The sequence below is a fragment of the Triticum aestivum genome, chromosome 4A (genome assembly GCF_018294505.1).
Source record: "Triticum aestivum cultivar Chinese Spring chromosome 4A, IWGSC CS RefSeq v2.1, whole genome shotgun sequence".
Lineage (NCBI taxonomy): Eukaryota > Viridiplantae > Streptophyta > Magnoliopsida > Poales > Poaceae > Triticum > Triticum aestivum.
In genome coordinates, this window is record NC_057803.1 from 83,108,549 (window position 1) to 83,180,637 (window position 72,089).

A 72,089-nucleotide genomic window follows, 5' to 3' on the forward strand; every position below is an offset into this window, starting at 1 on the left:
AGACATGGTTTAGTTGATGTGGATCACGTGATCACTTAGAAGATTAGAGGGATGTCTATCTAAGTGGGAGTTCTTAAGTAATATGATTAATGGAACTTTAATTTATCATGAACTTAGTACCTGATAGTATTTTGCATATCCATGTTGTAGATCAATAGCTCGTGTATAGCTCCCTGTTTTATTTTTTGATATGTTCCTAGAGAAAAATAAGTTTAAAGATGATAGTAGCAATGATGCGGACTAGGTCCATGATCTGAGGATTATCCTCATTGCTGCACAGAAGAATTATGTCCTTGATGCACCGCTAGGTGAAGGACCTGTTGCAGGAACAGATGTAGACGTTATGAACATTTGGCGAAGCTCGGTATGATGACTACTTGATAGTTTAGTGCACCATGATTTACGGCTTAGAACTGAGACTTCAAAAACGTTTTGAATGCCACGGTGTTGGTGTCCTAGGAACGAGGGTCCCTAGTTTGCCTACCTACGGCCCACGGCGTGGCACCACCAGTGGCCCTGTGCGGCCCATCTTCACTAGCAAACACTCAAGACCCTTGTGAGGGGCCAAGCCTCACGAGGCGGACGACGCAAGACCTCCTCAGGGGTGGCCTCACCCGGCTGGCTCGCGAGGGGTAGAGAGATCAAGGCAAGTGGTACCTCGCGAGGTTCCTGTGACGCAAGCCATGTCGACCAAGCCCAGGCGGGGGCCAGCGGGCGCAGTGTCCTCGTTTCCTCTTTGGCGCTAAGGAGGCAACCGCACGCGAGGAGTCCCGAGGCAGCAGGCAAACATTTCCATATTGGTGAAACAAGACCCAGACCAGCAGGACGGCAGGACGGAGGTCATCGTGGAGCCCAAGACGGCGTCATCACCTGAGCCTTTGGCAGGCGAAGACCATCTTTTGTCAGGATAGCTTGTACTAGTTGTCCCCATTCAAATTGGCCGTTGTGGGATCCCTTCCCGCCTAATATTTGGGAAGAGGACCCGTGCCTCTATAAATAGGTCGAGCCACCACCGTAGCCGAGATGGGCTCAACGAGGGATGAAGAGACCTCATCTTGGACTGAATCCATCCCTCCAAGGCAACCACACAAACTCACCAAGCACAAGTGCACCTCTCCTCAGGAGGCTATTCTTCCCTTGTAACTGTTCATCCTCAGCCCAAGAGGCAATCCACCACACCACACTGGAGTAGGGTATTACACCACATCGGTGTCCCGAACCAATATATATCTTGTGTCCCTTTGTTCTACGAGTTCGACGCGCTAAGCCTTGAGATTGCAGTGAGGATGAGAGCTTGGGGGAGGAGAGATCTTCGTGCACATCCCAGTGTTCGAACCTCAAGGGTTTTTCCAGAACCCGAAATCCGACATTTGGCGCGCCAGGTAGGGGTGCGCCGAAGCCTCTCTATAAGTGCATCTAGTGCCACCCCTAGTTGGTTTTGGAGTATTGACGACAAACCTAGTTGAGGGACTAATGTGTTTGTGAGAATTGCAGGATAACACAGGTAGAAGTCCCTCATTGATTCGTTTTACTACCAGAGATGACCCCTAAAAATGTATGAAGACATTGAAGTCAAAGGTGGTATATGAAGATATTCACATTGAAGACTATGACAAGAGAAGACACTATATGAAGCCTATGGAGCTCGAAGACTTAGATCTTTCATAGTTCTTTTTCTTTTGTGTTGAGTCATAGGAACCACCGTACTGTTAAATGGGGTCCAAGAGAACCAGTCAGAATGACTGAAGTGATTCCTAAACCAAAAACCTATGTCTTCGAGTGAAGACTATGAGAGTGAATCTTGTCCAGAGTCGGACAAGTCAGCTTTGCTTGTAGCCCAAGTAAAGTTGCCATGTGAGTTTGAAATCTGACCGTTGGAACACGTGTCAGTTCCTTAGTGACCCAGGGTCATTTCGGACAAATCAGGTTGGGTTGCCAAGTGGCTATAAATAGCCCACCCCCTACAACCATAAATGGTTGGCTGCTCAGATTGAAAGTACGGCTTTTGTCGTTTGAGAGCAACCCACCTCGAAGCCTTTGAGAGAGAATTCCTTGCGAGGATAAACCCCTAACCACCAGAGCCAGAGAGAATTGGGCATCACTTAAGTCTTCTTGTCTGTGTGATCTGAAGACTTATTACACTTGAGGACTGTGCATCCTCCAGCCGGTTAGGTGTCGCGTTCTGAGCATCCAAGAGACATTGTGGATTGCCGGTGAACGAAGTCTGTGAAGGTTTGGGAGTCTACCTTGAAGACTTACCAGAGTGATTGGGCGAGGTCTATGTGACCTTAGCTCAAGGAGAATACGGTGAGGACTGGGTGTCCTGAGCTGCGTGTTCAGGACTGGGTGTCCGGGACTGTGTGTCCTAAGGTTTAAATACCTAGCCGCTCCAACCAGACGTACAGTTGTCACAGCAACTGGAACTGGTTCAACAAATCATTGTCTTCAATGAGTCACTGGTTTCATCTTCACTTCACTTTACTTGCTGTTACTCCTTGTGAAGTCATTGTATGTTTGCACTGTCATTTGTCTTCACTAAGTGACTGCATGTTCTGTTTGGCTTCACAATATCTTCCTACCTGATCCTTACTACCTAGCTACTATTAGTCTTTGTGCTTTCACTTCATTAAATACTTGACTATGGTTTGCCTAGTGTAGTCTACCTTCCGCTGCATGGTAATAGGTTTAATTTTATCGTTTGTCTTCAAAACTTCTATGTTCTGAAGACTTTCATAAAAGTCACCTATTCACCCCCCCTCTAGTTGATATAACGCACTTTCAATTGGTATCAGAGCAAGGCGCTCCCTTGTTCTGTGTGATTCAGTTTAACCACCTGGAGTTTTAGCTATGTCGACTGCAGGGATAATTAAAGTCTCCGCTGTGTGCCCCGTCTTTGATGGAACTGAATATCCCTACTGGAAGAATAAGATACGCATGCATCTTGAAGCCATTGACGTCGACCTATGGTATGCCGTCGAGAACGGCGTTCCCAAGGCTGGAGAAGGTGTCACTGCTGCTGATGTCAAGAAATTCGTTCAACTGGACTCTACTGCCAAGAATATCATCGGTGGTCATCTGACCAAAGGACAGTATGGCCGTGTCACTGCTTTGAAGACATCCAAGCTAGTCTGGGACTGGCTCTCCAAGGTCAATGAAGGCATCTCAACCCATAGAGATCAGAGAATCAGTGTCCTTCGCAACCTATTCAACCGCTTCAAGCGAAATGACAATGAGAATGTCCAGCACAAGTTTGACCGACTCACTGACATCACAAATGAGCTTCAAGCCCTCGGCGCCACTGAGATTACCAAACACGAAGTCGTCAAGACACTGCTGAGATCACTTGATAGTTCGTTTGACATCTTGGCCCTGATGATTCAAGAACGTCCTGATTTCAAAACACTCGATCCGTCTGACATACTTGAGAGGCTCAACACACATGAGTTTCAGCTTTCGGAGAAAAGAGATATCTATGGTCCAAACTATGGACGAACTCGTGCCTTGAAGGCAAAAGTTGTCTCCTCATCTGAAGAAGAATCTGACAGCAGTTCTGATGATCCTGAAGACATTGGAAGGGAACTTGCTATGCTTGTCAAGAAGTTCCAAAAATTCACCAGGAAGAAAGGCTTCAGAAAGTCTTCCCGATCAAGTTCAAGGAATGATGAAGCTCCTGCTCATGACTACAAGAAGAAAACATGTCACAAGTGCAAGAAACTTGGCCACTTCATCTCTGAGTGTCCACAGTGGGACAATGAGAACAAAAAGAAGAAGAAGAGCAAGGAATATGACTCTGACGACAAGAAGAATAAGAAGAAATACTCAAAGTCTTCTTCCAAGTCTCCTCAAAGTCTTCATCACATAAGAAGAGCTCATCTGGCAAGGCACGTGCGTTTGTTGGCAAGGAAATGGATTCAGAGGAGGAATCTGCTTCTGAGGAGGCGGAGGTGGAGTCTGAGGAGGAATCCGACTCAGGCGTCGCAAGTCTGGCTACAGCATACGTTGCCAAGTCCATCTTCAACACTGAAGATAATGACTTCATCACCGACACCGATGCAAATGACAAGGACTACTCCGCTTCTACCTACTGCTACATGGCACACGGTGCCAAGGTAAACACACGCACTACTCACTATCAAACATCTAGTGACGATGACTCTGATTGTGGTTCAAAACCTAGCTACAAAACACTTGCTAAAATTGCAACAGAACAACAGAAAGCTATGGAACATGAAGTCGTCAAGACACTACTGAGATCACTTGACAGTTCGTTTAACACCCTAGCCCTGATGATTCAAGAACGTCCTGATTTCAAGACACTCGAGCCGTTTGACATACTTGAGAGGCTCAACACACATGAGTTTCAGCTTTCTGAGAAAAGAGATATCTACGGTCCAAACTATGGGCGAACTCGTGCCTTGAAGGCAAAAGCTGTCTCCTCATCTGAAGAAGAATCTGACAGCAGTTCGGATGATCCTGAAGACATTGGAAGGGAACTTGCTATGCTTGTGAAGAAGTTCCAAAAATTCACCAAAAAGAAAGGTTTCAGAAAGTCTTCCCGATCAAGCTCAAGGAATGATGAAGCTTCTGCTCACGACTACAAGAAGAAAACATGTCACAAGTGCAAGAAACCTGGCCACTTCATCTCTGAGTGTCCACAGTGGGACAATGAGAACAAAAAGAAGAAGAAGAGCAAGGAATATGACTCTGACGACAAGAAGAAGAAAAAATACTCAAAGTCTTCTTCCAAGTCTTCCTCAAAGTCTTCATCACACAAGAAGAGCTCATCTGGCAAGGCACGTGCGTTTGTTGGCAAGGAAATGGATTCAGAGGAGGAGTCCGCTTCTGAGGAGGCGGAGGTGGAGTCTGAGGAGGAGCCCGATTCAGGCGTCGCAAGTCTGGCTACAGCATACGTTGCCAAGTCCATCTTCAACACTGAAGACAATGACTTCATCAACGACACCGATGCAAATGACAAGGACTACTCCGCTTCTACCTACTGCTTCATGGCACACGGTGCCAAGGTAAACACATGCACTACTCACTATCAAACATCTAGTGACGATGACTCTGATTGTGGTTCAAAACCCAGCTACAAAACACTTGCTAAAATTGCAACTGAAAAACAGAAAGCTATGGAACATATTCAAAAACTGTTAGACAGAAGCGATGATCTGTTAGGTGCTGAAATGACTCGATCTGAATCCTTAATTGAAGACATAAAAAATCTTCACGTTAAGTATCAGGAACTTGAAAGTCGTCATGAAACTCTCTCAACAACTCATGAAAAGCTTTCCTATGATTATCTTCAAAGGAAGCAAGATCTTGAGAAATTGAGAGCGGTTCATGAAGATCTTCAAACGGAAAACGAGTCACTTCGTGCCAAACAGATCAGTCCCGCTCAGGAAGGATTTGAACCACCATGTCTTAAATGCATTGAGCGTGATAATGCTATTTCTGTTGCTGAATGCTCTACTGCTACTGCTGTTGCAATATCTTCAACTGTTGATGTGGTAACTAACCCCTCTGCCGAGGATACCACCGCTATTGCTGATGAGAATGCTAGGTTGAAGACATTGCTTGAAACAGGGATGTACAAAAGTCTTAAAGGGCATCAGATGCTATGTGATGTCCTGAAAAAGCAGATTCTGAACCGAAACCCTAGGAAAGAGGGTGTAGGGTTCGTAAGGAAAATGAATGCAGATGGCTCTTACTGGAAACCTGAGCAGTACCCCAAAACCATGTGGGTTGCTGCAAAGGAACCTTCAGCAGATCCATCCAATCTATCTGGCTTCACTTGTGCTAACCCCATTATCATTGATGAATCCTTTGATGCAAACTATATACTGTTTAAGAATCAGAATGGTGAAGTATTTGCCAGGTACATTGGTACTAACTGCAGGAATGGACCGCCTATGAAGAAGATCTGGGTTCCGAAAAGGTGTCTGGAGAGTCTTCCTGTGAATGTCATCATGACACCTCACGTGAAGAAGACAAACCTCAGACCAACGGCTTCATACGGTCCAAAGGCTTCATACAGACAGAGGACTCACCTGAGTCGCACTAACGCAAATGTTTTGCAGGGCAACCACACTCAGGCATATGAATATGAGAGCGGTTCATCAAACCGCCATGTTCATAAGACCAAGAACTATTCTGCTTATTCTTATGAGTACTATTGTCCGCCTGCAAGACTGATTGCTAGGGCTTCAAAGCCAAAATTCTCAGATGCTGCACTTAGACTTATTGCTTCTAAGCCACCCTTGAAGATGTGGGTGGCTAAGAAAGCTTAACTCTCTTTTGCAGGGAAAGGTCTCCAGCAGAAAACCAAAATCGTCTGACGCTATTGCTGGGGACCTTAAACATCTTGTAGGGCGCAAGTTCAAATGCCCAAATGGTCTTACTATGTACTTCGTACCTGAATCGCTTGCTACTCTCCCTATTAGTCCTAACCTGGATCTAAGCTTTCATAACCCACTGGTTCGTCAAATGTTTTTGCTTCACAATGATCTTGGTGAAGCCTATCCCCCTAACTGCAATGTAGGGTACGACACCAGCATCTTCAGAATGGATTATTGACAGTGGGTGTACAAATCACATGACTGGCAAAAGAAGTCTTCTTATGGACTCAACCTTACGTCCATCTGACAAGAGCCACATCACATTTGCTGACACTGGTAAAAGTAAGGTATTGGGTCTAGGTAGAGTTGCAATCTCAAGGGATCAACACATGGATAAAGTCATGCTTGTTGAATCCCTTGGCTTCAACTTAGTGTCTGTCTCAATGCTTTGCGATTTGAACATGATCGTAATGTTTGGAAAATATCGTTGCCTTGTACTAATGGAATCTGACAAGTCTCTAGTGTTTGAAGGGTATCGAAAAGATGATTTGTACGTGGTAGATTTCTCAGTAGGGCCACAGCTTGTAGTATGTCTTCTAGCAAAGGCTTCAGAATGCTGGCTCTGGCATCGGAGGCTTGGACATGCTAGCATGAGGAACCTCCACACCCTTGCGAAGAAGAAGCATGTCATAGGCATCGAGGGCGTCAAGTTCAAGAAATACCACTTATGCGGTGCCTGTGAAGCAGGGAAGATGACGAGGGCCAAACATCCCTCGAAGACAATCATGACCACTACTCGACCCTTCGAACTGCTTCGCATGGATCTTTTTGGTCCCACTCATTACTCAACTCTAACTACTACTGCTTGCCTCTATGGCTTCGTTATTGTTGATGATTATTCTAGATATACTTGGGTGCACATAATCCTTTACAAGACTGAAGTGCAGGATGTATTCAGACGCTTCGCCAATCGAGCTATGAACAATTTTGGCGCCAAGATAAAGCACATCAGAAGTGACAATGGCACTAAATTCAAGAACACTGGCCTTGATACATATCTTTATACCTTGGGCATCACACATGAATTCTCAGCCCCGTACACGCCACAGCAGAATGGCGTCATCGAATGCAAGAACAGAACACTAATTGAGATGGCCAGAACGATGCTAGATGAATACAAGACCCCAAGAAAATTCTAGCCCGAAGCCATTGATACTGCATGCCATACAATCAATCGTGTTTATCTTCACAAGCTACTGAACAAGACATCTTATGAGCTCCTTACTGGCAAGAAGCCAAATGTCAGTTACTTCAGAGTATTTGGCGCAAGGTGCTGGATCAAGGACCCACATCACACCTCAAAATTTGCACCAAAAGCACATGAGGGTTTTATGCTTAGATATGGACGGGATTCGCACTCCTACAGAGTCTTCAATCTCTTTCATTACAAAGTGGTTGAAATAGTGGATGTGCGGTTCGATGAGACCAACGGTTCACAAAGAGAGCAGCTGCCAAATGTGCTAGATGAAGTTCCATCCAGTGAATCAATCAAGCTAATGGGAACTGGAGAAATTATACCTTCTGAAGCTCATCCTGAAGAGGAACTTATCATTTCAGCACCTAATCAACATGAAGACAATGCTCAGCCTAAAGACATTCCTTCCAACAACGACAATGAACAGCAAGAGCAAAGTCTTCACCCTGTACATCCTCGCGTTGCCAATGAAGTGCAGATTGAAAGAATAATTGATAGCATCAATGCACCTGGTCCACTCACTTGTTCAAGGGCAACTCAGCTAGAAAATTTCTGTGGGCACTTCGCATTCATCTCAATTGCAGAACCCAAGAAAGTTGAAGAAGCCTTCATGGAACCTGAATGGATTCAAGCTATGCAAGAAGAGCTTCAACAGTTTGAGCTGAATAATGTATGGGAACTGGTTAAGCGTCCTGATCCACGGAAGCACAATATAATAGGCACCAAATGGATATACCGCAACAAGCAAGATGAGCATGGTCAAGTTGTCAGAAACAAAGCTCGTCTCGTTGCTCAAGGATATACTCAAGTGGAAGGCATTGACTTCGATGAAACATTTGCTCCTATGGCTAGACTTGAAGCCATACGCATACTGCTGGCCTATGCAAATCATCATAACATACTTCTACATCAAATGGATGTGAAGAGTGCCTTTCTCAATGGCAAGATTGAAGAAGAAGTGTATGTTGCACAACCACCTGGCTTTGAAGATCCAAAACATCCTGACATGGTATACAAGCTCAACAAGGCACTGTATGGCCTCAAACAAGCCCCTCGGGCCTGGTATGACAAACTCAAATACTTCCTGAAGAGCAAAGGCTTCATACCTGGTTCCCTAGATCCCACTCTTTTCACGAAGACATATGATGGTGAACTGTTTGTGTGCCAAATATATGTGGATGACATTATCTTCGGCTGTACCAATCATAAGTACAGTGAAGAGTTTGGATATATGATGCAAGAGCAATATCAGATGTCCATGATGGGGGAGCTGAAGTTCTTCCTCGGTATTCAAATACGACAACAACGCAATGGCATCTTCATATCTCAAGAGAAGTATCTCAAAGATTACCTGAAGAAGTTCGGAATGCAAGACTGCAAAGGCTTCACAACACCAATGCCAGCGAAACATCATCTGGGTCCTGACGACAATGGTAAAGAGTTCGATCAAAAGGTATACTGCTCCATGATTGGTTCTTCACTTTATCTATGTGCATCTAGGCCAGATATTATGCTTAGTGTTTGCATGTGTGCTCGATTTCAAGCGGCACCAAAGGAGTCGCATCACTTAGCTGTGAAGCGAATTCTTCGATATTTGGCTCACACCCCAACTCTAGGATTATGGTATCCAAAGGGCTCAGAGTTCAATCTGGTTGGATTCTTGGATGCTGATTATGCTGGTGACAAAGTTGATCGCAAGTCTACATCAGGCACATGTCACTTTCTGGGACGATCACTTGTATGTTGGTCTTCAAAGAAGCAGAACTGTGTATCTCTCTCCACTACTGAATCTGAATACATTGCCGCTGGATCTTGCTGCGCTCAGCTTCTGTGGATGAAGCAAACACTCAAGGACTATGGCATTCATCTGAAGCAAGTGCCACTTTACTGCGACAACGAAAGCGCCATCAAGATTGCCAACAACCCAGTTCAGCACTCGAAGACAAAGCACTTTGAAATTCGTCATCACTTTCTCAGAGATCATGTTGTGAAGGAAGACATTGATATCATACACGTCAACACTGAAGAGCAATTGGCAGATATCTTCACCAAGCCCTTGGATGAGAAGAGGTTTTGCAAGTTACGGTGTGAGCTAAATATCCTGGAATCCTCAAATGTCATGTGATCAGGCACACATCCTAACCCTTATGCATATTGATGACTTAGATGTGCAACACACGAAGTAAAGTATATCTTCAATCAATGAAGACATACATTCTAAGTGTGAATACATTAATGTGGAATTTGATTTCGGAGCGCCACGATAATTGTGCGCCGTGTCTGGGTCTAATACTTCCTATACGGTGGGTAACGCCACCACCAAACGTTCTATTTTGAAGTGTTTCACTCATGGCGTTACCTTGCAATGTCTTCACATTTGGTTTGGCTTCGATCTCAACATATTTTCATGATTATCTTCACTATGTTGATTATATATATATATATACTAGTGTTCTGTCCTCTACAGTATTCACTTATAGCTATGTCTTCGTGTTGAATCTTTTGAACTAAGTGAATGTGATCGGACCCTAACCTCTCTATGCTTTCTATCTCAAACTCTATCTCTCCAAGTCATATGCATTCTATTGAAACTGTCGAATGTCTTCTCTGCGTCCTTGTCAGCAGAAGATACAGAGACAACCATTAAGTCCGTTTTCAATGCTCATTCCTCCACATGAAATCCGGAGAAGTAGGAACGACCACCCAACAATCCAGGCGTGCGTGGGACGTGGAACAAACCCCAAAATTCCGCATAATGGCCATGTGTTCCTCAGATGCGAATCGCTAGGGGCACCTGTGTAATAGCACAGTGCCGCCCCTGTGCCTATAAATACACACTCACAACGGTCATTATCTCTTCTTCCACCCTCGCACGAACCCTAGCGCCACCGCTAGCTCTCGACGACGCCGGCGACGAAGCGCTTCGCTGCCGCAACCTCTCCGACGCCGTCTTCACGCCGACCACGGACATCGTCCTCTCCGCCGTCGCCGTAGGTGTCCTCCGTCGCCAAGTTAGGGCACGGAGAGTGAACTGCTCGGCCTCATCTCCCACTCTGTCTAGCAGTTCTCAGTGTGGTAAATAAAACTCCCTTTTTACAGCACCGTTGATCCTATTGATCTGTCACTTTCTACCACAAGCAGTTTCTATTCACACAAGCTAGTTCTCTCTCATACTGCATCTCATAACATGCCTAGTATATTCACTTGTGCTTCACAAAGTAGTTAGATTCCTCACTTGTACTGATATGTGGATTCGTACAAATCTGGAACCAACTTTTTATCTATGAGTGAATGTCTTCGCACGATGAGGTCAATGTATTCTAAACAGATTTATCTTCAAAATCTTTTGAGAATGCATATGACCTCTTCCCCTTCCCTCGCACCTTAATGCTGTCACAGGTACATGTCCGTGGGAGAATCCTTTGGTTCTCATAGTCTGCATTCATTTGCAGAATTCTTACAGGATCACATAAATTCTCCCGAAGCCAGTTCCTGTTGGTCTAGCAAACGAAAACCTTTGAAGCCTTTGAACGTCTTGAAGCCTTTCAAGTTAAAGTTTATGGCTTCAGAGAAAGCAGCAAGGAAGGGTGGAAGAAAGCGTCGTGGTGAGACCTCCAGAGATCTGCCAGATGAACTCTCCGAAATGTACAAGACAGATCCTGAAGAGGATTACAGTCAGCGCAAGACCCGAATCCAATGGATTCGAAGATATTGGGCAGAACAATGGTTCAAATACAGATTTGTGACCCAGGAGTATGCTGAGAAAAACGCCATCAAGAGACCGTGGGGTGACATCCTATTCAAGAATCTTCTACCCAGGTCCAGAGATGAGGCCATTGCTCAAGGCTTCTATCCATGCATGGTCCGTGGACCACAGCCTGCTGATGCACACTCGTCATCACTTCTATGGTGTCGTGACGACAATCTGTTCAAGCGCAACTTCCAGTTTGCTTAGAACTCAGCGAAGCAGAACAAGAAGACTTTTGGGTTAGACTTCAACCCTGGTCCCTCATCTCCAAGGGCAGATGGCACACGACATGCAGAACCCAATGTCATCGGTCCTTTTGCCAACTTTGAAGGCCTCATCACCGACATCTTGGTTCAAGGGACTGTAGTGAATGAGCCTACAGCTGACACTGAGTCTGAGGACGCGCCAGCAGTGCCGAAGCCAAAGAAGTTGAAGAAGCCAAAAGCTTCAAAGCCGGCCCCTTCACCAAAAATCTCAAGGGCGAAGCCATTGGCAACTGCACCTCCTGAAGACAGTGTGCAGTCTGAAGACTTTTCACGCGTCTCCAAGCCCCAGAAGGCCAAGATGCCTCTGTCTCACACTGGCAAAGAGCTAACAGCTGCTGCCGTTCTGTGCAACGACGACATTGATCTGTCAAGTGATGAAGATCTTGCAGATGACGCTCTTGAGCAACTCATCAAGAGCAAAGAAGAAGCAGAAATCTTCAATGATCTGCCTCTCTTTGATGTCACCATCATCCACAACTTCATTGACGAGTGGTTTGACACGCCAAACATTAGCTTTGAAGATCTGCAGCTACCCATTGGCCTCAGTGTCGCCTTCCAAGGCGCCATTGATTCAGAACTTGCTATTGCCCAGCGCATTGTTGAATTGAAGCAGAAGATTGACTATGAAAAGGCTCAGTTCAAGAAGCATATGGCCAAGCTCAGCGTGCAAGAAGTGAAGAACTTCAAGACAATGATGCACGAGCTCAAGGAAGCCTTTGTGAAGAAGCATGCAGAAGCTCAAGGTTCGCATGAGCGCATGAAGACTCTGGCTGATAGATGTGTGCAAGCCTATAATGAGGCTGAGAAGCGCAAGGCGCTTGGGCGTCCTGGCATCGACCCCAGGATGGCCGCAAAGAAGAAGAAGAAGCCTGCTACGGCTGAACCTGATGCACCAAGGCAAGAAGCAGTTCTGATTGTCTTCCCAACTAGACTGACTGGCTCGAAGCCAAAAAGCCGGTCAACAGCTTCAGAGCTCAAGAAGACAAGGACTGCTGAGGCTGAAGCCAGGAAGAGGAAACACTCTGAAGCCTCTCCTACTGCCCCCTCCAAGAAGAAGAGGAAGACCAAGAAAGCTCGGGCTGCTTCCACAGAGCCCTTGATAGTTGAACCCATTTCCATGGTTCATCCTGACGCAGAACGTCAACTGACAGTTCATGAACCTGCTTCCACAAAGGCTCCTGAAGCTGAAGACATTGGTCATCATGACAATGTAGAAGATGATGCAGTCCTTCCTCAGTTTGAAAACAGCAAACTCATCAGCATTGGTCGTCCACTGACGCCAATTGCACAGGATGCTTCATGGGCGGATTGCCCACAAGAGGAAGAAGACTATGAGGCCCAGCCCACTCCAACTCCACAGGCGTCGTCTGCGCTCCGTAGGCTTCGCAAAGGTCCAAGGCCTCAAGTCTTTGCTGAAGACATTCCGGCTGCAACAGCCGCAGAAGAAGAAGTACCACAAGATCCCACTCCCCTATTCCACCAAGAAGCAGTTCTCTAGGAGAATGTGCTTGTGACCGACCCTCCAGCTAGTCAAGTGGAGGATGAAAATCGTGAGGCTGCCACAACCACCAATGAAGCTAATGTGGAGCCCTCCCCAGCAAAAGCTTCAGAAGACAGTGAAGCCACTGATCCCGCAACTTCTGTTCCTGAGTCTGCTGCCGGTCCCCAATTCAACTATCATGTTGAGCACAGACCTCAGGTCCAGAAGCCAATTCCAAGACTACCAAGGTTTCCAGGTCCTGCATCAGCACCTGGCTCCTTCAACATCAATGGCTTCAGGGCAAACAACATGTTCTTCAATAGCTCCAGGAACCCCTACTCAAGGGAAAGGATATCATCTCATCGGTTCTGGAGCTATCCTCAGCGAAGCTATTACTCTTGCATTCTTTACAACCAAGGTCGCATCTTCCCACACAAGCGCCTTGACGTTGAAGCTATAGCTGGTCTGCCCTGTCTAGAAGAAGCGTTGGATTGCTTCAAGCAAGTGGGTCTGCTGCAGTTTGTTACTGATGAAGAGCATTGGAATGAAGAGCTGCTGCTACAATTCTATGCCACACTTCACATCAAAGGGTACAACAGAGATCCAAAGACTTGGGTCCTGGAGTGGATGACTGGCAACGTTCATCACGAAGCCAATGCATTTGACATCATTGAGCTCACTGGCTTGCCCACTCCTGGCTATCTCTTCGAGCAAGGCTGTCAGCTGCATGCTGAAGCTATTGAGAGCATCTTTCAGCGGCCAGAACCTGATATGAGTCAAATGCTCAGCATGATGAAGCCATTGCCCCAAGATGCTGCTTATCCCACAGAGTTCTTTGTTGAAGACCTTGAGTACCTGCCCAGAACCATCTATCACATCATCAGGCGAACTCTCTGGCCTATCAAAGGGCACTCTCCAAATGCCAAGCTTCAGGGTGCAATGAAGACTTTGGTCTTCTATATACTTCATGGAAAATGCTTCAATGCACAGGACTTCTTCATACGCCAACTTGCTGCATCAGGCATTGATCTGTTTGGTTTGAAGTTCTACGCCCCTTGGGTCATGCGGCTGATCAAGCTACACTCTGCCATCTCGTATCAGCCCTCAGCCCGCAACCATCGGATCTTCTTGCCTGACATGGACATGTCTACTGAAGCCATATATTCTGAGCCTGCCAAGCAACCTCTAAGTCTTCAGAATGCAGACCATCAGAGTTTTACTCAGAACGTTGAAGGCGTTGAAGCAGTTTCTTGGGTGTATCCTTTGGCTGGCACTACACGTGCACCACACCCTGCTTCCACTAAAGCCACTGACAGTGCCATTGCTCCAAGACCCAAGAAGCGCACTCGTGTTCTCAACGACCGAGAGCTTCTTGTGGCTCTACATCAGAAACAGGATAGGCATCATGACTGGCTGAAGCGTCAGATGAAAAGCCTCTTGGTGGATGTTAATCGCACTCGAAATCTTGCCACCAAGAATGCTTTCGTTGCCCATGAAACCTGCCGCCGCACATGGAAAGGGCTCACAATGATGTGTTCTGAAGCTGATCTTCAAGAGGATGGCTTCTCTGAGAGATTCAAGTTTGACTCCACACCTCCTCGAAGGGCTGTGCTGCTAGGAACTCCATCCCTTGAAGACTCTGAGTTCTCTTCCTCTGCTGCAACAGTGACTGCCAGAATTATTGAGGAAGAAGACGATGCTACTTCATCGCCACTTCCTTCAGCACCTCCAAGCTCTTCTGCACCGCCAAACAACACCAACAACCCTGCTACTTCACCTACTCCTCATGGGAACGAGTAGAGGCTCTATGTCTTCAAACCTTTTTGGTCATTACTGACAAAAGGGGGAGAAGCATATGAGATTGATAGTCTTCAAGCGGGTCCATATGGGCGGGTGCTTTATATTTTGCTTCATGCTTACAACTCTCGTTTTGCTACATTTGGTTCTTATGAGTTGTAACACTTAAACTAGATGGTCGTCTGCTGCTTATTTGCCACCTTGTTTTGCGAAGATAAATTCCGCATGTGCGACGATAAATTCCGCACTTAGCTCATTCTGCAGACGTCCATTTTCCATTATGCATGTCATTATCTTCATATACTTTCACATGCATAGTGGATTGTCATCATAAGTTGAAGTGGATCTCCACAAGTACAACCTGCCATGTGCATTTGCATTCCAAAAGCAAATTAACTTATATGCACATCTTCAGGGGGAGCCCTTGCAACTTATGAAGACAATTCCTTATCCTTTACAATTTCACAGATTATATTCCCCGTTGAAAACTTCAACTAGTTTGTCATCAATCACCAAAAAGGGGGAGATTGTAAGTGCATCTAGTGCCACCCCTAGTTGGTTTTGGAGTATTGACGACAAACCTAGTTGAGGGACTAATGTGTTTGTGAGAATTGCAGGATAACACAGGTAGAAGTCCCTCATTGATTCGGTTTTACTACCAGAGATGACCCCTAAAAATGTATGAAGACATTGAAGTCAAAGGTGGTATATGAAGATATTCACATTGAAGACTATGACAAGAGAAGACACTATATGAAGCCTATGGAGCTCAAAGACTTAGATCTTTCGTAGTTCTTTTTCTTTTGTGTTGAGTCATAGGAACCACCGTACTGTTAAGTGGGGTCCAAGAGAACCAGTCAGAATGACTGAAGTGATGCCTAACCCAAAAACCTATGTCTTCGAGTGAAGACTATGAGAGCGAATCTTGTCCAGAGTCGGACAAGTCAGCTTTTCTTGTAGCCCAAGTAAAGTTGCCATGTGAGTTTGAAATCTGACCATTGGAACACGTGTCAGTTCCTTAGTGACCCAGGGTCATTTCGGACAAATCAGGTCGGGTTGCCAAGTGGCTATAAATAGCCCACCCCCTACAACCATAAATGGTTGGCTGCTCAGATTGAAAGTACGACTTTTGTCGTTTGAGAGCAACCCACCTCGAAGCCTTTGAGAGAGAATTCCTTGCGAGGATAAACCCCTAACCACCAGAGCCAGAGAGAATTGGGCATCACTTAAGTCTTCTTCTCTGTGTGATCTGAAGACTTATTACACTTGAGGACTGTGCATCCTCCAGCCGGTTAGGCGTCGCGTTCTGAGCATCCAAGAGACATTGTGGATTGCCGGTGAACGAAGTCTGTGAAGGTTTGGGAGTCTACCTTGAAGACTTACCAGAGTGATTGGGCGAGGTCTATGTGACCTTAGCTCAAGGAGAATACGGTGAGGACTGGGTGTCCTGAGCTGCGTGTTCAGGACTGGGTGTCCGGGACTGTGTGTCCTAAGGTTTAAATACCTAGCCGCTCCAACCAGACGTATAGTTGTCACAGCAACTGGAACTGGTTCAACAAATCATTGTCTTCAACGAGTCACTGGTTTCATCTTCACTTCACTTTACTTGCTGTTACTCCTTGTGAAGTCATTGTATGTTTGCACTATCATTTGTCTTCACTGAGTGACTGCGTGTTCTGTTTGGCTTCACAATATCTTCCTACCGGATCCTTACTACCTAGCTACTATTAGTCTTTGTGCTTTCACTTCATTGAATACTTGACTATGGTTTGCCTAGTGTAGTCTACCTTCCGCTAAATGGTAATAGGTTTAATTTTATCATTTGTCTTCAAAACTTCTATGTTCTGAAGACTTTCATAAAAATCACCTATTCACCCCCCCTCTAGTCGATATAACACACTTTCACTCTCCTCCGTCAGCAGACCCGCCAACACTCTGCAGCACCGATGTCTGGCGACCCGAGGGCTGACGCTGATCACTGGGCAGCCTGGCCAGCCCGGGCGGCGTCATCCCCCCAAGAAGACCTCAACTCCGCGCTCCAGGTGGCACGCGCACCGCCAAACACCACGAGGCGCAGGTGGCGTGGTCCGGTGCCTTCCACCCTTACCCCACGGCGCGCACTGGCCGCCGCAAGGGCCTCAAGCTACGCTGCGGCGATGGCGCCGCACTCCCGACAGGGGCAAGCGAACATGAGGGCCGCGCTCACAGTGGCGCGGGAGCTGCTGCGATGCCGACTGATGGAAAGCGGCCGAGATGCATTGCTGGAGCATGTTGCTGAGATCTTGGACGCCACAGCCAGGGGTGCGCCGCCTTTCTTCACCTTGCTTACAGCTCAAACTGCATCCAGATCGCACGGTGGTCCTCGTCGCGCCCGCGCGCCCCCGGGTGCGCCAGGGGGTTTCATCGGCACCAGCACAACCAGCGGCGCCGGACACCCAACCACACATGTGCCTCCCCCATTGGGCGCAGGCGTAAGCAGTGCCACCCACGGTCTCGGAGGGATGCCCCCTTACCATCGTGGCACATCGAGCCAAGCGACGTGGAGCGTGGGGCACCTCGGCAAGGTTTCCGAGGCAACGGCCCCGGAGGCCTATGCGCCCCGCATGATGGACCAGGAGCACACACCGGAAGATGATCCCGGTTCATTCCTCGAGCCGGGCTGGGAAGAGGAGATGCTGGAAGCTGAGGCCTTCCAGGAGACACCCGGAAGGCCTTCCAGGAGACACCCGGAAGCCTCGCCGACCACGCCAGCGACAACTGCTACAGGGTACCACTGATCTCTCGGGAACAGGCTTACGCTAACCATGGGTCACAAGTGAATCCGGCCGCAGTGGTGGACGGCGGCCTCAGTACGACGGCCCCCTTCCACTAGGGGAAGCGCATTGGGGGCTGCGGGGGAGGGGCCGGGAGCAAGGCCCCTCCCCGCATCGAATGGAGCAAGGCGTCGCCCGGAGGTAGGTCCTCTGCCGGGGAGGCACCATCGAGCCTTCCCCTCGGCAGAGGGCCCATGGTCGCCGAGGGCGCCGCTGGCGTCCACTTTTCCCCTTGGCATCGTCCTGGTTTCTGGACGCCCTAACGGTGGTCGAGGGTGGTGCAAGGCGGGGCCCTCGTCTGGCGATATGAAGTAAGGCTCACGCCTGTGAAGATCTCCACTCGTGACACTCTCACGTAATAATGAGTGGGGCTGTACACGCCCCAGAGTCTCCGGAGTGCCGCCTTCGGGCTTCGGGGGCTCCCGCCCACGTCCTAGTGGAAGCACCATGCTCCGTGCTGGCCGTCGACACTGTCCCCCAATGATTATGCTCACGGACTGTGAAAGCACTTAGCTCCGCACTGGTGAGAAGACTCGAAGACAAGAAGACTAGCTAAGTGCTGGAGGCGTCCATTTGCTTTCGATCTCTTTTCTGTAGCTCACACTCACAGCTTTTGATCTTGAATTTGAAGTTGCATTTCCATTAGCAATCACGAGGGGCATCCTTTCTTGTTCGCATTGATTTCATGAGTTTCTGGATTCGTGTTTTGTTTGAGATTTACGACCGCTATCTTCCCCCCTTTCGAAGGCCTCACGAGCAGGGGCTGGCAGCAGCGCACACGCATTGCGCGCATCTCGCCATTACTGGCACTTGCTTCTCACGAGGCCCTCTCGGGTGGACCAACGGACCTCTCAGGAAACCAAAACCTTGCGAGCTCGTGAGGGGATCCTCTCAGAAGGAATGCACATCCAACCGCCGAACCAGTTTGAAGCCTGGCTAAAGCAAAGTAAGTTACAGTATCAAGCCCACAAGGGGAGTCGCGAGCACCCAAAAGCACACTTTAAAGCCTAGCCTAAGGAATGAAGTGGTAGTCTATTTACATGAGGGGCTCCCCCTCTCCAAAATGCTCTTACATCGTGAGGGGCTGTACACAAGCTTTTTGTGTGCAGGTTCAAATTAAAGAAGCAAGGGCTCAGCCGGACATATCGCTCGCCTCATCCTCCGAATCGCTCTCGGACAGGCCGCTGGCGCTGTCACTGTCACTGCCTCCACCGCCATCAGCCACACCGCCATCTACCACGTCGCCCTCATCCGCCGCGACCACCACCCGACATCATCAGAAGCAAAGGCCCTAACCAGAGCGTCCACATTGTCGTCCACCTAGTGCGCGAGGTTGCCCCGGATGACCGCGGGCACTGGGGTAATGGCAACGGCAAAATCAAAGTTAGGATTGGTGTTCAGGAGATGGCTAAAGACGCGGGAGAATGCGCGCCCGAGCAGGCCTTGACTCTTTTCATCCACAAGCTCGCGAGCCCTCTTAGCACGGCCCTCCAAGCGCGTCACAACATCAGTGAAGAAGCGAAGATGGCTGGCGTAATCGTCGGCATGGGGATGAGGGGCGTGCTCATCGCAGATGGCACCAAGCGCCTAGTTGGCCCTTGTCCCGAGGTCCTGAAGCATGGGAGTGTGCTCGCGCAGCAGCGTCTGCCGGCGAAGTGCCTCCTCCCTGCTTTGTTGCATGAGGGACTCGGCGCTGGCAACACGCTGCTGAAGGGAGAGCATCTCGGCACGGGCGGAGGCCAGCTCGGCCTGCACCGAGATCAGGGCAGCTGCGGCGCACTTCTCGCGCTGTTCCGCCTCAGCTAGCCCTGACCTGAGGGTAGCGGCCCTACCCACACCTTCGGCTTCCACGAGCTTCAGCTTCAAGTCATACCTGCCGGAAAGATCCGCGCGAGCCTCGGCCACCCTGCGGTCGACCTCCTCCGGGGCCCTGGCCCCGCGTGCACCGACAACATCCTCTGCTTGGGCGACTTGGCGCTCCCTCGTCTCCAACCGCTCGAGCTCAAGGCTGCGCTCCGCGGCCTCCAGCAACAGTGCTTCCTCTCACCTCAAGATCTCCTCCTCATCGGACGGGGCGCCATTCATTGATGCCAGGGCAACTCTGCGTGCCTCCACCTACTGCTCCAGGGAGGCGTTCAAGGCCTGAAGCTCTTGCCTGCGCTCCTCGGCAGCAGTGTGGCGATTATCTGCCTCCCTGGCCTCCTCCTAGGCCCAGGCGCTGGTCTCTCGAGGTTGCCAGGGATGCATCGGCCTTCGCATTGGCGTGCTCGCGCTGGAGGCGCCCGAGGTTGATAGCCACCTTCAGGTGATGCCACTCCTCCACCAGCCGGAGGCCTTTGGCTTCATGGCGAGTGTCGACATCTGCGAGTTCTCTGCCGAGTCGGCTCATCGCGCCCATTGCCTCCTAAAAAAGCTCGTGGAGGACGACGCTCTGCTCATGCGCAAGCTTAAGCGTGCAACCAGGTCCGTCCCCCACAGCGGGGGTGGCCAACGGGATCCGAAGCGGCTCACGCCCCTTCGGCAGGGGGTGGGGGCTGGCGCCTCCAGGGTCGCCGACCGGGCTTCGGCAGGGGCCCGGATGGGTTGAGGCCCATTGCTCGAAGAAGGAGCCAGGATTGAGGTCACCCAGCCGCCGTCCACAACCAGAGGAGGAGCCCTTGGCACACTTGCCGCACCCTAGGTGAGGCCGCGAAGGAAATACGGCAAAGGTGCAGGCTCCAGGCACCAAGCAAGCGCGTTTGCCTCTCCAGTTGACCTCACACCGGGCGCGGCATGCTGGCTTGGGGCGCTCAAGGCCAGCGGGGGATTCGAGGCAGGAGGAGGTTGCTTCCCCGAAGACTTCACGGCCTTAGTAGAAGGGACCGTGAGGAGCCACTATCAGGAGGGGAAGCAGCACTTGAGAAATCACAAAGATAAGGTACTCACTCATCTATGGCGAGATACTTCCTTTGCTTCAACGGCCGAAAGGCATCACTGCTGGAGCTTGGGGACCCTTTCCTCTTGCGGAGCGCATCAAAGTCCAGACGGAGCCGGTTGAAGCGTTGGACGCGGCCACCAGCGCAGGTGATGGTTGGCAAGGCTCCCGAGGAGACGACCTCAGGATTGCTGGGATGAGGAGAGTCCTCGGGCACCGCCTCATGATGGCCCGTTGAGGCCTCGGAAGCTTCGGCCACAGGAGCAGCGGATTGCGTCGCCCCCTCAGCTGTCGCCCTAAGACAAGAGTCACGGGCTCCTGAGGATGGCACCTCGGGAGCCTTGAGCGGTGCCGATGCCTCATCACCCATGCCTCCGGCCTCCAGTGAAGCTCGCCCCCCTGCACCCACACTTGGGGTGAGTTCGGCGCTGGCGGCAGCGAGGGGAACCACGAAGACAAGGTTCTCGCGGGGCCCTTCAAGGCCAACTGGATGCAGCCCCAATTTATCGAAGGGGGGCATCTACCCCGCAAACTCCACCCTGTTCGAGCAGCAGTATAGAAGACAGCCCTCCGGTGGCATGTCAGCTGGCGAGGGGTCACCCGTCAAGACCTGAAGCACCATTCTTCATGCCTCGAGCGGAAGCCCCGCTTCCTGAAGCCTCATGTGATGCTGGCTGCCGGACAAGGCCCACATCGGTCGGGAATGACACTTGAGGGGGGCGACACGGCGCCGAAGGAACTCCTTCATCACCATGGGCGCAGTCACGCCGATATCCTTTAGCCTCTTCAACCATAGCCAGACGAAGGCAATGCGGGGGTCCGCGAGCTTCTCATGGCCCCGGCCGGAGCTGGGAACGGCGGGCGCCAAAGGGGGCGAGAGCAGGGGGTTGAGCACACCGACATCCACGAATATCCATCGTGTATGAAACCCGCTCGCAAATGGTGGGAGCTCAAAGTCGATCCCCGAGCCTGCCGTCGCGGCCATGACCTAGAAGATCAGGCATCCCGAGCATTGTCGAGGATCGGTCAGGTGCATCACAAAGAAATGGCACAGTAGGGCCACAGAAGGGGGAATGCCCACCATGGCTTCGCAGATGAAAGCAAAGACGGCAAGAAGGGAGACTGATTGGGGATCCAGGTGCAACATATGGATCTGATAGTGGGAGAGCACGGCATTGAAAAAGACAGAGAAAGGAGGAACCAGGCCAGCCCAGAAGGCATCGATGAAGAATGGAACCTCGGTGGTTGTTCTGTCGAAGGAGGCACGAGATGCGGGCCAGGCCGCCATCCTCCCCCATTCATTGGAGTCAGCGGTGAGCGCAAGGCGAACCTTGTCCATGGCTTCCTGGTTGAGCACTAGTGACCGGCAAACGGTGGGTTCAATGACCGGGGGTGGCCCGGCTTAAGACTGATACTTCTTCTTTTCCTTCTCCATTCGCCGGGGCGCCATGGCAACGAGGAGGGCTGAGCCCGGGACCGATTGGGAGAGGAGGTTATTGTTCCGAAAAGGCAAGAGAGTTGGAGGGGCGCGTCACCAGCAATAGGGGGATAACCGTGTAAGTCACGGAGGCCGCCTAGCCAGGCGGATATCAAGTTGCATGGTGAAGTGGAGACGCCCACGTCCAATCGACCGCCACGTGTCAACCGAGGCCACAGGCTGTTGGGGCCAGCGGCGCTCCGCACTTGCCCCTTGGCTTCGCCTCGAAGCTAAGTCCGAGCGCGCCTTGGGCCCGGGGGCTATTGTCGGCGTCCTAGGAACGGGGGTCCCCAGACTTGCCTGCCCCCGGCCCACGGCGTGGCTCCACCAGCGGCCCTGTGCAGCCCATCTTCACCAGCAAACACTCAAGACCTTTTTGTTAGGATAGCTTGTACTAGCTGCCCCCCTTCAAATTGGTCGTTGTGGGATCCCTTCCCGCCTAATATTTGGGAAGAGGACCTGGGCCGCTATAAATAGGGCTAGCCACCACCGTAGCCGGGATGGGTTCAACGAGGGACGAAGAGACCTCATCTTGGACCGAATCCGTCCCACCAAGGCAACCACACAAACTCACCAAGCACAAGAGCACCTCTCCTCAGGAGGTTGTTCTTCCCTTGTAACTGGTCATCCTCAGCCGAAGAGGCAATCCACCACACCACACTGGAGTAGGGTATTACACCACATTGGTGGCCCGAACCAGTATAAATCTTGTGTCCCTTTGTTCTGTGAGTTCGACGCGCTAAGCCTTGAGATTGCGGTGAGGGTGAGAGCTTAGGGGAGGAGAGATCTTCATGCGCACCCTAGTTCTCGAACCTCAAGGGTTTTTCCGGAACCCGAAATCCGACACACGGAACATATAAGATGTTCCAAGAGCTGAAATTTGTATTTCAGACTCATGCCCGGGTCGAGAGGTATGAGACCTCTGACAAATACTTTGCCTACAAGATGGAGGAGAATATCTCAACCAATGAGCATGTGCTCAGAATGTCTGAGCACTACTATCGCTTGAATCAAGTGGGAGTTAATCTTCCAGATAAGATAGTGATTGACAGAGTTCTCTAGTCACTATAACCATGTTATTGGAACTTCGTGATCAACTATAATATGCAAGGGATGACAAAAACGATTCCCCAAGCTCTACGTGATGCTGAAATCGGCAAAGGTAGAAATCAAGAAAAGCATCAAGTGTTTATGGTTGACAAGACCACTAGTTTCAAGTAAAAGGGCAAGGGAAAGAAAGGAAACTTCAAGAAGAATGGCAAGCAAGTTGCCACTCCCATGAAGAAGCCCAAAGCTTGACCCAAGCCTGAAACTGAGTGCTTCTACTGCAAAGGAAATGTTCACTGGAAGCGGAACTACACCAAATACTTGGCGGATGAGAAGGATGGCAAAGTGAACAAAGGTATATTTGATATACAGATTATTGATGTGTACTTTACTAATGTTCATAGTAACCCCTAGGTATTTGGTACCGATTCAGTTGCTAAGATTAGTAACTCGAAACAGGAGTTACAAAATGAACAGAGACTTGTTGGGGGCAAAGTGATGATGTGTGTTGGAAGAGATTCCAAGGTTGATAAGATCACCATCGCATACTCCCTCTACCTTCAGGATTAGTGTTGAACGTAAATAAAACTTATTTGGTGTTTGCGTTGAGCATAATATGATTGGATCATGTTTATTGCAATACGGTTATTCATTTAAGTGAAAGAATAATTGTAGTTCTGTTTACATGAATAAAACCTTCTATGGTCATACACTTAAAATAAATGGTTTATTGAATCTCGATCGTAGCAATACACATATTCATAATATTGAAGCAAAAAGATGCAAAGTTAATAATGATAGTGCAACTTATTTGTGGCACTGCCGTTTAGGTCATATTGGTGTAAAGCACATAAGAAACTCCATGCTGATGGGCTTTTGGAATCACTTGATTATGAATCACTTGATACTTGCAAACCATGCCTCATGGGCAAGATGACTAAGACTCCATTCTCTGGAACAAGGGAGTGACCCACGGACTTATTGTAAATAATACATACCGATGTATACGGCCCGATGAATGTTGAGGCTCACGGCCGGTATCGTTATTTTCTGACCCTCACAGATGATATGAGCATATATGGGTATATCTACTTAATGAAACATAAGTCTGAAACATTTGAAAAGTTCAAAGAATTTCAGAGTGAAGTGGAAAATCATCATAACAGGAAAATGAAGTTTCTACGATCTAATCGCGGAGGCAAATATTTGACTTACGAGTTTGGTCTTCATTTAAAACAATGCGGAATAGTTTGGCAACTCACGCCACCTGGAACACCACAGCGTAAAGGTGTGTCCGAACGTCATAACCGTACTTTATTAGATATGGTGCGATCTATGATGTCTCTTACCGATTTACCACTATCATTTTGGGGTTATGCATTAGAGACAGCTACATTCACATTTAATAGGGCACCATCTAAATCCGTTGATACGACACCGTATGAACCGTGGTTTGGCAAGAAACCTATGCTATCGTTTCTTAAAGTTTGGGGCTGCGATCCTTATGTGAAAAAGCTTCAACCTGATAAGCTCGAACCCAAATCGGAGAAATGTGTCTTCATAGGATACCCAAAGGAAACTGTTGTGTACACCTTCTATCACAGATCCGAAGGCAAAATATTCGTTGCTAAGAATGGATCCTTTCAAGAGAAGGAGTTTCTACGAAAGAATTGAGTGGGCGGTAAGTAGAACTTGATGAGGTAATTGTACCTTCCCCCAAATTGGAAAGTAGTTCATCACAGAAATTAGTTCCAGTGATTTCTAGACCAATTAGTGAGGAAGCTAATGATGATGATCATGAAACTTCAGATCAAGTTACTACCGAACCTCCCAGGTCAACCAGAGTATGGTCCGCACCAGAGTGGTACGGTAATCCTGTTCTGGAAGTCATGTTACTAGACCATGACGAACCTACAAACTATGAGGAAGCGATGATGAGCCCAGATTCCGAGAAATGGCTTAAGGCCATGAAATCTGAGATAGGATCCATGTATGAAAACAAAGTATGGACTTTGATTGACTTGCCTGATGATCGGTGAGCCATAGAGAATAAATTGATCTTTAAGAAGAAGACTAACGCTGACGGTAATGTTGCTGTTTACAAAGTTCGACTTGTTGCGAAAGGTTTTCGACAAGTTCAAGGAGTTGACTACGATGAGACCTTCTCACCCATAGCGATGCTTAAGTCTGTCCGAATCATGTTAGCAATTGCCACATTTTATGATTATGAAATTTGGCAAATGGATGTCAAAACTGCATTCCTTAATGGATATCTTAAAGAAGAGTTGTATATGATGCAACCAGAAGGTTTTGTCGATCCAAGAGGTACTAACAAAATGTGCAAGCTCTAGTGATCCATTTATGGACTCATGCAAGCCTCTCGGAGTTGGAATATACGCTTTGATAGTGTGATCAAAGCATATGGTTTTATACAGACATTTGGAGAAGCCTGTATTTACAAGAAAGTGAGTGGGAGCTCTTTAGCATTTCAGATATTATATGTGGATGACATATTGTTGATCGGAAATGATGTAGAATTTTTTGGAAAGCATAAAGGAGTGTTTGAAAGGAGTTTTTCAAAGAAAGACCTTGGTGAAGCGGCTTACATATTGGGCATCAAGATCTATAGAGATAGATCAAGATGCTTGATAAGATTTTTCAATGAGTACATACCTTGACAAGATTTTGAAGTAGTTCAAAATGGAACAGTCAAAGAAGGAGTTCTTGCCTGTATTGCAAGGTGTAAAGTTGAGTAAGACTCAAAACAAGACCACCACAGAAAATAGAAAGAGAACGAAAGTCATTCCCTATGCCTCAGCCATAGGTTCTATAAAGTATGCTATGTTGTGTACCAAACCTATTGTGTACTTTGCCATGAGTTTGGCAAGGGGGTACGATATTGATCCAGGAGTGGATCACTTGACAGCGGTCAAAATTATCCTTAGAAGACTAAGGAGATATTTCTCGGTTATGGTGGTGATAAAGAGTTCATCGTAAAGCGTTATGCCGATGCAAGCTTTTACACCGATCAGGATGACTCTGAGTCTCAATCTGGATATATATTGAAAGTGGGAGCAATTAGCTAGAGTAGCTCCATGCAGAGCATTGTAGACATATAAAAATTGCAAAATACACACAGCTCTGAATGTGACAGACCCATTGACTAAGCTTCTCTCACAAGCAAAACATGTTCACACCTTAGTACTCTTTGGGTGTTAATCACATAGCGATGTGAACTAGATTATTGACTCTAGTAAAACCCTTTGGGTATTAGTCACATGGCGATGTGAACTAATCACATGGTGATGTGAACTATTGGTGTTAAATCACATGGCGATGTGAACTAGATTATTGACTCTAGTGCAAGTGGGAGACTGAAGGAAATATGCCCTAGAGGCAATAATAAAGTTGTTATTTATATTTCCTTATATCATGATGAATGTTTTTTATTCATGCTATAATTCCATTAACCGGAAACTTAGTACATGTGTGAATACATAGACAAACAGAGTGTCACGAGTATGCCTCTACTTGACTAGCTCATTAATAACAGATGGTTAAACTTTCCTAACCATAGACATGAGTTGTCATTTGATAAACGGGATCACATCATTAGAGAATGATGTGATTGACATGACCCATCTGTTAGCATAGCACTATGATCGTTTAGTTTATTGTTGTTGCTTTCTTCATAACTTATACATGTTCCTTTGACTATGAGATTATGCAACTCCCGAATACCAGAGGAGCACCTTGTGTGCGATCAAACGTCACAACGTAAATGGTTGATTATAAAGATGCTCTATAGGTGTCTCCAATGGTGTTTGTTGAGTTGGCATAGATCAAGATTAGGATTTGTCACTCCGATTGTCGGAGAGGTATCTCTGGGCCCTCTCGGTAATGCACATCACTATAAGCCTTGCAAGCAATGTGACTAATGAGTTAGTTGCGGGATGATGCATTACAAAACGAGTAAAGAGACTTGCCGGTAACGAGATTTGAACTAGGTATGAGGATACTGACGATCGAATCTCGGGCAAGTAACATATCGATGACAAAGGGAACAACGTATATTGTTGTGCGGTTTGACCGATAAAGATCTTCGTAGAATATGTAGGAGCCAATATGAGCATCCAGGTTCCGCTATTGGTTAGTGACCGGAGATGTGTCTCGGTCATGTCTACATGGTTCTCTAACCCGTAGGGTCCGCACGCTTAACGTTCAATGACTATTTGTATTATGAGTTATATGATTTTATGTACCGAAGGTTGTTCGGAGTCCCGGATGAGATCATGGACATGACGAGGAGTCTCGAAATGGTCGACACGTAAAGATCGATATATTGGAAGGCTATATTCGGACATCATAAAAGTTCCGAGTGATTCGGGTATTTTTGAGAGTACCGGAGAGTTACGAGAATACGCCGGGGGAGTAGTGGGCCTTAATGGGCCATACGGGAAAGGAGAGAAGGGCCTCAAGGGGTGGCCGCCCCCCCATGGCAAGTCCGAATTGGAGTAGGGAGGGGGCGGTGCCCCCTCTCTTTCCTTCTCCCTCTCCTACTCCTTTCCTCTCTCCTCTCTTGGAAAAGGAAGGGGACTCCAACTAGGAGTGGGAATCCTAGTTGGACTCCCCCTATAGGCGCGCCCCTCCTAGGCCGGCATCCTCTTCCTCCCTCCTTTATATACGTGGGCAGGGGGCACCCATAGACACACAAGTTGATTTCTTAGCCGTGTCCGGTGCCCCCCTCCACAGTTTTCCACCTCGGTCATATTGTCGTAGTGCTTAGGTGAAGCCCTGCGTCGGTAACTTCATCATCACCATCACCACGTCGTCGTGTTGACGAAACTCTCCCTCGGCCTTAGCTGGTCCTAGAGTTCGAGGGACGTCACTGAGCTGAACGTGTGCAGATCGCGGAGGTGCCGTGCGTTCGGTACTTGATCGGTTGGATCACGAAGACGTTCAACTACATCAACTGAGTTACTAAGCGCTTCCGCTTTCGGTCTACGAGGCTACGTGGACACACTCTCCCCGCTCGTTGCTATGCTTATCCTAGATAGATCTTGTGTGATTGTAGGAAATTTTTGAAATACTACGTTCCCCAACAACACACGCCCTCCATACCAGGTGAGCTTCACGATTTCTTGTCTCTGGAGGACATATACTTCTATGGGGCAGCCATTACATGGGACAAACAGAAGTTGGATCCGTACAACCTTGATTTGAAAAGCATCGCTGACGTACAAACCGAAATAAAAATTCCTGTAGAAGATTGTGATAAACCGACACCATCCCTATTCCACGTAGAAAATTTTGTGCTTGGAACAAATCTTCAGAAGGGCGATGAGTCGCTGGCATTAAGGTCGTCTGGATGGGATAATTATCCCTTGACGTACAAGCGGATAAAATATGCTGCCCTCGATGCCCGTGTGAGTTTCAAGATAGCTGCAAGGTCCAGAGAGCTTGTTGCGAAGCCGTCTCCCATAGAAAATGAGAACAGGAAGAAGAAGAAGAAGAAGAAGAACAAGATGCTGCACCAGCAGCAGGGCATTATGGATGGATGAAATATTTCCTCTGTTGTAAAAAAAATATTCCCTCTCTGTGTATATTGATATAGATGGACTATTTCAATTGTGTGCATGTCTTTGGAACAAGTAGTAGCGTGGGTCCGCTTGACTATAAGGAACTATTTATCTGCCTAGCTTTCTCTACTACTCCTTCCAGTGATCGGTATGCAATGCATGTGTCCGTAGACATGACAGCTTTGCCATGGAAGTTCAACTACGACGAACATCACATTTCATCCACTGCCACTCGCGGTTCCCACGACGCCGCTCCAACCCATGGCACCATGTCCCCCGACGTGCACCTCACCCCTCTCAGCCGCACTGCCCCTCTGCCTTTGTGTGCATGACATGTGGGCCAACTGAAATGCGACGGGCATCAAGTTTCTACCACAGCCATACTCTCGAAAAAAAGTTTCTACCATAGCCACATGCGATTCCCACGACGCCGCTCCAAACCATGACACCACACGTCCCCCGAACTGTGGCTCACCCCTCTCGGCCCAACTGCCCCTCTGCCTTCGGGAACATTACATGTGGACCAGCCACCTATCGGGTCCACTTGTTATTGACTCAAAGAGCAGGTGTCATAAGGCGCTGAAGCTTAGACCCGAGGGCCCCGAGAGGCAAATGTAACTCATGCTCCAGGCCTTGTGGTGCTACCGCTGCACGAATTCGTGGCAAACTCGAGATTTGTTTCTTTACTATACATGCACGCAATGATTTAATGGACATTGTAATCTCAACATGTGATGGGGAGCTCTAAATTTGAATTTGAAACTTATAAAACTAAAAAATTCAAAACAAATAAACTGGGAGAGAGGGAGTATACCGTAGGATGTGTCCTATACGAAACAAGTCCCCTGGTTTGTCACCGCAAATATGCGGTTAGGAAGGACCACAACGTCTTCGTACTCGTACGGCAACAAAAATCGGCCGCAGACAGCATCATCCACCTTTGACCGCCATGTGCAAGGTTTGTGCTATCTTCTTCAATGTCACTATGGTTCCATCGTACCAATTCAGGCGGTGGCGCGTTGCATGGCTGATCTCAATGTTGGACAAAGGTTCTATGGGAACGGTGTCACCATTGTAAATGTTGTGCAAATTGATGTTGGTACCCTCCCGTACATATGCAAGCCAATCTCCACTCGCACCGAGCCAAACCTGTGAAACAATGGGCAGGGGGAGAATTAGGAAATGGACACGGAAGTAATCTTTAGAATGCATTTACTACGTGATAAAACTCATCTTACCTTCTCATTGGACAAAATCCGAGTGCCCCTCAATGTCGGCATGTCAAGGGGCGTCAACTTGCAACTATGGCCACGCCGCGCTGGAGAGACCACCAAGGAAACATCCTCGTGCGTTGCACGGAACATCAAGATGCATTTGTATGAGTAATTTTTCTTGTGAGAGAAAAGGATGAACGAGGGAAGGCCTTATTTGCAAATGTGGGAGGGGTGTAGGTTTCTTTTTGAAAATTGCCACAATTTTCTTCCTATCCATCACATATAAATCGGACGGCCTATATTGCAGGGTGGTAGGCACACCATCATCACCAACTCTGTTTTTTATAAGAGTAGAGACTAGCAAGATGCCCGTGCATTGCACGGAACATCAAGATCTTGTTGGAGAAATGGATGAACGAGGGAACGCCTTATCTGCAAATGTGGAGAGGAGTGCGAGTGAATTGTCATAGTTTCCTTCCTATTCGTTAGATATAGATCAGATAGGGTGTGGGTATTTTTTTGCAAAATTGCCATAGTTTCCTTCCTATCCATCAGATATAAATCGGACAACCTATACTGCAGGATGGCAGGCACTCCATCATCAACAACTCTGTTTTTTATAAGAGTAGAGTAGAGATAGAGACATAGACTACTACTACCAACGCGCTGGCCCGTGCGTTGCAATGGATCCAAAGTAGTAGAATAATACTTGTTCCCAGGCTTGAAATATAAACACTCTAGTTTTGATATACATATATCAATAACAGTAAATCATGCTTCACTCAAAATATATTCCTCGGGCTATTTTGATGGTTTGAAGATAATAGGTTTTAAAAAAATTGGAGCTGTTTTTTTTCATCTTGTAGCGTGGCACGGCATCCGGTGCACCTAAGCTTCTGAAAAAAATATTGAGTTTGGGTCGGTGGCACACCCTGCGGCAAGATGCCCGTGTAGGCTTCTTTTATAACTAGCAAGATGCTCGTGCATTGTAGGGAACATCAAGATACATTTTTTTTACAAAACACCTGTTGTGATTGACCCTTGCAGGAGTAATCCCATGAGTAAAAACTAATGATATCTCGAGTATTTTATCGGAAAAATGGTATCTTTGGAACAAGTTTTCTCTACTACTGCTCCTTGCAGTGAGCGGTATGCAATGCATGTGTCAGCAGACATGATAGCCTGTCCATGGAAGTTGAACCACGACGACCATCACGTTTCTTGTTTCTACCACTGCCACACCTACACACGATTCCCAAGACGCCGCTCCAACCCACGGCACGACGTCCCCCGACGTGTGCCTCATCCCTCTCGGCCCCACCACTCCTCTGCCTTTGTGTGCATGACATGCGGGTAGGCTGAACTGCAGCGACCATCAACTTTCTACCACAGCCACACCCGATTGGACGCGGTTTGCCTGCTCCGCTCCTGTGCTCCGATCCGTACTCCCGCACCATCGAATTTTCATCTAGCGGTTGTGGCAAATTCCGTCCCAGGCATCAATCCTCAGTTGGAGTACTTCTTTACTATAGGTAGTACCCGCCATTGTGGCCATCTACGCCTTGTAACGCCTCGACGCCCAACTGTGGCACCCTAGCCATGGCCACGCCACCACCGACCGGTTCATCTCGAACGAATGAGTCACGAACCACGCCACCACCATCAGAATGACATGTGGGCCAGCCGCATTAAGGTCCGCATGTCATTGACTCATAGGCCGGTGCACTAAGCCACTGAAGCTTGGTCCCATGGGCCCCGAGAGGGAAATGTAACTCCTGCGGCAGGCCTTGTGGTGCTCCCGCAGTACGAGCTCGTGCCAAACCCAAATCTCTACTCTCTATATCTATATCTATATCTATATACTTATACTTATACTTCCTCTTATAAAAAATAGAGTTGGTGATGATGGTGTGCCTACCATCCTGCAATATGGGCCGTCCGATTTATATCTGACGGATAGGAAGGAAACTATGGCAATTTTGCAAAAAGATACCCACACCCCTCTCCACATTTGCAATAAGGCCTTGCCTCGTTCATCCTTATCTCCCACAACATAAACTACTCATACAAATGCATCTTGATTTTCCATGCAACGCATGGGCATCTTGCTAGTTATGAATGAATAACACTGTATCAACAAGCCCCTTCAGACACAAATTTCTTGGCTTCCATGCTACAGCTAGATCTTCCCCTCGTTTCTGTTTTCCAACCCGGCGGCGGGCGGGGTGCGGTTTGCCAATAGTCGGTTTGTTCAACGGTGGTCCCACATGAAAGTGAAAATGCTAGGCAACATGCCTTCCCCAGCTATGTGGCGCGATGGATGGGCCGTGGAGTACTCCCGATTCCCGGGCGTGTGGGGGTGCGATGCGAACACGTCATGCCTTTTCCTTTTACTGGCAATGTGCTCGTGCGTTGCGATGGATCCAAAGTAGTAGAATAGTAGTACTTGTTCACAAACTTGAAAGAAATCACTCTTGTTTTGATATACTCCTAATATATTACTTTTCACTCAAAATATATTTCTTAGGCTGTTTTGATAAGGTGAGGGAGGGATGTGGTTGCTTTCAAGATAATAAAGGGGTTTTCTACAAATTGGAGCTTAGAAGTGGGCTATTGTTGCAAAAATGCCCCAAGTTACCTCACAGCCGTTAGTTACAGATCTAATGGTCGGAAACGACGGATGGCAGACACACCACCATCACCAACTGAGTCTTTTATAGGAGTAAGAGTAGAGAAATATGTATAAATTGTAACATTTTGTTCTGCTCCTTGGCACAATCGATAGATAGAAATAACGATTGGAAACGCTAGGGCGGGGCTATTTCCCCCAGATAAGCACAACTTATAAATTGGCGCATCGTTGGTTCTAGTGTTTCTAGCAAGATGCCCGTGCGTTGCACGAAGTTGATGGAAAAGGTAAGCACAAATTATAAATTGACGGATGGAGTACTAGTTACAGTGATGCATAAAATTAAGCAAAGGGATCGCACATGTCGGTATTAACTAGAACGAGAATGCAATAGCACAATAAGAATTAAGGCCACGATGATTTGATCGCAGTGGTGGTTACACGAGGCAAGAAGAAAGATGCATCCATCAACATACGACCTCCTCCTCCTCAACTTAGTGCACCGGGCCACTAATCGGTGTCTAAGGAGCGACAGCTTTTGTGGCGAGGTCAAGGTGCTTCTCAGCAAAGGCATCCAAGGCTTCTAGCCGGTTGAGGAAGGCCAACATTGTAGCGTCCTCAATGGCCTTGTAGATACCTATGTACACGATTTTCTCATACATATGGATGTGTAGGTCGATGAATTCTTGCAGGGCGAGGCGCCTCGCGGCGAGCGCGACCTCCAGGTGGACATTCTTCGTGGCGTCAGCGGGCAGTCGCACGGCCACCAGTGCTGGAAAGAGGTTCCGGCCATGGAGGCCGATTAGGGTGGCAGGCAATGAGGAGCCTGGGCACGCGGGCTGGAGGAGTACGGCGATGTCGTCCCCGAGCTTCTTGAGGACGGTCAACTTGTTGGTGGTGGCAATGATCATCGGGTCCAACTGAGAGTGGCAGTTGGCGTTGACAGCGGCCATCCACCAGCCAGTCGCGAACACCGTCTGGAGACGATTCTCGGTGCCATGCCGCAGGCCGGCGTCGTGGACCATCTGGCACAGCTGCTTGCCGCTCACACACATCGCCGCCATGGGTCTGGAGTGAGCACTTTTGCGCTTAGTGTAGGTGCTTAGGCAAATGCTTAGGTGCGTACGATGTGGTAGATGCATTGGAATGAAGGGGCGCCTTTATATGAGTGCAAACTGCGTTGCATTCACATCGTGCAGCGGCTTTTCCCGGTCCTCCTCCCATTATTTCCCTCATGCATGCACGATGCTAATTGAAGGAGGATGCATCATTGGCCGTTCAGCATTTCGGGAACCGCTACCCCTCCCTTGTCTACATTAAAGCCGTATTAGGAACTGCGTCGCCCGCTGTTAAATCAAATAGTATTGCGCCGCCCGCTGCACGCCCAGCTAAACACGCCTCCTCACCTCCATCAAACCCATCCGTTAAACCCGCATGCAAACTGAGAAACCTACTCTGGCCACACGTCCATTCATGAGCGAGCCGAAATTAAATGCAACACAGGCCGAGCTCCTCCCGTCCTCCCTCAGTTTAAACGAGGCCAGACACCAGCCAAGCTCCTACCGTCCGCCCTCTATTTAAACGAGGCCAGATAGACAGTGAGCAAGAATCACACCCCTCCGCCGCTCCCCCATCTCCTCCTTCACCATTTTCTCCACTCTTCTGATGCCTTCCGAGGAGCCGTTCTCCGGCATACTACCCGACTGGGTGGCCCGCAAAGCCCTCCGAATATAGGCGAGGCCGCTCGGTGCTTCATCAACCTCGCTTGGCCCGACGAAGCCAGTTGCCGCCCCAATCCGGCGCGTGGTTCAGCAACTCGCTGCTCCAGTTCAGCTCGATGAGGAGTGGCGAGTTGCTCCACGCTGGTACGGCGATGAGCACGCCGGTACAGGCGTCATCGCTGCCGCGTCGTACCACGCCACCAGTGTCTGCGGTGACCGCGCCTCCCGTGTCTGTGGACGCGCCTCCCGTGCCTACGGCAACGCCATGCAGGCAGAGAAAGAAGTCGGGTGCATGGAGAGCGACGAGTCGGTGGCCAGCTTGTCAGTGTCCGCCGCCATCATCGAGGAGAAGTAGAACACGGGAGGCTGCCGCCAGTTGGGTTCCATGAAGGCCACCGCCGAGGCAACGACAGCGCATTCAGGTGGTTTCTTTGCTTCTTCATCTCTTCCGAGGATCTTCATCAACCCCGCAAGTGTTTGCCGGACATGAGGAAGATAAAGGGATCCGCGGGCGGCCATTTAGATTAGGTACTCCCTCTTCGGCTGGCGGGAAATATTTGTTCTAAGAATGGATAAATTGGATGTATCTATAACTAAAATAAGTCTTGATACATCCATTTCTAGGACAAGTATTTCCAGATGGAGGGAGTATTAATTATATCAAGAGAGCCGGATAAGCACCGCTTAGTTCATGTAAATGTAATGAAATCCATCATGTTTATATGAAGATCCGGCTTTTTATACGAAATCCTACATGCTTATATGAAAACAGTCTGTGTTTGCACGAATTTCATCTGGTTGGTTAGAGTTGTGAAAATTTATGCCGCTGGCGTTTGATGTCCTCCTCCACGGTAGGAAGCGGGGGGAAATTTGCCGGCTGCCGTTGGAGATGCTCTTATGCTAGAAATAATAGAGTCACATCCAATCCATTTGAGTTAATTGTGTATATGATTCTCCCTCTATAAAAAGTTAATTGCATGTACAATGTACACATGACTTGCAAGGTGGCTACAGCTTCGTACAGAAAGTTAAAAAGAAACAAGTCTATCCTTAATCTTGTATTCTGAATACTCTATGGGCTCCATTGTCAGTACAGTAGTGAAATAAGTATATATTAAATAAGTAATATATAATATAAAAATCTAAAGTTAAAGACAAAATTTGAACTAAGGTCATCGCGTTGCGAGCATCCGGCACTAACCAGTCCAACACATTCTTGTTGTAGACCATGCTAGAGATATATCTCCATGTATACTCTTATACTCCATCCGTTCCTAAATATTTGTCTTTTTCAGATTTCAAATGGACTACCACATATGGATGTGTATGTAGACATATTTTATAGTGTAGATTCACTCATTTTGCTCTGTATGTAGTCACTTGTTGAAATCTCTAAAAAGACAAATATTTAGGAACGGAGGGAGTAGAAAACAGAGTTCGTGATGATGGTGTGCGTGCCATCCTGCAACATAGGCCGTCGGATTTATATCTAATGGATAGGAAGGAACCTATGGCAATTTTGCAAAAAGATACCCACACCCCTCTCCACGTTTGCAAATAAGGCCTTCCCTTGTTCATCCCTTTCTCTACTCTTACTAGCAATGTGCCCGTGCATTGCAACAGATCCAAAATATAATAATACATGTTCACAAACTTGAAAGAAAAACACTCTAGTTTGGTGTATATATCACTAAAAATATACTCGTATTAGGTTTCACTCAAAATATATTCCTTGTGGCTGTTTTGATGAGGTGGGGGAGGTATGTGGTTGGTTTCAATATACTAAGGGGATTCTGCAATTGGAGCAGAGAAGTAGGGTCTTGTTACAAAAAGCCACGACTTACATCATAGTCGTTAGATGCAGATCTGATGGTCAGAAATGACGGATGGCAGACACACCGTCATCACCAACTATGTCTTTTATAGGAGTAGAGATAAAAACAGAGTTGGTGAAGGTGTACCTGCCATCCTGCAATATAGGTCATCCGATTTATATCTGACGGATAGGAAGGAAACTAAGGCAATTTTGCAAAAAGATACCAACATCCCTCTCCACATTTGCAAATAAGGCCTTCCCTCGTTCATCCTTTTCTCTCACAAGATAAACTACTCATATAAATGCGTCTTGATGTTCCGTGCAATGCATGGGCATCTTGCTAGTCTCTCACAAGATAAACTACTCATACAAATGCATCTTGATGTTCCATGTAACGCACGTGCATCTAGCTAGTTTCTTTTAAAATAGTTACTGCAATAATTGGGTTGAACTGGTATATTTTATGTCTGCCCCGAAGGATTTCAGATTCACTAGTAGTAAGAAAGAAAAGGTTGCCTTGTTAATTAACAGAAAACAGGGTGAAAACTATCACATGAGGCCAGTAAAAACAAAGCACATTGGGTTCAGCGTCATCATCACTACAGTTGTGCGCGCGTGAGAAGTCTACATATTGAGGGGGCTACGGAGAAAAAGATGTATCGAGTGTGTCTGAGCGAGGCACAGAGACACAATGTTTGAGAGAGAAACCAATTGACAGATTAAGATCAGATCGAGTTATCACCCTTCTGCTGTCATTGTTGGGGTTGGGGTGGGGGTGCGGAGGTGGAGGGAGATAAATACGTATCGAGAGTGTGCGTGGTATGCACAGAGGCACAACTAGTGAGTGTGTGTGTATCTGTGTGTGTTTTAAATAGGAGTAGATAGATTACTATCAAGATCGAGGTGCCACCCTATTCCTTCGGTGTCAGGTAGTGTGTGTGTGTGTTTGAGAGAGAAACCAGTCGATAGATTAGTATCAAGATCGAGATGTCACCCTACTCCTTCGGTGTCGGGAAGTGTGTGTGTGGGTGGGTGGGTGGGAGGGTCAGTGACACTTACATATCTCTACTCTTATAAAAACAGAGTTGGTGATGATGGTGTTCCTGCCATCCTGCAATATAGGCCATCCGATTTATATCTGACGGATAGGAAGGAAACTATGGAAATTTTGCAAAAAGATACCCACACCTGTCTCCACATTTGCAAGTAAGGCATTCCCTCGTTCATCCTTTAGTCCCACAAGATAAACTACTCATACAAATGCATCTTGATGTTCCATGCAACGCATTGGCATCTTGCTAGTAGGGAGAAGGAGTCTGTGTGAGACATATCTATATTAAGGGATAGGTAGATAGGATGTGTGCGAGGCATACTTAAAGCATCATGAAGATAAACAAACAGTGTGCATGCAAGTGACAAAAAAATGAAGCAATAAACAATGTCTAAGCGCACCCGCGTGTGTGTTTGTGTGTGTGTGTGAGAGAGAGAGAGCGAAATCTCAAAACAAAAGGTGCTCTGCTGGAATCCCATTGTATGTATTCATATGGTTCCGGAACTCGAGTTAACCTTAGGCATATGTGTGAGAGACATAATTATCCTTTGAGACATTAGTGGCTGTGGGTGGGCGGAATTAAAGGGGTGGGCGTGTTCGACAGAGAGAGTGTGTGTGTTTCTGTGTGAGAGACTTGTAGGATGGGGTAGAAAGACTAATTCTCACCTTGACGGAGGGAGAAAAATAAATGAAGTGCACGTGTGTGATTCTGATGCCCACGGGGAAATGAAATATGTATGCGTGTGAGAGAGAGATATCACAATTCATTCACGTATCACTATCTAGCGATCGTGGACGTGCATCGCTTGAACATAAATCAATATTTAGTTCGTATCGTGGCCAAAGGTACACTATCGATTCAATGCTATAAATATTGGACACTCACATATCACATTTTTTCTATCTAAATAAACCTTTTCAATTGTGCATGCCAAAGTTACAGTGATGTTTCTTCAAACCACCAATGTAGCTATCATGTACATGCACCATTGTTACTCTTGCATTCAAATTCATTAGTCTTGGTTGATTTAAGGTTCTATTATGAAGTAATATATGTAATATTCATATATGAATTCAACGGGTACGCAATTTATGAAATGGAGGCTATGTAATCATATGAGGTAACACTTTTAAGTAGCGGACTACAATATCCATTTCCTTTGTGGGACTACAATATCCATTTCTTTTTGTGAGCCTCTACACTAACACGTCAATGCATTATGTTTAAAGTAAATAACCAATGGCACTAAATTATCTATTTACACGAGAAATACATAGGTTGAGCGTTTGATCCCTTTTTGTGAACGCGCCTCTACACCCGTACGATTGGCCGCGCCCGTGTGGACGTCCAAGTTATCGGCGCATCATCCCGAGTTATTGTCTTTTTTTTGGGGTGGAGTTCACACCAGTTATTAATTGCTGACGCGTGCCTCGTGTACACAGTCTTGCATGACCTTCCCGCTAGCACGGTCCAAAATTAGTCGAAACTGGATACGAACGAATCCCGCGGGCGGCAAAATCACCCGCCTCCTTCTAAAGTTTGCACCACCTAGTCTTTAGCATGCGAAACCAACCACCGGAGTAGCTTCACCAACGCCCTCGTCCACAGCCACAGATTTGCTTCGCCCACACCGTAGTCCACCCTATCGGAGCTGCTCCACAAACACCCTACTCGATGGTTCAACATCTCCTTACTGGACCCCGACAGCCAACGCAGCGTCATCACCCTTGACGTTTCTAACCTGATTCCCACCGTCTGGCAAGATGCCAAGCACCCACCACGGCCATGGTACTTATCCTTTAGACCCGTCCAGCATCACCTGCCCGATGTACTTCAAATATACTAACATGTCGCTGTTACCTGTTATGCAACTGGCAAAAACTACAAGGACGATGTTTCTTCTAGATCTAACAGCTTGGCCAACCAAGATCCTAGACTGAGGCATTGCTATGATCTTGTAAGTGCGTCTCTCTCTCTCTCTTGTATTGTTGCATGCCTGCCAGCGTGCTTTGCTAGGATTTTCGACCAGTAATCCCTTTGTGCAGACAATGATTTCTATTACTGGCTGCTAAATTAGATATGTAGAGGTCATACATGATACTACCTCGTACCTCCGTTCCTAAATATAAGTCTTTCTAGAGATTCCACTATAGGCTACATACGGAGCAAAATGAGTGAATGTACACTCGAAAATGCATCTATATACATCTGTATGTGGTTCATACTGGAATCTCTATAAAGACATATATTTAGGAACGGAGGTAGTACATTACACAAAATCGTAGGTGGCATATAGGAATTCTAGTGCACTATATTAGGCTCCCTTAGAGTGCCTGCTAGTCCAGCACACAGAGTCATGGCTAGTTTATGCTACGCAAACAATCGTTAATTGGTGGTTTAAATATGTGCAAGGGATATGCAATGTATTATCATGTAGAGATGTCTGAAATTAGCCGTGTCAACTTGCAGATAGGGTTACACAATGAAAAAGTACAAGATGTATGTGGCAATTTCATGGAACATCACAAAAAAGGAGAGGCAACGGTGAGCCTATACGGTGTGCTATGGTAGGTCACTCCTCCATTGCAATCATCGTGACATGTTATTTGTACGTCAGTTCTATTGGCCAAGTTTCCTAGGATAGTTATTGCGAGTTATCCTAAGAAAATAAGCACATGTGAATATAAGCTCCAGTCAAATACTAGCAGCAGCTCATAGCAATTCATCATATAGGAGTAGCAGAAGCAACTCATAGCAATTCATCATATAGCAGCAAGAGGAGCAGCTTATAGCAACTCATCATATAGCAGCAGCAGCTCATCGCAATTCATCATATAGCAGTAGTAGCTCATAGCAATTCATCATTTAGCAGCAGCAGGAGCAGCTCATAGCAATGCATCATATAGCAGCAGCAGAAGCAGCTCATAGCAATTCATCGTATAGTGGATCAGAATGAAAATTTGGCAAAAAATCAGAGGAGATCCTCACCTTGTTGGATGAGCTCATCCTTCAATAGCACCTCAAGACCACGGCTTGGGGAATAAGGTGCCTTCTGCCGCAGTGTGGCATCAGCCGTAGTTGTGCGGCGCCCGCTGGAGTAGTGCGTTGGACGGACCATAGTGGAGGAGCTACTGGAGACCATGAGAATGAGGGGCGGCGCCAGAGGGAGGAGTAGCCGGGGAGATTTGGCCCTATCCGCCAGCCATGTAGCCTAGCTGGACAGAGCATTGTCAAGGACCAGGCCAGATGGGACCAGTGGCGATGGCTCGCTGGACGAACCCTATCACTGCAGGCAGGGGATCGAGGTAGAGGGAAAGGGGAGAGGAGATGCAAGCGGGCAGGGCAATTGCATTTTGAGTGTAATGTAGGCAGACAACAGAGTCATTTCACTATTCCCCTTCCCTTCAATTTTTAGTGAGCATCTACCCGAAACACCCCTCCAAAGCGACATAAGTTAAGCCCAAGGCGATAACTCAAAAATGACTTCTTTACATCTTTTATGGCTTATTTTGACAATAAGCTCTGAAAAGGCGGAATAGAACTGGCCCTTAACCTGCAATTCAATTGTGTGTGCAATAATGAATCACTCCTGCCTGCTATAGTGTACATTTAGGCATCATCATACATGGCATAACCTAATACATGTGCATTCCACTGTAGAATCTGGAATATGCAATGTTTATGTTAGTTTATACGTTGCACATGATGTTTAAATGCCCCTTAAATCTGGTCAGTCAAGTGATGGTCTTTAAGCCTCCTTCTTTGCTTCTTTTCTTGATACATCTGTTCAATTGCTTGTTTGCATCAGCGAGCCATACCAGAACTGCTTGCTTTGATTACTTACTATTCTTGACCTAACACTCTAACAGAGCTTGTCAACGATTTAAACACTAAGTGCTACTGTAGTGGGGGCTTGTCTTACTCATAGGTGACATAAATGTTTGGCTGTACACTAAAGTAGGCTCTCCAAGAGTACCTGGAGATCCAGTTCGAAGGTATGCCTAGTTTTTACATAGTGCACACATAGTAAATGCTCATTTTTTCATTGTGTGCAAGTGCAAGAGATGTGGCATGTTTCATTATATGGTGTTGTTTTGTCGTAATCTTATCCTTTTGTGTTGTTCACAGACTGGAAAGTATGCATATTTATCTTCCAAGGAGACGAGTAACTAGTTTGTGTCACCTTGCAGAGGGGGTGCAATGAAGATAAGATTGAGGATTTCCAAGTACAAGATGTTAGGAAGGAGCCTTGCAAGAGAAGTAGGAGCAGCGCTGAGCCTGTTCAACCAGTTAAGGTAAGTCACGGTATCCAACTCAACAGTTCAATTCCTTGTTTGTTTTAGGCATAGTTAATTTGCTCTTTTCAATTGCTTCATTTGTCCTCAGTAAATGAGATGCCCAAACAATGAAGCCTGATGTTGGGTACTTGTATAACTATTTGTAACGCCCTCGATGCGGCTATATCTCCCACGTGTCAAATCACGACTTAGAGGCATAACCACATTGAAAGCAATGTCGCAAGTGAGGTAATCTTCACACAAACCATGTAATACATAAGGGAAAGAGATACATAGTTGGCTAACAATCGCCACTTCACACAATACATGAATAAAGCATTACATCATCCAGATACAATCAAGGTCCGACTACGGAACCAAAATAAAAGAAGACTACCCCAAATGCTACACAGATCCCCGATCGTCCCAACTGGGCTCCACTACTGATCAACTGGAAACGGAACAACATAAAGAACATGATCTTCATCGAGCTTCGCCTTGAGCTCGGTTGCGTCACCTGCATGGTTTCATCGGCACCTGCAAACTGGTTTTGGAAGTATTTGTGAGTCATGGGGACTCAGCAATCTCACACCCTCACAATCAAGACTATTTAAGCTTATAGGTAGGGTAAAAGGTATGAGGTGGAGCTGCAGCAAGCAACTAGCATATATGGTGGCTAACATACGCAAATGAGAACGAGAAGAGCAGGCAAAGCACGGTCGAGAAACTATGATCAAGAAGTGATCCTAGAACAACCTACGCCAAACATAACTCCAACACCGTGTTCACCTCCCGGACCCCGCCGAGAAGAGACCGTCACGGTAACACACGCGGTTGATGCATTTTAAATAAGATAAACTTCAGGTTTTCTACAACCGGACATTAACAAATTCCCATCTGCCCATAACCGCGGGCACGGCTTTTGAAAGTTCAAAACCCTGCAGGGGTGTCCCAACTTAGCCCATCACAAGCTCTCACGGTCAACGAAGGATATTCCTTCTCCCAAGACAATCCGATCAGACTCGGCATCCTGGTTACAAGACATCCTCGACAATGGTAAAACAAGTCCAGCAACACCGCCCAAATGTGCCGGCAAATCCCGATAGGAGCTGCACATATATCATTCTCAGGGCACACACAGATGAGCGCTTCGTACAACTAAAACCAAACCTCGAGTTTCCCCGAGGGGGTGCTGCACAGGGCTCTAGTTTGGACCAACACTCAGAGGAGCACTGGCCCGAGGGGTTAAAATAATGATGACCCTCGGGAGCGCGACTCCCAAGGGAAAAGAGGCTAGGTGGCGAATGGTAAAACCAATGTTGGGCATTGCTGGAGGAGTTTTATTCAAGGCGAACTGTCAAGGGGTTCCCATTATAACCCAACCGTGTAAGGAACGCAAAATCCAGGAACATAACACCGATATGACGGAAAACTAGGGTGGCAAGAGTGGAACAAAACACCAGGCATAAGGCCGAGCCTTCCACCCTTTACCAAGTATATAGATGCATTAATTAAATAAGAGATATTGTGATATCCCAACAATAATATCCATGTCCCAACAAGGAACAAACTCCAATCTTCACATGCAACTAACAACGCTATAAGAGGGGCTGAGCAAAGCGGTAACATAGTCAAACAACGGTTTGCTAGGACAAGGTGGGTTAGAGGCTTGGCTTAACAATATGGGAGACATGATAAGCAAGTGGTAGGTATTGCAGCATAGGCATAACAAAAGAGCGAGCAACTAGCAAGCAAAGATAGAAGTGATTTCGAGGGTATGGTCATCTTGTCTGAAATCCCGCAAGGAAGAAGAACGAGTCCATGATGAAGATAAACAGACGTAGTCGAACAGGTCCTCACAAACGCGGTGTTATCGAAACCAACCCTAAGAAGCAACACCGGAAAGAAGCACACAACATAGTAAACAACCAACACATGAACATGGCATGATATGCGGGATGCGGTATGTGATGCATATGCATGATTTGGAAAGGAATGATTGAACCTGGCCTCAACTTGGAAATCCAAGAGTGTCACTAGAAAGGTGAGTTGATTTCGGTCGAAATCGATATAAAGATCACCGGAATCGGATGCACGGTTTGGAAATGGCAAGCAAAACAAATATGGCACCGGTCTGCGATAAACAGCAAGTAGCTTTCTAAATGCATCAAGAACAACATGTTACAGCACTCCAACATGGGAACAAAATGCATGGAAGGGACCCACTCGTGATGCTTGTCAAAAGATGAATACTGAGCTATGGCTAATTCACTCAATAAAAGGTTCAAACAAGCATGGCAAAAGTGCAAAAGATAACAGGTTTCAGACTTGGTGAAATTAACAGCAAGTCAGGAATTTATCATCAGGAAGCAATGTTAAGAGCGCGATAACTACATGCTACAGGAACATATCATGGCAAAGAAAGGCATGGCATGAAGCTACTCAAAGCATATAACAAAAGTCCCTTAGTGACCATAAGCCAAAAGGGATCAAAAAATACAATTGTAAGCATGTGAACATAGTAAAAATATAAATAGATTCAGACTTAGTGAAAAACTGGAGCATGGCAAAACAGACAACGAGTAGACATGTTTACGAGCTCGATGCACTCACTACGAGGCATTGCATGACAAACTAAGCATACACCCAGCAAGTAGACATGGCATAGAAGCTAGACATGGCAAGAACAACAACATAGCATGCACGGATCAACAACAATAAGCTCGGCAAAATTGCTAAACATGTTAACAATATGCCAGGAACATTTTATAGCAAAAGTAGAGCTCGATTGACTCAAGCTAGGGTGCTCCACAATTTCAAACAAAGACATGGATGGATAGAGCACAACATTATCTACAAAACATCCTTACTGATCATGCTCAAAAGAGGCACGGATCACTAGGGAACATATGGCATAAAAATGAGAACAGGGCAAGGACTTAGTGAAATTCTAAGTCCCTGAAATCAGCATCATTGTGTAAGCTACTTTGCATGCTTGTGCTAGTCACCACAAGGATCACAAAAATACATGGCATACACCCCTGTAAAGATGGCATGGCATTCTTCAAAACACATGTAGAGCTCAGGATCATAGCATGCACACATTAATCATGGCAAAAATGACAAAAGTGCATTTGTTGAAACAGATCTGAAACTATCATCACATAGCCCTTTTCCAACATCATTTCGGGCATCAAGATGAACTCAAATGAAAATGATGCAACGAGATGAAATGATGTACTCGTCGAGACGAACATTTTGATATGCTACACGCGCGAATTAGAGCCATGATGAGGGAGTTATGATGCAATGAAAAATGCTAGAAATTATGCAGATCTGGGACTTAGTGGGATTTTTACACCGCGAAAAAGTCAACGCGGCGCGGGGATCGAGGATGGCGGCGGATCTGGCCGAAACTTCGCCGGAGTTGGAGAAGAGGGCGTCGGCGTGGGCGCGGAGCTCGCCAGATCGGGGACGGGGACGCGCGGATCCGGTGCGATGGAGGTGCGGGGCGGCGCCGGCGTCACGGATCTGGCCGGAGACGGGCAAGGGCGGCGGGTCACCTATGTCTGGCGAGGTGCGCTGGCTAGAGCATGGATGTGGCGACGAGGAGCTCCGCCACAACAAACCGGCGGCGAGGCGCGAGGGCACGTCGGCGGCGAGAACGACAGGCGGCGGCGCTCGGGCATGGGCCTCGCGCAGGCGGCGGCGGTTGGCGCGGGCTCAGCACGGGCCGAGCAGGCCGCGGCGGAGGTTGGACGGCGCGTAGCGAATGGCGGCATGCCACGTGGCGGCGGCAGCGAGGGCGGACACGTTCGGCCCGGCAGTTTCGTCCGGCGGCGCGAGGAGAGGGAGACTAGGGTTAGGGATCCGGAAAATTCGGAGGAGAGCACATATTTATAGGTAGAAGGAGCTAGGAGAGTCCAAATGAGGTGCGGTTTGCAGCCACGCAATCGTGATCGAATGACCGAGATGATGGAGGGGGTTTAGGTGGGTTTTGGGCCTCTTTGGAGGGGTGTTGGGCTGCAACACACACGATGCCTTTTCGGTCCGTCGGTTAACCATTGGAGTATCAAACAAAATCCAAATGGCACAAAACTTGACAGGCGGTCTACCGGTAGTAAACCAAGGCCGCATGGAAAGTCTCGGTCCAATCAGAAAACGTTTAACACCCGCACATGAAAAGAGGTAGAAAGGGACACCGGGTGACATAGGAGCGCCGGAATGCAAAACGAACAATGGGGAAAATGCTCGGATGCATGAGACGAACACGTATGCAAATGAAATGTACATGATGACATGATATGAATGCATGACACGCAAGCAATGACAAGGCAACAACGGCGAATAACTAGAAGACACCTGGCACATCGATCTCGGGGCGTTACACTATTAGTTGACATAATTGAAGGCCTTACCATTTAATTACTCTGGCGAAGTGTGCCTGAAGCTTTGAAGTCTATTAACCAACTATTACTGCATGAGGCTCGCAATCTAGTTTATACTAGGCTAATGATTGCATAGCTTTGCTTGCTGTAGTAGGTTTGTATGAATCCCTCTGTTGTTCATTGTGCTCCCTAAGACTTTAATTGAGCTACATAATGGCCAACTACTTGCTTACTTATACGCAATGTGCTGTCTAAATTTGTAACTTGTCTGTGTTTTGGATTTGGCCCCAACATCATGCTCCTCCGGTGAGCTAAGAGAGATTTCTGTATGCAGGCTGCACAGACTGCCATTTTTATAATTTTTAAAATATCACCTGCTTATGCTTCATGATGTGTAACATTATTGTTAGTCCTGTTTTGCCATGTACAAAATAGTCTGTCTTGCTGGCTTCACTACTGTAACTATATTTTTGCCCTAGTCATGTGTACTTACAGAAACATTTCAGGATAAAGTGACATCAACACAAAGATCTGCGAGAAGTGCGGCATGGCCGTTACCGAATGATTATGGATTGGAATTGGAATGTGCTGATGTTCTCGAGCATCAACTAGAGGTGGCAAGACAACGTGTACATGATTCTCAACATACAATCAACAAGTTGAGACTGGACATGCATGTATTAGATGCAGGAGTCAAAAAATGAAACAAGACACTGAGGTAACCACGAAGGAATTGGAGATTTTGCAGACTGAAATTTGTGCTATCTGAATCCGGCCAATCCTATTTTTTGAAGAGATTATAGTTCAAATAAGTTATGTTGATGCGTGTCCATGATGTATGAGCTTTATTTGTCCAGTGTATGTAATTTGCTGTTTGTGTATGCTTTATTATCACTAGTGCCGAACTATAATGCCCAGTGGGTATATTCGGTTGTAATTTCTTTATTGTATAGTGTAGGATTATTTTATGTTTCTACGCCTTAGTATTTTTATTGTATAGTGTATGTTTTTAGAGGCGATAGTATAGAGTAGGATAATGTTTGAATTTGCTATACCGTGGATGAAGAAATATGCCGGAATTGTATTAACCGGAAACATAATACATGTGTGAATACATAGAATTGTATTAACCGGAAACATAATACATGTGTGAATACATAGACAAACATAGTGTCACTAGTATGCCTCTACTTGCCTAGCTCGTTGATCAAAGATGGTTATGTTTCCTAACCATAGACATGAGTTTTTTGATTAACGGGATCACATCATTAGGAGAATGATGTGATTGACTTGACCCATTTCGCTAGCATAGCACTTGATCGTTTAGTTTGTTGCTATTGCTTTCTTCATGACTTATACATGTTCCTATGACTATGAGATTATGCAACTCCCGTTTACCAGAGGAACACTTTGTGTGCTACCAAACGTCACAACTTAACTGGGTGATTATAAAGGTGCTCTACAGGTGTCTCCGAAGGTACTTGTTGGGTTGGCGTATTTCGAGATTAGGATTTGTCACTCCGATTGTCGGAGAGGTATCTCTGGGCCCTCTCGGTAATGCACATCACCTAAAGCCTTGCAAGCATTGCAACTAATGAGTTAGTTGCGAGATGATGTATTACGGAATGAGTAAAGAGACTTGCCGGTAATGAGATTGAACTGGGTATTGAGATATCGACGATCGAATCTCGGGCAAGTAACATACCGATGACAAAGGGAACAACGTATGTTGTTATGCGGTTTGACCAATAAAGATCTTCGTAGAATATGTAGGAGCCAATATGAGCATCTAGGTTCCGCTATTGGTTATTGACCGGAGACGTGTCTCGGTCATGTCTACATTGTTCTCGAGCCCGTAGGGTCCGCACGCTTAAAGTTTCGATGACAGTTATATTATGAGTTTATGAGTTTTGATATACCGAAGGAGTTCGGAGTCCCGGATGAGATCGGGGACATGACGAGGAGTCTCAAAATGGTCGAGACGTAAAGATCGATATATTGGACAAATATATTCAGACTTCGGAAAGGTTTCGAGTGATTCGGGTATTTTTGGGAGTACCGGGGAGTTACGAGAATCCGTATTGGGCCTTAATGGGCCATACGGGAAAGGACAGAAATGCCTCAAAGGGTGGCCGCACCCCTCCCCATGGGCTGGTCCGAATTGGACTAGGGAGGGGGGCCCCCCCTTCCTTCCTTCTCCTTTTCCCTTCCCTTTCCTTCCCTCCTACTCCTACTACTTGGAAGGGCTCCTAGTTCTACTAGGAAAGGGGGAATCCTACTCCCAGTGGGAGTATGACTCCCCTAGGGCGCGCCATAGAGAGGGACAGCCCTCCCCCTCCTCCACTCCTTTATATACAGGGGTAGGGGGCACCCCAAAGACACAACAATTGATCATTGATCTCTTAGCCGTGTGCGGTGCCCCCTTCCACCATAATCCTCGATAATATTGTAGCAGTGCTTAGGTGAAGCCCTACGACGGTAGAACATCAAGATCGTCACCACGTCGTCGTGCTGACGGAACTCTTCCCCAACATTCTGCTGGATCGGAGTCCGGGGATCGTCATCGAGCTGAACGTGTGCTAGAACTCGGAGGTGCCATAGTTTCGGTGCTTGATCGGTCGGGCCATGAAGATGTACGACTACATCAACCGCATTGTGCTAACGCTTCCGCTTTCGGTCTACGAGGGTACGTAGACAACACTCTCCCCTCTCGTTGCTATGCATCACCATGATCTTGCGTGTGCGTAGGATTTTTTTTGAAATTACTATGTTCCCCAACAGTGGTATCCGAGCCAGGTTTTATGCGTTGATGTAATATGCACGAGTAGAACACAAGTGAGTTGTGGGCGATATAAGTCATACTACTTACCAGCATGTTACACTTTGGTTCAGCGGTATTGTTGGATGAAGCGGCCCGGACCGACATTATGTGTACGCTTACGCGAGACTGGTTTTACCGCCGTGCTATGCACACAGGTGACTAGCGGGTGTCAGTTTCTCCAACTTTAATTGAACCGAGTGTGGCTATGCCCGGTCCTTGCGAAGGTTAAAACAACAACAACTTGACAAACTATCGTTGTGGTTTTGATGCGTAGGTAAGAACGATTCTTGCTAAGCCCGTAGCAGCCACGTAAAACTTGCAACAACAAAGTAGAGGACGTCTAACTTGTTTTTGCAGGGCATGTTGTGATGTGATATGGTCAAGACATGATGCTAAATTTTATTGTATGAGATGATCATGTTTTGTAACCGAGTTATCGGCAACTGGCAGGAGCCATATGGTTGTCGCTTTATTGTATGCAATGCAATTGCGCTGTAATGCTTTACTTTATCACTAAGCGGTAGCGATAGTCGTGGAAGCATAAGATTGGCGAGATGACAACGATGCTACGATGGAGATCAAGGTGTCGCGCCGGTGACGATGGTGATCATGATGCTACTTCGGAGATGGAGATCACAAGTACAAGATGATGATGGCCATATCATATCACTTATATTGATTGCATGTGATGTTTATCTTTTATGCATCTTATCTTGCTTTGATTGACGGTAGCATTATAAGATGATCCCTCACTAAATTATCAATGTATAAGTGTTCTCCCTGAGTATGCACCATTGCGAAAGTTCTTCGTGCTGAGACACCACGTGATGATCGGGTGTGATAGGCTCTACGTTCAAATACAACGGGTGCAAAACAGTTGCACACGCGGAATACTCAGATTAAACTTGACGAGCCTAGCATATAACAGATATGGCCTCGAAACACGGAGACCGAAAGGTCGAGCGTGAATCATATAGTAGATATGATCAACATAGTGATGTTTACCATTGAAACTACTCCATCTCACGTGATGATCGGACATGGTTTAGTTGATTTGGATCACGTGATCACTTAGAGGATTAGAGGGATGTCTATCTAAGTGGGAGTTCTTAAGTAATATGATTAATTGAACATTAATTTATCATGAACTTAGTCCTGGTATTTTTAGCATATCTATGTTGTAGATCAATAGCTCGCGTTTAGCTCCCCTGTTTTATTTTTGATATGTTCCTAGAGAAAACTAAGTTGAAAGATGTTAGTAGCAATTATGCGGATTGGATCCGTGATCTGAGGTTTATCCTCATTGCTGCACAGAAGAATTATGTCCTTGATGCACCACTAGGTGACAAACCTATTGCAGGAGCAGATGCAGATGTTATGAACATTTGGCTAGCTCAATATGATGACTACTTGATAGTTTAGTGCACCATGCTTAAACGGCTCAGAATCGGGACTTCAAAGACGTTTTGAACGTCGTGGACCATATGAGATGTTCCATGAGTTGAAGTTAATATTTCAAGCAAATACCCGAGTTGAGAGATATGAAGTCTCCAACAAGTTCTATAGCTAAAAGATGGAGGAGAATAGCTCAAGCAGTGAGCATGTGCTCAGATTGTCTGGGTACTACAATCACTTGAATCAAGTTGGAGTTAATCTTCCAGATAAAATAGTGATTGACAGAATTCTCTAGTCACCATCACCAAGTTAGTAGAACTTCGTGATGAACTATGACATGCAAGGGATAACGGAAACGATTCCCAAGCTCTTCGTAATGCTGAAATCGACGAAGGTAGAAATCAAGAAAAATATCAAGTGTTGATGGTAGACAAGACCACTAGTTTCAAGAAAAGGGCAAAGGGAAGAAGGGGAACTTCAAGAAGAATGGCAAGCAAGTTGCTGCTCAATTGAACAAGCCCAAGTCTGGTCCTAAGCCTGAGACTAAGTGCTTCTACTGCAAAGGGACTGGTCATTGGAAGCGGGACTGCCCCAAGTATTTGGCAGATAAGAAGGATGGCAAAGTGAACAAAGGTATATTTGATATACAGATTATTGATGTGTATTTTACTAGTGTTCGTAGCAACCCCTCGGTATTTGATACTGGTTCAGTTGCTAAGAGTAGTAACTCGAAACGGGAGTTGCAGAATGAACATAGACTAGTTAAGCGTGAAGTGACGATGTGTGTTGGAAATGGTTCCAAGATTGATATGATCATCATCGCACACTCTCTATACTTTTGGGATTAGTGTTGAACCTAAATAAGTGTTATTTGGTGTTTGCGTTGAGCATGAATATGATTTGATCATGTTTATTGCAATATGGTTATTCATTTAAGTAAGAGAATAAATTGTTGTTCTGTTTACATGAATAAAACCTTATATGGTTACACACCCAATGAAAATGGTTCGTTGGATCTCGATCGTAGTGATACACATATTCGTAATATTGAAACCAAAAGATGCAAAGTTAATAATGATGGTGCAACTTATTTGTGGCACTGCCATTTAGGCCATATTGGTGTAAAGCGCATGAAGAAAATCCATGCTGATGGGCTTTTGGAATCACTTGATTATGAATCAGTTGATGCTTGCGAACCATGCCTCATGGGCAAGATGAGTAAGACTCCGTTCTCCGGAACAATGGAGCGAGCAACAGATTTGTTGGAAATCATACATACTGATGTATGTGGTCCGATGAATGTTGAGGCTCGTGGCAGGTATCATTATTTTCTGATCTTCACAGATGATTTGAGCAGATATGAGTATATCTACTTGATGAAACACAAGTCTGAAACATTTGAAAAGTTCAAAGAATTTCAGAGTGAAGTGGAGAATCATCATAACAAAAATAAAAGTTTCTACGATATGATTGCAGAAGTAAAATATTTGAGTTACGAGTTTGACCTTCAGTTAAAAACAAATGTGAAATAGTTTCACTACTCACGCCACCTGGAACACCACCGTGTAATGGTGTGTCCGAACGTCATAACCATACTTTATTAGATATGGTGCGATCTATGATGTCTCTTACTGATCTACCACTATTGTTTTGGGGTTATGCATTAGAGACAGCTGCATTCACGTTAAATAGGGCACCACCTAAATCCGTTGAGACGACACCGTATGAACTATGGTTTGGCAAGAAACCTAAGCTGTCGTTTATTAAAGTTTGAGGTTGCAATGCTTATGTGAAAAAGTTTCAACCTGATAAGCTCTAACCCAAATCGGAGAAGTGCGTCTTCATAGGATACCCAAAAGAAAATGTTGGGTACACCTTCTATCACAGATCCGAAGGAAATATATTTGTTGCTTTGAATGGATCCTTTCTAGAAAAGGAGTTTCTCTCGAAAGAAGTGAGTGGGAGGAAAGTAGAACTTGATGAGGTAACTGTACCTGCTCCCTTATTGGAAAGTAGTTCATCACGGAAATTTGTTCCTGTGACTACTACACCGATTAGTGAGGAAGCTAATGATGATGATCATGTAACTTCAGAGCAAGTTATTACCGAACCTCGTAGGTAAACCAGAGTGAGATCCGCACCAGAGTGGTATGGTAATCCTGTTCTGGAGGTCATGTTACTTGACCATGACGAGCCTACGAACTATGAGGAAGCGATGATGCGCCCAGATTCCGTGAAATGGCTTGAGGCCATGAAATCTGAGATGAGATCCATGTATGAGAAAAAAGTATGGACTTTGATTGACTTGCCCAATGATCAGCGAGCCATTGAGATTAAGTGGATCTTCAAGAGGAAGACAGACGCTGATAGTAGTGTTACTATCTACAAAGCTAGAATTGTCGCAAAAAAGGTTTCGACAAGTTCAAGGTGTTGACTACGATGAGAGTTTCTCACTCATATCTATGCTTAAGTCTGTCCGAATCATGTTAGCAATTACCGCATTTTATGAAATCTGGCAAATGGATAAACAAAACTGCATTCCTTAATGGATTTATTGAAGAAGAGTTGTATATGATGCAACCAGAAGGTTTTGTCAATCCTAAAGGTACTAACAAAATATGCAAGCTCCAGCGATCCATCTATGGACTGGTGCAAGCATCTCGGAGTTGCAATATACGCTTTGATAAGTTGATCAAAGCATATAGTTTTATACAGACTTGTGGCGAAGCCTGTATTTACAAGAAAGTGAGTGGGAGCACTACAACATTTCTGATAAGTATATGTGTATGACATATTGTTGATCGGAAATAATGTAGAATTATTCTGCAAAGCATAAAGGAGTGTTTGAAAGGAGTTTTTCAAAGAAAGACCTCGGTGAAGCTGCTAACATATTGAGCATCAAGATCTATAGAGATAGATCAAGACGCTTGATAAGTTTTCAATGAGTACATACCTTGACAAGTTTTTGAAGTAGTTCAAAATGGAACAGTCAAAGAAAGAGTTCTTGCCTGTGTTACAAGGTGTGAAATTGAGTAAGACTCAAAGCCCGACCACGGTAGAAGATACAGAGAGAATGAAAGTCATTCCCTATGCCTCAGCCATAGGTTCTATAAAGTATGCCATGCTGTCTACCAGACCTATTGTATACCCTGCCCTGAGTTTGGCAAGGGAGTACAATAGTGATCTAGGAGTAGATCACTGGACATTGGTCAAAATTATCCTTAGTGGAATAAGCATATGTTTCTCGATTATGGAGGTGACAAAAGGTTCGTCATAAAGGGTTACATCGATGCAAGTTTTGACACTAATCCAGATGACTCTAAGTCTCAATCTGGATACATATTGAAAGTGGGAGAAATTAGCTAGAGTAGCTCTGTGCAGAGCATTGTTGACATAGAAATTTGCAAAATACTTACGGATCTGAATGTGGTAGACCCGTTGACTAAAATTCTCTCCTAAGCAAAACATGATCACACCTCAGTACTCTTTGGGTGTTAATCACATAGCAATGTGAACTAGAATATTGACTCTAGTAAACCCTTTGGATGTTGGTCACATGTCGATGTGAACTATGGGTGTTAATCACATGGTGATGTGAACTATTGATGTTAAATCACATGGCGATGTGAACTAGATTATTGACTCTAGTGCAAGTGGGAGACTGAAGTAAATATGCCCTAGAGGAAATAATAAAGTTATTATATATTTCCTTATATCATGATAAATGTTTATTATTCATGCTAGAATTGTATTAACCGGAAACATAATACATGTGTGAATACATAGACAAACATAGTGTCACTAGTATGCCTCTACTTGACTAGCTCGTTGATCAAAGATGGTTATGTTTCCTAACCATAGACATGAGTTGTCATTTGATTAACGGGATCACATCATTAGGAGAATGATGTGATTGACTTGACCCATTTCGCTAGCATAGCACTTGATCGTTTAGTTTGTTGCTATTGCTTTCTTCATGACTTATACATGTTCCTATGACTATGAGATTATGCAACTGCCGTTTACCAGAGGAACACTTTGTGTACTACCAAACGTCACAACGTAACTGGCTGATTATAAAGGTGCTCTATAGGTGTCTCAGAAGGTACTTGTTGGGTTGGCGTATTTCGAGATTAGGATTTGTCACTCCGATTGTCGGAGAGGTATCTCTGGGCCCTCTCGGTAATGCACATCACCTAAAGCCTTGCAAGCATTGCAACTAATGAGTTAGCTACGAGATGATGTATTACGAAACGAGTAAAGAGACTTGCCGGTAACGAGATTGAACAAGGTATTGAGATACCGACGATCGAATCTCGGGCAAGTAACATACCGATGACAAAGGGAACAACGTATGTTGTTATGCGGTTTGACCGATAAAGATCTTCGTAAAATATGTAGGAGCCAATATGAGCATCCAGGTTCTGCTATTGGTTATTGACCGGAGACATGACTCGGTCATGTCTACATTGTTCTCGAACCCGTAGGGTCCGCACGCTTAAGGTTTTGATGATAGTTATATTATGAGTTTATGAGTTTTGATGTACCGAAGGAGTTTGGAGTCCCGGATGAGATCGGGTACATGACAAGGAGTCTCGAAATGGTCGAGACATAAAGATCGATATATTGGACAAATATATTCAGACTTCGGAAAGGTTTCGAGTGATTCAGGTATTTTCGGGAGTACCGGGGAGTTACAGGAATTCGTATTGGGCCTTAATGGGCCATACGGGAAAGGAGAGAAAGGCCTCAAAGGGTGGCCACACCCCTCCCCATGGGCTGGTCCGAATTGGACTAGGGAGGGGGGCGCCCCCTTCCTTCCTTCTCCTTTTCCCTTCCCTTTCCTTCCCTCCTACTCCTACTACTTGGAAGGGCTCCTAGTTCTACTAGGAAAGGGGGAATCCTACTCCCGGTGGGAGTAGGACTCCCCTAGGGCGCGCCATAGAGAGGGCTGGCCCTCCCCCTCCTCCACTCCTTTATATACGGGGGTAGGGGGCACCCCAAAGACACAACAATTGATCATTGATCTCTTAGCCGTGTGCGGTGCCCCCTTCCACCATAATCCTCGATAATATTGTAGCGGTGCTTAGGCGAAGCCCTGCGACAGTAGAACATCAAGATCGTCACCACGCCGTCGTGCTGACGGAACTCTTCCCCGACATTCTGCTGGATCGGAGTCTGGGGATCGTTATCGAGCTGAACGTGTGCTAGAACTCGGAGGTGTCGTAGTTTCGGTGCTTGATCGGTTGGGCCGTGAAGACGTACGACTACATCAACCGCGTTGTGCTAACGCTTCCGCTTTCGGTCTACGAGGGTACGTAGACAACACTCTCCCCTCTCGTTGCTATGCATCACCATGATCTTGCGTGTGCGTAGGAATTTTTTTGAAATTACTACGTTCCCCAACAGTTGAAATGGGGGCCCACAAGCCCAAACATTTCTTGGACGCCATACAAACGAACAAACGTGTGTAATCAAAGCGGGCCTTAATTGGGCTGGTCAAATAATATTAAGTGGATCCCAAATGATGTGGCCCATCGTAACAACGGCTCTTAGCAGGCCGTTAACAGGCCAAAAGCTCGATAGGGCCATATAAATGGAAATGGCCCGCGGGACTCTAGCAGGCCAAAATAGATGTCAATTTTGTCTATGCCCTTTTACTTTACGAGCCAGTAAGAGGCCGAAAGTGTTATGGGGCAGACGAGGCCCAATTTGCAATCTAGGCTTTTAACAGGCCGAAAGTCGCGCTAGGCTGGAATGATGCCTTGTGAAACATGGGCCCCTAATGGACCTAAAGTCAAAGGCCCAACTGTTGTGCGGGCCGTTAATAGGTCGAGAGAGAAAATGGGCTAGGAGTTAGCCCATTTACCAAATGGGCCGATTACAAGCCTAATGTCACGGGGGGCTAGAATTGGCCCAACTACAGAATGGGCCGAGAAAGGACCGAAAGATGTTCCGGGCCGTTAACGGGCTAGAACTGACGATGGGCCGGTAACAGGCCGAAAGAAGCTCGGGCCGCAATTGGGCCCAAAGATGTAGCAGGCCTTTAATGGGCTAAAGCTGACGATGGGCTGGAAATTGTCAAATGTAGAATGGGCCTTTGATGGGCCGATTCTGTGTAACTTGTATGGGACGTGCTTGTAAATGGGCCTGACTCAAGTAGGCTGCTAATGGGCCGGCCCGCTTATTTTGACAGGCCCGGCCCTTTCACTAGAATGGGCCTCTGTTGGGCCATGCCACGTGTCGACGTATCATAGGCGCCTCCTGTCCAATGAATGGATGACATCTGTGCCAACGGTGAGCCAACACGTGTTTCCTCCGGCCAATGAGAATTTTACACGTGGAAAATCCTCATTGTTCCGGGCTGTTAGCGGGTTGTCAGATCCAAAACCGGACCCGATAGCTTAATGGCAACCCGTTACGATGGATGCCACGTGTCGGTCACCCTTGACGAAAGCACTTCTGTGACGCGTGATTTATCGTCATGGAAGTGGACACTTCCGTGATTATAATTTTCGTAATGTCATGGAACACTTCTACGACAGCACAGACTATCTTGATTCTGTCATAAAATTGTCATGGATGTACATGCATGACAGAAAACGTGACCTATTGTGACAAACACGTATCATCACGGAAGTGTCTTTTTTTTGTAGTGCTTGTGAAGTCTCGTGCATCTCTCTCTAAGGATTGTGAGCTTCTATATGTGTCTCTCAAGAGGAAGGAAGAAGAGCTCACTCTTCTTACAACGAGTTTTGAGGCGCTCAAGCTTACTTATCTTGAAACTCTAGCTAAGGCTTACTCTTCTCCTATTATCAATGTTGATGCTTCTACTACTAACTCTAGTAGTGACCTAGCATCTATTCTTGAGGAGAATCGCTTTCTCAAGGCTCAAATCAAGAAGGGTCTCATGACATGTGCTCAAGGACAAAACAACCTTAATGAGGTATTGAACCAACACAATGAGGTGTTTGCCAAAGAGGGTCTCGGGTTTGACCCAAGCACAAGCAAGAAGAAGACTGTCGGTGTCAAAACCGGCGGATCTCGGGTAGGGGGTCCCAAACTGTGCGTCTAAGGCGGATGGTAACAGGAGGCAGGGGACACGATGTTTTACCTAGGTTCGGGCCCTCTTGATGGAGGTAAAACCCTACGTCCTTCTTGATTATTCTTGATAATATGAGTAGTAGAAGAGTAGATCTACCACGAGATCGGAGAGGCTAAACCCTAGAAGCTAGCCTATGGTATGATTTTATGTTGTCCTACGGACTAAAACCCTCCTGTTTATATAGACACCGGAGGGGGCTAGGGTTACACAAGGTCGGTTACAAAGGAGGAGATATACATATCCGTATTGCCTAGCTTGCCTTCCATGCCAAGTAGAGTCCCATCCGAACACGGAACAAAGTCTTCAATCTTGTATCTTCATAGTCCAACAGTCCGGCCAAAGTATATAATCCGGCTATCCGGATACCCCCTAATCCAGGACTCCCTCAGTAGCCCCCGAACCAGGCTTCAATGACGATGAGTCCGGCGCGCAGTATTGTCCTCGACATTGCAAGGCGGGTTCTTCTCCAAATTTCGAACATTTGTTAAGCAGTGTCCGGCCCCATAAATGTTGGACCTCTTGGCTTCTACGCCCAATAAGGGCTATCTTCCACGCGTCGAATGAATACGAGGCGCCAGGGCGTTTTTACATTCGCCCCCCTAGCCAGATAAATAAATTGTCTATTAAAGGGATGAGGATTCTTAGATCCAATCCATATCATCATCCCCCAGCAAGAATCCATCAGAGCACGCTTCAGAAAAATCCACTCCAACATGGCCGACCTCCACAGCTCCTCCTCCCGCCACCGTAGCCCTAAGCCCGGTGATTGGGAGAGGTGTCCAGTCCCACACAGTCGATTAGTCGAACTGCAGACTAAGGGATTTCTCCCTCCAGCGTATATGGTTCCCGTCCGAGCCGGGCTCGCCACCTACAATGGCGGGGAGCAAGCGGAGAGCTTCCCCAGTCCCTCTACGGGGGAGCGGGTATGCCTTGTTCCTTACTTATTAAGGGGACTCGGATTTCCAATTCATCCGTTCCTCGGCGGGCTCCTGGAGTTTTACGGCCTCCAACTGCATAATTTCACCCCTGCTTCCATTCTACACATCGCCGGCTATGTTGCCCTCTGCGAGTTATTCCTGGGCTGCGAGGCTCATTTTGAGCTGTGGAAAGGATATTTTGCCTCATCCCCCGCACACAGAAGGGGTCACTTTATCAAGTGGGGGGAGCCGAAATATGGCACATCGCCGAAACCGGATACCTGTCCGGTACTCCGAAGAAGACGTCCGAAGACTGGCCTTCGGGATGGTTTTATATGGAGGACGTCCCCCTTCCGGACCCTGTTCGGCGGGGTCTTCCTAAGTTCAACAATGCTCCTCTGAAGAAACGCCGAAGTTGGCGCCCACGGAGCCCCCAGGAGGAAGACAATGGAGAAGTCCTTTACCTGATGAACCGGATTAAAGTGCTGGCTCAATCAGGATTGACAGTAATTGAGGTTATGTCAATATGCATAATGCGGGGAGTGCAGCCACTTCAATATCGAGGGCACCCCCTATGGTGTTTTAACGGGGAAGATGATGCCGCCCCGTTGCGGGCGTAAGGGTCCGGACAACGCTGCCGCTTTAGCAAAAAAATTGTCCGAGTTCTTCAAGGGAGAAGAAGAGGAGTTCGTCCGCATCAAGCCACGGGATGGATTCTCCATGTACAACCCTCCAAGCTGGGTGAGTTGTATCTTCCTACTCCCATTCTTCCCACATTCTTTGTCGTAGGTATTCACCTTCCCATTGTGTGGCAGGAACTGCAAAAAGCCATAAGGGAAGTCAACAGCCCATCCCCACAACCAGAGGACCCTGACCGGGCCCTTGGTCTCGGACTCGAAGAAGATCCAGACATATTCGTGGAGCTAATAGACCAGCAGTTCTATCAATTAAGTTGTGATGACGCCATGGTGGCCATTACGGCCGACTATCCCGGACTGCTTCCTGCATCGCACGTAAGAAAAACCAAAAATCCCAACTCCAAAAACTAGGATCCCCTTTTAGACACTTCACCTACCATATACATATGGTGTTTTACAGGGAAGGCCTTCGGGACGTCGTGCCGAACCCGCAGCAACTCGCCAACAAGAGGCACCGAGGCCGGGCATGCCAAAAAGGAAGGCGGTCAGGACGGAGACGCCGGTGCAGAGGTATGACAAAAACCCCGCTCCGTGGTTGTCGTCTTTCTCAAAATGTAATGATGTCCATGTTTCTTTAACAGAAAAAACGCTCGCCGGAATATGTCCGGCGAGGCTGTCGATCATGCTTCCACCAGTCGGGCTCCAGGACCGGACATAGAGGCGGAAGCCGACATGGGGCGGACGCCGGATACTCCTCCTACAGAGGATGCAGATAGACTATCCGCTACAAATTCAGAAGTGGAGAGCGCCATGAATCATAGGCGTCACCGAGCCGTACTCCGTGACGCTTGCTTCTCCCCAGAGGCATTTGATGCCTTCAATTCTAGAGACGCGTACCTCCGTGCTGCTCAAAATTGTCTAGCCAGAGCCACGGACCAGTATGTAAGGGATGTACGGGTAAGCAAATCTGACGACTATATGTATCAGTAGCCCCTAAGACACGAAACAGTTAGCAGAACTGATTTAAGGATCATCTATTGTGCAGGTTCTTACAGAGAAGAATACTCGACTGTCACAGGAGCTGAAGGAATGCAAGACCCAACTTCGGGCCGCCGTTGCTGCATTGAAGGAACCTAAAAAGTCCCCAGCTGGTAACATTTGTGTCAAAGTATGATAGGTACCATATAGCGTGCGGCGTGGCTGTAGATCTAACAATAGATATTGCAGATGAATCCGGAGAGAATCCGGAGGACCAGCATGCCGTACGACAGCTAAAGGCTAGTGAACGCGTGCTGACTGAGGTCAGGCGGGAGAAAAACAATCTCCAAGACGCCAATACCAAGCTGAGCGTGGAACTGAAAGATGTTCGAGCCCAGCTTGCGGACTCCGAGAAGGAGAATAAGCGGCTTCGACGCGGCATTTTCAGTAAGTGCTTGAACGAACCCTTAAAAAGGGGACGGCGGAGAAGCCGGCTAACAGAGTTATGTCTGCAGGTATGCTGACGGGTCGTCCCGCGGAGGAGATGCCCGGGTCTGCGGGTGATCTTCTATCCGAGCTCTCACAACTGCACGAACAAGTTCGGCAGGTGATGCAAGGTATTGCCCAGGCCTTGTGGCCATCAGTCTCCCTGCCAGAAGGCATTGGAGAGCTTGCGGAGAAGCTCAAGGGAGCACGGCGGCGCTTCCGATTATGGAAGATATCGGCCTGCCGTCAAGGTGCCAGGGAAGCCTGGGCCATGGTGAAGACGCGGTATACCAAGGCTGACCCAAACCACATGGCCGAGGTCGGACCTGTGGGGCCCGATGGGAAAGAGATCCCCGTTAGCTTAGTCTATGGGCAAGTAGAATTAGCCGCAAAGTATTCCCAACAGGATTGTAGGCTAGACCGCCTGTTGGATGGTATAGAAGAGGAATTTAGTCAGTCTACATGACTATGTAATTAAAGTGACATGTATAATGCCTTCTAGCCGGATTGTAAATCATTTGTCATGGCGGACCTTTTCGCTTCAACCTCGGGACCCGATAGTCCGGAGTGTGTCCGAATACCCGCTCAGTTATATAAGAACCGGGGTATGCGTGGAAACCAGGCGTAGGGGTCATTAGTGCTTGAACAGACAAGTACCCAACTAGTTATGTTATATTACATGGGTAGTAAGAAACATCTTCCAGGGAGAATAGTTCCGTTAGGGGTTCCTTTCCCTGGGTACGCATGCCCTAAAGTGCATGTCCGGACTGCGAGCGGAGACGCAGGCAAAAACATCTGGGGGCATATATGGAAAATAAATAAAAATCATCTTTTGTTCGCCGACCGAATATTCCCTTAAGAACGCTAGCTTTCGGCTTCACCCAGTCTGAGGTACACATCCGGCTGACCCGGCAGTAACAATCGCAGAGGTGCTCCCCTTATGCCCTAGCCGAATTAACGGGAACGTAGGGCATAAATACAAGAGCCAGGCAACCCAGCTTGGCCAAAACTTAAGTCATATCGATGCATATAATGGCGAAGAAAAGGTACATGCGGAAGAATAACACATGTGCGGGGCATGAAGCCCAGATAGATAATTAAGCTTCTGTGTAAGAAGCCCCCATGTATAATGAGCGCAGTTAGCGCGTCTATAGTGTGCAAGCGAGGCACAAGTTGGCCCTTGAAGGCCTTGAGAAAGAATAAAAGAAAGAAAGAGAAAAAAGACAGATAATGTATATGCAAAAAATGGACAGAGGAAGGAGACGAACACAGAGTCCGGCGCTAGGCGTAGAATCTTCGGAGCCTGGCTGCGTTCCATGGGTTCGGCTCAAGTCGATTATTCGATGCATCCCGCAGACGGTACGCCCCACTGGTCAGAACTTGGTCAATAATGAAGGGACCTTCCCATTTGGGCTCAAGCTTGGTCTTTTTCTTCTCCGTCAGGCTTAGAACTAACTCGCCAACGTTATAAATTTTGGCCCGTACTTCTCTGCTTTGGTATCTACGAGCCTATTGCTGATAGAATGCGGAACGGGCTTTTGCCATGTCGCGCTCCTCCTCCAGGGTGTCCAGACTGTCCTGCCAATCAAGCTCGGCTTCTCTTTCTTCGTATATGCGCACTCGAGGTGAGTCATGAATTATGTTGCAGGGCAAAACGGCCTCTGCGTCGTACACCATAAAGAAGGGTGTATATCTGGTAGTACGATTCGGCGTGGTCCACAGCCCCCAGAGTACGGAGTTGAGCTCCTCTACCCAGTGCGTGTTAGACTCCTTTAAGGACCGCACTAATCTGGTTTTAATGCCGCTCATGGTAAGACCATTTGTTCGCTCAACTTGGCCGTTGGTTTGTGGGTGATAGGCAGAAGCATAATCGAGCTTGATGCCCATGTTTCTGCACCAGAGTTTTACCTCGTCGGCCATGAAGTTCGTGCCGTTGTCAATGATGATGCTGTGGGGGACGCCATAATGGTGTACAACCCCGGATATGAAGTCTATCACCGGTCCAGATTTGGCCGTTTTAATAGGTTTGGCTTCTATCCATTTGGTGAATTTATCCACCATGACCAGTAAGTATTTTTTGTTATTGGTTCCCCCTTTAAGGGGTCCAACCATGTCAAGCCCCCAGACCGCGAAGGGCCAGGTAATGGGGATTGTTTGGAGGGCGGTGGGTGGCATGTGGCTTTGGTTTGCAAAAAGCTGGCAACCGGCGCAGCGTTGGACCAAGTCCTGTGCATCTGCCCGGGCCATCGGCCAATAAAAACATGTACGAAAGGCCTTGCTTACAAGGGCCCGGGCTGCGGCGTGGTGGCCGCCGAGTCCGGCGTGAATTTCTACCAAAAGTTTCTGCCCTTCCTCTTCAGAGATGCACCTTTTAAGGAATTTGGTAGTGCTTTTTTATACAGTTCTCCCTCATGGACCCTGTAGGCTTTAGATCGCCGCACTATGCAGCGTGCCTCATTTTGGTCCTCGGGAAGTTCCTGCCTAGTTAGGTAGGCCAGGAATGGTTCTGTCCATGGGGCAATGATGGCCATTATGACATGGGCTGAAGGTGTTATTTCGGTGGCAGAGCCTCCGATTATGTCAGAGTGTTCGGTATCAGGCATTTTGGCCGGGTCTGGACTATTGTTACCGGTGTCCCCTTCCCATACCACATATGGCTTAAACAACCTCTCCAAAAAGATGCTGGGGGACCGCATCGCATTTTGTGCCGATGCGGGCGAGGATATCCGCTGCCTGATTGTTTTCCCGAGCCACATGGTGAAATTCGAGCCCCTCGATCCGAGCTAACATCTTTAAGATGGTGTTCCGATAGGCCGCCATCTTTGGATCATTGGCATCAAAGTCTCCATTTATTTGAGATATTGCATGGTTCGAATCCCCATGCACCTCCAGGCGTTGAATGCCCATGGAAACTGCCATTCGAAGACCATGTAACAGGGCTTCGTATTCGGCTGCGTCGTTGGAGTCTGTATACAGTATCTGCAGTATGTATTGCACTGTATCTCAGGTTGGGGACGTCAGGACGACGCCAGCCCCCAGACCAGCCAGCATTTTGGAGCCGTCGAAGTGCATGATCCAATTGGAGTATGCACCGTACTCTTTAGGGAGTTCGGCTTCCGTCCATTCGGCGACAAAGTCGGCCAATACTTGCGATTTAATGGCTCGCCAAGGTTTGTATGTTATGTCGAACGGGAGGAGCTCAATGGCCCATTTGGCAATCCGGCCCGTGGCGTCGCGGTTGTTTATAATATCATTAAGTGGCACTTCCGAGGCTACTGTAATCAAACACTCTTGAAAGTAGTGTCGCAGCTTCCGGGATGCCATGAATACCGCATAGGCTATCTTTTGATAATGTGGGTACCGTGATTTGCATGGAGTGAGGACAGTGGATACATAATATACCAACTTTTGAAGAGGGAATTTATGTCCATCCGCTTCTCGTTCGACGACGAGCACTGCGCTTACAACCTGATGAGTTGCCGCAATGTACAACAACATTGGTTCACCGATGTTTGGCGCGGCCAGGATTGGGTTGGTTGCCAGTATGGCTTTTATTTCTTCCAATCCGGCTGTGGCAGCGTCCGTCCACTCGAAGTGTTCGGTGCGCCGAAGGAGGCGATAAAGGGGTAATGCCTTTTCTCCTAAGCGGGAGATAAAGCGGCTTAGAGCCGCCACACATCCAGTTAATTTCTGGATTTGTTTGAGGTCCGTTGGGATAGCCAACTGTGACAGAGCTCGGATTTTGGCCGGATTAGCTTCAATTCCTCTACTGGAGACAATGAAGCCCAGGAGCTTTCCGGCTGGTACGCCGAAAACACATTTTTCCAGATTGAGCTTGATGTCGTATGTTCGGAGGTTGTCGAATGTGAGCCTCAAGTCGTCTATTAGAGAGTCGATGTGTTTGGTTTTAACGACCACATCATCTACGTATGCCTCTACTGTTTTGCCGATCTGTTTCTCCAGACATGTCTAAATCATGCGTTGATATGTTGCGCCGGCGCTTTTGAGCCCAAAAGGCATTGTGTTGAAACAGAAGGGGCCGTATGGTGTGATAAATGTCGTTGCGGCTTGGTCAGACTCCGCCATCTTAATTTGGTGGTAGACAGAGTACGCGTCGAGGAAACACAATGACTCGTGTCCTGCGTTAGCATCGATAATTTGATCAATGTGTGGGAGGGGGAAGGAATCCTTTGGGCAAGCCCTGTTGAGGTCCTTGAAGTCGACACATAGGCGCCAGGATTTGTCCTTCTTTGGTACCATTACCAGGTTTGCTAGCCAGTCCGGGTGTTTTATTTCTCTAATGAATCCAGCCTCCAATAACTTGGCTAGTTCCTCTCCTATAGCTTGTCTCTTAGGTTCAGAGAAACGCCGAAGAGCCTGCTTGACCGGCTTGAATCCCTTTAGGATATTGAGGCTGTGCTCGGCCAGCCTGCATGGGATTCCTGGCATGTCTGAGGGGTGCCAGGCGAATATGTCCCAATTCTTGCGCAGGAACTCTCGTAGTGCGGCGTCCACGGCGGGGTTTAACTGTGCCCCGATGGTGTTGGAATTTGACTATTTCATCCGCTGGTTTAAAAGAGGTGGACTTGGATCTCTTCTCAAGTATCACGTCGTCCCTGTCCACTTTGGAGCGTAGCGCAGTTAGTTCCTCGGCCGAAAGGGCTTCGGATAATGCCTCGAGGGCCAATGCGGCTGTTTTGTTTTCAGCGCGGAGTGTTGTGTCCGTATCACTAGCAAGGGTGATGATTCCATTGGGCCCGGGCATTTTGAGCTTCATGTACCCATAATGGGGTATGGCTTGGAAGATCGTGAACGCCTCCCGTCCTAAAAGGGCGTGGTATCCAATACTGAAAGGAGCCACTTGGAATGTAATTTCTTCGAACCTATAGTTCCCCGGCATGCCGAATACCACATCTAGTGTGATTTTCCCAGCACAGCGTGCTTCCCGACTGGGGACGATTCCTTTGAAGGTTGTGCTGCTTTGCTCAATGCGGTTCCAGTCTATTTCCATTTTTTGAAGAGTTTCCTCATAGATGAGGTTCAATCCACTGCCGCCGTCCATGAGTACTTTGGTGAGTCGAAAGCCGTCCACAATTGGACTGAGGACCAGTGCAGCTGGTGCTCGGGCTGTTCGGAATTTAGGTTCGTCACTGGCATTGAAGGTAATAGCCGTGTCACCCCATGGATTTATTGCCGCCACGTGGCAGATTTCGGTGAGGCTGCGGAGTGTTCGCTTGCGCCTATTATTTGATGCGAAGGTTTCAAAGACTGTTAATACTGTATTGTTATCCACGGGATGGTGCTCTGTGGCATTTGGGATGAGAAGATCCTCACCACTTTTGGCCACTTACCGAAGTATCCAACATGCTCTAAGGTTGTGTGTTGGTATGTTATCCGCTGTGCTATGAATTTTGTAGGGTCCGTTAAGCCATCCCTCCAATACGGTTCCATGCCCTATAGAGGGTTTTTGTTTCTTTGTAACTAACTCGGGTGTCTTATGATAGTTCACCCTTTTACTTCGGACTGGTTGTATATTCCGAGCCGGATTATCCCAAAATTTTGTTTCGGTTTTCTAGGCGCTTTCCATCACACAGTACTTTCATACTATGGACGCCAAGTTAGCAAAGCGTGATATGTCATAGTGACTTAAGGCGTTAAGGATTCCCTTGTCCGTGCAATTATTGCAGAAAAATGAGACTGCGTCTTCCTCACGACAGTCCTTAACCTTGTTCATCACAAGGAGGAATCTGGCCCAATAATGATGTACTGTTTCATGGGGCTCTTGCCAGATGTGGGAAATATCATTTATGTCTGGGTGGGTGGGTGAATTTAAGTCTGAACCCCTACCCGATCTGAGATCCAGGGGCCGAGGAGTTTCCAATCTTGGAAGTTCGGATTCTGGAGTGTTGCCCGATAAGTCCGACCCGCTGCCTGATTCTAGGTTCAGGGCTTGGGTGATGTCCTCCCGTAAACGGGTATCCGGCTCGGAGAGCTCAGGAATCCGGACAAAGTTAGTCCTCAAGATAGAGGAAGAATCGCCGCATTGTTCCTCCACCACCGCAATATGATGGGTGACCGGTGGAGAGTTAATCTCCCTTCGATCGGGTTTAATCCCAATCCGATCATAGTTTGTAGCGACTCCCAAGGCGGCGATATGATCCAAGAGCTCGTTTAGGGAAGAGAGCTCCATTGGATCCATCTGCTCGGCGAATTCCGAGCTGACGTGGAGGCTGTTTTTGATGACCCGAGAGGTCATCGTCGGTGCATCGGCTGAGCTGGCGGTCATGATGAAACTGCCAAGCCAAAGAGTTTGGCCGACAGCCAGAGCTCCCCCGGCGGTAATGTTGTTTTTAACAACGAGACGAGGCATCCTTCCTTACGGTGAAGGCACAGTGGAACTCTCAATGAAAGCACCAATGTCGGTGTCAAAACCGGCGGATCTCGGGTAGGGGGTCCCGAACTGTGCGATTAAGGCGGATGGTAACAGGAGGCAGGGGACACGATGTTTTACCCAGGTTCGGGCCCTCTTGATGGAGGTAAAACCCTATGTCCTGCTTGATTATTCTTGATAATATGAGTAGTACAAGAGTAGATCTACCACGAGATCGGAGAGGCAAAACCCTAGAAGCTAGCCTATGGTATGATTGTATGTTGTCCTACGGACTAAAACCCTCCGATTTATATAGACATCGGAGGGGGCTAGGGTTACACAAGGTCGGTTACAAAGGAGGAGATAGACATATCTGTATTGCCTAGCTTGCATTCCACGCCAAGTAGAGTCCCATCTGGACACGGAACGAAGTCTTCAATCTTGTATCTTCATAGTCCAATAGTCTGGCCAAAGGATATAATCCGGCTGTCCGGATACCCCCTAATCCAGGACTCCCTCAAAGACGTCTTCTCAAAAGAGCACCACCCCTCTAAAAGAAACATTTGTACGAGAAGGGCACAGGGCGAAAGGTAAGGGTGTTAGTGGGAAGGCCACAAGGGGCATGCCCACTCTCAACAAACCAAAAGAATTCATGCCTCCATCCTATGTACTTCGTAAGACTAAGGGTGGAGAAGTTTATGCAAAATTTGTTGGTCCTCAAAATGCATTCCGGTTCTATGCTATTTGGGTCCCTAAGAGCCTTGTGACTAACTTGAGAGGTCCCGCTGCAAAATGGGTGCCTCTAACCAAGTCATAAATTGTGTGTAGGTTGCTTTCTCTGGTGGAGTAAAATGGGTGATCGATAGTGGATGTACAAATCATATGACCGAGATAGCAAACTGTTGTACGATTTCATGGAAGCTATTCAACGATTTATGAGCATTATGTTTGGTGGAGGATCAAAAGGACAGGTACTCAGTTTGGGCAAGGTGGCTATCACAAATGACATGTCTCTTGCAAATGTCATTCATGTTCAATCCCTTAAATATCATTTGCTTTCTGTTTGCCAATTGGCTTCTGTTGGTTAGGATACACTCTTTGGACTAACGGATGTGAAGGTCTTTAAGAGAGATACTCTCGAAGTGGCCTTTGTTGGAGATTTGGATGGCAACCTTTACACGGTTGATTTCTTGAAAGAGAGCACATTCCATGCAACTTGTCTAATGGCCAAGGCTGACAAGGGGTGGCTATGGCATCGCCGGCTAGCCCATGTCGGCATGAGAAATCTTCAAGATCTCATAAAGGGTAATCACATCCTTGGACTAACCAATGTCTCTTTTGAGAAAGAGCGTGTATGTAGTGCATGCATAGCCGGGAAGCAACATCAATCAAAGCATCCACCCAAGAATATCGTGTCTACTTCAAGGCCTTTGGAGCTCCTTCATGTGGATCTTTTTGGGCCTCCTTCATGCGATAGTCTTGGTGGGAAAAGTATGGACTTGTCATTGTTGATGATTACTTAAGATATACATGGGTGTTTTTCCTCAAGTCCAAGGATGAGATGAAGATCACCTTCATTGATTTTGCCAAGCAAGCACAACGCATGTTTAGCAACGAAATCTTGGCAATAAGAAGTGATAATGGCTCTGAGTTCAAGAACTACATCTTGGAAGAATTTCTTAGTGATGAAGGGATTGAGCATCAATATTCAGCTCCATACACTCCTCAGCAAAATGGAGTAGCCGAAAGGAAGAACCATACACTTGTGAAGATGGCAAGGTCCATGTTGGATGAATACAAGTCGCCACATAGTTTTTGGGCCGAGGCTATCAACACTGCATGCCATGCATCAAACCGGCTCTTCCTCCGCACAATATTGGAAAAGACTCCATATGAGCTCCTAATTGGGAACAAGACAAATGTCAAGTACTTTCGAGTATTTGGGTGCGAATGTTTCATCCTCAACAAAAGGGAACGGTTAGGAAAATTTCAATCCAAAACAATTGAGGGCATATTTGTTGGTTATGGATCAAACTCTCACGCCTATAGAGTCTACAACAAATTCAATGGATGTGTTGTAGAAACTTGTGACGTGGTCTTTGATGAATTTAATGGCTCCCATGGGGAGCAAGTTGATATAAGTGATGTAGGTGAAGAAGATTTTTCTCAAGATATTCTGACCATGGGGTTGGGGCACTTCTTCCAATGGAACAAGAACTCCATGATGAAGAAGAAGAAGATGGAAGCTTCACACATCATCAAACTACTTCAACAACCATACCATCACAAGCTCCTATTGCTCAACCAATGCCCTTAATTCAAGTATAAGAAGATGATCAAGTCCCTCTTCATGATAATTTTCAAGAACAACATCATCATCAAGGGCAAGAAAAAGAAAGTGCAATCATTGATGATGAACCTCAACAAATGCAATATGAAGAAGAAGATCTTCCACCACACATTAATGATCCATATGTTGAGGACGTGGATGATGGACATGAAGTTGAACCTCGCGAAACCCTAACCTCCATCATGTTGGAGTGGCCGGTTGTGTTGATGTTGACAAAATTCTCACCGGCATATCAGAAGGTAGAGTCACTCATAAACATTTGACAAACTTTTGTGCTCACTTCTCGTTTGTGTCTAGTGTTGAGCCTCTCAAGGTACAAGATGCATTTATGGACAACTATTGGCTCGTTTCTATGCAAGAAGAGTTGAACAATTTTGAATGCAACCAAGTGTGGTCATTAGTAAAGAGGCCAACTACGGAGCACAATGTCATTGGAACAAAATGGATTTTCAAGAACAAGCCAGATGAGAATGGTGTAACCATCAAAAACAAGGCAAGGTTAGTGGCACAAGGGTACTCACAAGTTGAAGGTTTGGACTTTGGTGAGACCTCTGCCCCCGTTTCCCATCTTGAATCTATTCACATCTTACTTGCTTATGCTGCTTTCAATGGTTTTACATAACATCAAATGGATATGAAGAGTGCTTTCCTTAACGGTCCTCTACAAGAAGAAGTATATGTATCACAACCACCTGGGTCCGTTGATCCCGATCACAAAGACTATGTGTATAAACTTCATAAAGGCTTTGTATGGCCTCTGTCGGGTGGTAGGTGCGACATATGCCAACGGGTGGCTTATCATTGTGGGAGCCAGTAAGACGTCGCCGGTGCCTGGAAACGGGATGAGGCGAAGACATGCACGCCGGTGAATCTTACCCAGCTTCGGGGCTCTCCGTGGAGATAACACCCCTACTGCTGCTCTGCGGGGTCTCCGCATGATCACTAGACGGACAAGTAGCTACACAATGCTCCTTGAGCTGTTCGGTGGGAGGAGGAAGAAGGGCACGGCTAGCTTGCTTCTTCTCCTTGTGTGGTGTCTAAAACTAGCTGGGGGTCCAACCCTTTGCATGGGCGCCCCGGGGGGTTTATATAGGCCTACCCCCCGGGGGTACAATTGTAATCCGACTGGGCGCGGGGCCCAGCCGTCTATGACTGTGCTCGCCGGCTTCTGCGCTGGCTGCTGGGGCCCGCCAACTGGTGGGTCCCGCCGGCTGCTGGCCCATTGGTCGACAGGCAGGCCCCACTATCCAGGACCTGGTCGGCGGTTGGTTACTGTTGCTCTATCTTGGTGACGTGGGCTTCGTCGAGGTAGGCATGGCTACAGTGCCGCCGCCCGACGGGCGATCGCTGTAGCCTCACCGCGTCTTGTCTCCTTAATGGGGCGTCTCCTTCGAGGGAGGCGGAAAGCCGGCTTCGGGGAGCCGGCTCTGTCTTGGGCCGACTGGGGGAGGCGTGGCCGCCTTCGGGCATCTCTCTGCCCGAAGGGACCCACCGCCCGTGGGCCGCGCTGGTAGTCCATCGTGGATGGCGTCAGGGTCGGCATGGCAACAGTGTTGCACCGGGCAGGTCATGGTCACCCGTACGGCGCACTGTGGTGATCGTGCTCCGGGATTTGGGGGTGGCAGGCTTTACTGTAGCCACGCCCCATCTCATCGCCGCTAGGTGGATGCAAACTTTGAGGGTACGGTCTCGACCGCTTTATGGGAGCCGGCTTCTTGGAGTCGGCCTCCTCGCGGTCGGCTTCTCGAAGTCGGCCCTCCCATGGCTTTCTTCATGAGGGCTAAAGTCGGGCCGCCCTCCGAAAGCCGGCCTGGGTGACAGCTAGCAAGGGGAAGGAGGCCCCATGTCTTGGATTCTTGAGAGCCGGACAGGCTCGTAATTTTTTCAGAAGGGCCAGGGGAAGCCGGCTAGGCTACCCATGGCTATTTACTCCGACAGCCTCAAACAAGCACCTCGTTCTTGGTATGATCATCTTAAGAAGTTTTTACTCGATGATGGTTTTGTGAGAGGGGTGATCGATCCCACTCTTTTTACTAAGAGGGACAAGGTTGATTTGATCTAATGCCAAATCTATGTAGATGATATCATTTTTGGTTCTCCTAACATTCATTTGTGCAAGAAGTTTGCGGCCTCCATGACCAAGAATTTTGAAATGTCACTCAATGCGGATTTGAAGTTCTTTCTCGGATTCCAAATTCAACAATTTCACGAAGGAATTTTCTTGTCTCAAGCAAAATACCTCAAGGATATCCTAGAGAATTTTGGCATGTCTGATGCTAGTCCATGTAAGACACCCATGCCAACCAAAATTGTACTCACTAAAGACACAAATGGTGTCCCTTTCGACCCATCTATTTACCTCTCTATGATTGGTCCATTGCTTTATCTTTGTGCATCTAGACCAGACATCATGTTCAGTGTATGCATGTGTGCTATATTTCAAGCTTTCCCTAGGGAAAGTCATCATAAGGTAGTTGAGCATATACTTAGATACCTTGTTCACACCCCAAAGTTGGGTCTATGGTACCCCAAGGATGCTAAGTTTGATCTCATTGGGTACACGGATGCGGATTGGGCTGGAGACAAAGTGGATCGTAAGTCCACCTCCAGTGCATGTAAATTTCTTGGATGCTCCTTGGTAAGTTGGTCCTTGAAGAAACAAAATTGTGTTGCTCTCTCCACCACCGAAGCTGAATATATTGCAATCGCCAGTTGTGCAACTCAATTACTATGGATGAGGCAAACTTTGAAGGATTACGGTATCACCTATAGACATGTGCCTCGTCTATGTGATAATGAAAGTTCCATCAATATTGCTGAGAATCCCAAAGATCATACTCGCACCAAGCACATTGATAATAGGTATCATTTCTTGCGAGATCATGTGGAAAAGGGTGACATTGATATTGCTCATGGGGGTGCAGATATGCAACTTGCAGGAATTTTCACCAAGCCATTGGATGAAGCAAGGTTCTATCAACTTAGGCGTGAACTTGGTATCTTGGAGCTTGACAACATTATGTGAAATCTAGTACCCATGCATGCTTTTTCATCATGTCTTGTCTTGATGTAGGCATATATTTAGGGGGAGACACTCAACTCATGAGTACTCTCACCCTATGTAATGCATAAACAGAACAAACACTCTCAAAGCTACCATGTTATTCTAACTATGGTGCTTTAAATGAAGGAGTAGTGATTACGCACCCAAAGTTCAA